Here is a 72,089-nt window from a genome sequence, read left to right on the forward strand (position 1 = left end):
GTACAGCATGGAGTCAGGATCATGTTACTTGTAACACAGACTAGCCTGAACAGAGACAACATCAGCTCAATTGATCTTAATAGCTTCCGTGCTATTTCACAAGGTCAAAAGTGTGTCCTGCAAAGGAAAAAAAAATCATGAATTGTTGAAATACTGTACGTGCTTACATGCTGATTTCTTTCTGCTTCATGAGTTAGCAGATTGGTAACAAGTTCAAACCCGTAATAATTTGATCATTAGGTGACAGCAAATGACTGTTTTACTCATGCACAAAGCAGAAGGCAGAGTCAGGACTGGGAATACAGCCGTACATGCATGTTGTGTGTTTGCTTATGACTACTTTGTGTGTACATACCTAAGTGTGTGTGTGTGTGTGAGAGAGAGAGTGCCTGTGAGGCTCAACTTGTTTGCCCTTTCATTTCAGCGAGGATTAACCATCAGGGAGGCTCACAGTTCCCTCTGAGCCCAGACAGCAGTAAAACAAGGCGACGTCCTCAGAGACATGTTTTATTCAACCGCGTCTCAGTTCATTTTCACCTCTTCTCTGTGCTTATGTGTGTGTCAGCTGGGCTCTGAGTGGCCCTCCCACTGTTCACCCTTTTGTTGTCGAGTACATGAATCAATACTGAACACTGAGGAACAGAAAGGTATGCTACTGAGGTTGAGGTTATGGTACATCAATGGGGCGCTATATGCAGGTATATTCAGCCTGAGGAGAACTGTTTTATTACTTTTTTGAAGAGTAATGAGCAGGAAAGAACACCAACGGCTGATTTTGAGGGTTTCATAATTCTTGGATATCAGCTCCCTCTGCTGGCTCACAGAGCAAACTGATTAATAGTGAAGTCATTGAAATTGCAGTTTCATGCGGAGCATTTTGAGAGTGGAGTACAACATTTAATCCATAATCATCCACAAGTTACAAACAATAAAATGTAAATCAGAGGTCAGGGAATATTTAGGTTTATATCCAAATTGAGGATTTACTTATATTCAATTCAAATCCATTGCATGCCGTAAAAATGAGGCAATGATGTGACAACGGTTTTAGTTCATTTACACATCTCAAAGAATCATCTGAAAAATGAAATTCCTTATGAAAAGTCAATGTAGCCCGAGTATTTCCTCTGTTCATTGGATGTGACAGGATGATTGCATGCTCCATTCACAGCTGCAGCGGCGGCAGGTTGCATCATGAGCGTGTTCCTGCATCTTCTCGTGTGGTGTTTTACATCTGTCAATATCACAACATCGATAGAGAAATCTAAAATATTCTGAAGGAAACAGTTTGTTTGAATGTGAGCCAAGGCGACAGTGTTGAGTATCTGTGTGAACAAACAAAGATCAACATGAATGGGTGTGGGCACTTCCTACACTAAAGTCAGGATTTGAATACGATTATTCTTGGGGAACTGACGCAAGGCCAGTGGATGCACCTTACCATAACATTTCCTCGTCCTTCCATCAATGCGTAAAACAGAACAGTGGCCATAACAACAATAATGTGTGACCGTGAGCTGACGCACATACATAACTTAAAATGCTCCCCTTTGTTTTACACCAGTTTCACATGTGCTGAGCATTAAACATGGTGTTCATTCATCCACTCACCTGTCAAAAGAGATGAAAACATGTTTAAGTCAGTGTAGCAGCTACACACATGTGTCTATTACCATTGACTCTATCTGCATGGGATCTACACAGACGGCTTACACACGGATATCATGCACGGACCCAGAGTTCCTATTACTGAAGCTCATCTATCATTCTGACAGAATATTTAAGTTTGAACATTTATCCTTTGATAGATAATGAATAATAGCCAACTTTTGACATTAGGTAGTTTACAAAACGGAGGCTACTATATGTTACCTTAACACCTCAAGCAGTCTGTTAGGAGCGTCTTGAAAGGAATACCAAATTCAAAGTTGTAGTGTAGATGTTATAAAGAGTTCCAAGGAGCATACATGTCAAGGCCTTAATGCTTTTACATTCTTACGGCAATAATCTCAGCCTTTGACCTAATTCTCCTGATGAACATTACTATAGTCTGCAAGTCTGCAGGATATAACAGCCATGAAAAAATCTGTCTTAGATGAAAAATATAGAAACATTAAATTATATATATATATACACATACACAATAAACTGGAAGTTTAGCATCCAAATATGTGCAGATTTATATAGTAACAAGTTTCAGTGTCAAGTGCACAATAATGTCTGTAAGATGCTAGAATAATAAACTGGAAAATTAAGCAAAGCTAATCCATAAACAAACAATAGAAATAGAAGGTTGGTCGAGCCATATCCATCACTTCAGTGCATGCAAACACCATTGTGGTTCAATTATGATCTAGTGTCAATAACGCATTTCTGGAGTGGAAAACTTAATGAAAATCAAAACGTATAACAGTTCTGTCCCCTGGCAAGTAACACTGTGGGGACATTAACAAAACATACGTTGTAATCATTTAATTCTTCTTCTTTTGAGGCCAGTGTCTGAATTTTGCTCTTTTTGTCTCTATTAATATATTAATTAATGAAGGGAGGAAGAAAAACATCAATATAACAGGTGACTCCAAACCATTGAACCGTGGTGTATATAAATATATATATATATATATATATATATATATATATATATATATATACAGGGTCCTGTGAACTCCAGCATCGTGTTAACTTTTTGAATAATGTCATTCAACTTTCAGGAATGCATTTACATTGTGCAAATTCAAGACTCTAAATCAGTGTAGCCATCGTGTCATTGCTGGTACGATAGCTGCTGCTGCTGCTGCTGCTGCTGCTGAAAGACACGCTGTTCAGTTTCTTCGTGATTTATAGCATTCTGAGGGTCCTGATATCTCTCTGTTCACATTTTGATGGGAGTGATAAAACCAGGCAGTAAAGTAATGTCAGCTCTCTATAACCACAGCTGGTGTTACTCACAGGAGGGCTGCATTGATGTTGTTCAGACATTTGGAGAATAGTCTTTGGGATCCACGTTGCGACTGACAGGGCAGATAGAAGAAATACGAACAGTATACATAGCCACATAGAGACGTCACTGTATCTCTGTCAGCCATGATCAGCGTCGTCGTAGACTCTCATGTGTCGCAGATGTTCACATTATCGTTAAATCAGAAGTGATTGATGGGCTTCTTCTGGAAAATGGGCAGAGACACTCGCAATGAATATGCGGTTGCTTTATTGAATGTGAAGCAAAAGTACATGCACAAATACAAATGTTACTCATCAACTGCAGAAGCCACTGAATTGGAGTAATATTTGCATATTTGAACAACAGTGCTGCTTGGTAGCTAACATATTATAAAGAAGCTGTGGCAAATATGGCTGTCTTTGGGTTCAAAGTAGATAGGAGTCACATCGGTGAACAGGTGTTCTGTGTGTGTGTACGATCTGAGAGTCAAAGGTTAAATCTGATTTGCCTCCAGGCTAGAAGGTTTCAGACGAAATATTGGATAACAACTTCGGTACTGTGGGTAAACAAGATGAATCCACGAAGGAAGCTAAAGAGATTAGAAGGCTGTTGTTGTAGAGGGCAGCTCCTGTGTGTAACTGTTTGTATACGAAGCAGGATGTTGCTGGGAGAAGAGCGGCACACTTACCCTGCCTGAGAGAGAGAGAGAGAGAGAGAGAGAGAGAGAGAGAGAGAGAGAGAGAGAGAGAGAGAGAGAGAGAGTTGTGCCTGGGGGTCAGACGTCCAGAGGTTTTTGAACTGACCACTGTGAAGTCTCCCATGGCCTGATGTTCTCAAGGACAGCTTATATAAACCCAGGTCTGCACACTCTCTCATCTCTGCTGCTCGGCTGTAAATGTATTCGCAGAAATTCCGCTTAATTTTATCTCGTAGATTTTCTATTTCCATTTTTTTTACCACTGTTCTTTTTGATGGTGGCTTTGAATGTGCTGCATATTATATTATGACAGCTTAGCCTGTAATATGTTCACCCTGTAGGTATGATCAAGAGAATGAAGATGAGATGACAACAACTTATTTTGTGCAGCAGGATTCATGTTGACATGTAGAAGGCGCTGAATCCTTAAATTGGCAAGTTGTTTTCAGCAATGAACCCCACAAGCTGTTTATAATGGCTCCACAACAATATCTATATTTTTATTGTAAAAACGTTGGTGAGTGAATTTCATGCTCAGTTATATTTTACATTTATATATAACACTTGCATAATTACGGATTTATGTGGTAATATGCCCATTAATAGTTTATACATTAAGTGATAACCTATTTCTTAACTGGCAATCATCTCAGTGAACACTGGATGGCATTGTTGCTGTTCAAGAACCCTGCAATTTGCAGCTGTACTCAATGTTTCCTCATCATGACTGGTCGGAGGCAGAAATATGCTCTGCAGCATTACAATGTATTGTTTATGTATCAGATGCATTTATGTATTTGTTTTAAAATGCCATTCAGAGTGAGACTGAACACAGAAGATCAGATTCAAGAAGAGACTTTTAAAGTCTGATAGCGGAAGTCATCAAACACCTCAGCTCAAACATGCCACACCTGGTTCCTCTACTGGAACCGAGGGAGCAGTGTAAATACTACTGAACCTAAATGAAGTATCTCATTGATAGATAGTTCTTCTTCAGGTGTCACACGAGTCATTAATCCCCTGTGGCAACTAAATTGACTTACAAAACGTAAATTTTTGAAACGTGTCTGTCAGTTTTACTCCTAAACTCAAACCAAAGTCAAAACGTGCATGTGCTTATAATGTTTTTGTAAGCCTAGGAGTCATTTTATTTTCAAGGAAGACTATCTGTTTATCTAACAAGTTAACGGTTCTGTTTTCTCACCTATGGGAACATACGGTATCTGTTTGGAAGCAGCAGACAAACCAGATTTTCCAGTCTGGCTCCGGCACACCCAGTGCACCTGTATTTTGTCCCGGACACCAGACACCATGGGTCAATGGCTCACTAAAGAACATCATTGTCACTGCTGATGAGAGGCTAGTTCAACTACAGTGTAAACTGAACCTAAAATGAATTACTAATTTATCATATCTTAAGTCACTTTCCCCATAGGGAACATTTGTTGGTATTTTCTACTCAACATGAAAATTACCTGTCAACAGGTGTGCAGCATATTCCCAGTGTTTTAGTTATACTGCTGGTAGTGCATTAAGAGTCACTGCTCTCTTTTTGTGGGAAAAAATAATTTTATTAATAATGATACTGTATGCCAGCATTTCTTATCTGAACAATGACACGTTTTCAACAAATCCATAAATTGAAGTTCCACTCCAAAATACAAAACATCGAGAGGAATTAAACATTTCCTGAGTTTTAGCCTTCAAATGACTTCAATGGTTTCTGGCAGTTTTGTCACCATGAAGAAAATTGTGATGAAGGTGCATTATTTAAGGTTTTACTTGAGTCCCTGACTCTGTGAAACCGAAAAGAGGATTCATATTTTTTTTTACAGAAAATGATCATACTTTGAAATGCAAATGAGACTATAATAGTAAAAAAAAAAGAAAATGTCATCAGCATGCACACCGAGAATGAAATTAATACATAATGGCTCAAAATCTCTCAGAAAGAAAATCTTTCTCCACTACCTTACATTTTATTTTGTGCTGAAAAGAAAAACATATTCATATATACAGATTAGTTAAAGTGCATGTATTGTAATTCAAAAGAATGTCATTAACTAGAGCTCCGTGGAAGAAAAACAGATGAGAGGCTATGACAAAAAAGTAAATCCGTGTTGCTGATCTAGCAGTGGCCGAGGCAGTGGTTTCCCCTTGTTTGTGACCTCTGTCAGATGACAGTGAAGGTCTCCAATAAGCAGCAGTGTTGGTGAGTAGCACTCACTGAACTGTCTCTTACAATAGCAGTCGACTGACATCCTTTTGAAAAAAAACAAGTGCCTCAAATAACAATTCTGGCTTTTCCCCCTAATTGTTTTCTATGCTCTGCTGAATCTGTCTTCACCTTCGCTCTGTTCAGCAGCAAAAAACACAGTGCCATAACCTTCACTTTATTGGTACTTCAATCCAACGTTGCTTACTCCCAAAAAAATAAATGTTTTTCGAAATGACCGTTATAGGCAGCATCTCCAGGGTGGGCAGCAGCAGCAGCACAGTTGTCGAAGTGGGTTCTTCTTCTTGTATCTGGCGGCCATCTTGAACTTCTCATTAGTCACGGCCACATAATCCTGTGTCCTTTCTACATTGGTCTGGATGTGCTCAATGTAGGCCCCTTGTTCCTCCACCAACATGAAAATGTCCATGAAGAGGTCCCTCAGCTCCATCATATTGCTCTCCAGACTCAACAGCTCCTGTTGGTGGAGAACGATACTGGAATTAATACTGTGAATAAGGGAAACACTAGTCAGAGGCTGGAGGTGGTGGGAGACAGAACCGGGAGACAGATTCAGCTCTTCATACGACAAGGACTGAGCACTGAAAATACACAAACATCGCCATTTTTTACTTTGATGGAATTGTTCATTTGGCTATTTTGTATTCGATAGTGGTTGCCAAGTTTTAGTCATGAATTATAGATGATCTATAATACAAGACATTGGTATTAATATTTTGTCGTCTTCAGTAAAACCCTATCACTGATTCACTTCCAATTTCCAATTTCATAAATGTCCTTTCCTTTACCCATTTGCATCAGTTAGATATGGTAATGTGTGAGAGACATGAAACATGCTATGATGGCTCCTTTTTGTCATGTGCAATAGTCGGTAGTGATGGGAGGACTTCTCATGCTTATGACTCGCAAGCATCCATGCTATTTGACAACTTAAGACAATGTCTGTCAGTGTAACAAGTACAATTTAAAAACTGAATTAATAGTTTTTAGCAATGAGCTACAGTGATATGAAATAAAAAAGTTGTGAATTTACCAAATTTGCTTGAATGATGTATTTACTTGCATATAGTGGCGCTTCCGAGTGAGAGAAAGAGATTCTATATAGCATAGCTTAGCCTTGGTTTAAGTGAGTTGTTTGTCACTTTCCTTACCTTGTGTCGTTGTTCAATCTCAGATAGTTGTGACCGTGTGATTCTGGCATCGTTCAGCAGGTTCTCATTGAAGACTTCCCATTTTCCTGAGGCCACCATTTCATTGACCTCATCCTCCATCATATCCCTTCCAGATACCTCCAGCTGCCGGATAATGAAGTGCTTACAGCGCGCCTGCTTGGTCAGCAGACCTTCATTATATTGCAGCATTACCTGGACAATAATGATAGAAAATTAAAATTTAGAAGCTATTTGAGTTCCACCTTGTTGCTGCTCTGAAGTCACTCGAAAAATAGTGTTTAATGTTGCCTGCCTACCAAGAGTCCCAGTTAGAATTGCAAATGTACAATGACAGATATGAAAATGCAGAGCAACTTTTTCAGTGGAAAAGGCAACATTTCGGTTGAGACACCTCTCTTAAGTAAAAGTTAGCTTCATTCCAATGTTTCAAACCCATTGCTGACCATGTAGAAATGTAGGAAAAATAAATAAATCACTTTTTGTGCACTCAAGATTCCAAATAAGAAATTGTTATGCAACGTTTCCATAGCAGAGTGGTAGGATCATCTGCACCTGTTGGAATTTGCTGTAAAGCGCTGCATACTGGCAGCGTTGTATTCTCGTTGTAACAGACGTAGGTCCATGCTGGTCCTCAGTTCTTTGGACCTGTTTTGAAAGCGCGTCTAAGCGTCGATGGAGGCTCTCAGCCTTCAGCTTGATGTCCCGGGTTATGCTGCTCTCTTTCTTCATCACACTGAAACGACGCATGGTAGCCACCAACGTCTTTTGTTGCTGGCCAAATTTAAGGACCTGTTTGTGGTTGAGAAAAGATAAGAATGTTGTGTTCTGTTTCATTTCTGAGTAAATCTTTTTATTTAACCATGAACTGCATGATCATACAATCTTAGTCTTCTATTCTTTGTGTCACGTTTTAAAGTAATGAAAATTATGAAAAAAAGAAGGCGAACAAGAAAAAGAAGAATTAAAGACAAACCAAAACAATTGAGTGTTTTCCAAAACTATAGAGAAATACATTATTTAAAAAAAAATCATTAGGCAATAGCAATGCAACCCAGGTTGATAGATGTCTGTGGAGTCTGTCTGTGTATGTATGTTGTTTGAGTTGGCAGGTATAATACAGACAGGCACTGCACTAGTAAATACAACACAAGAATTATTAACAAAATAAATACATACTCGCTACCAAAAAAAAGATCCAAAACAAAATACCTCTGTGTCGAGCACGGTGATATCATCTCTGATTTGCTGAGCCTCAGACAGGAAATTCTCAATAATTGGCTCTTCTTCAAACACCACAGCCTGTGGTGTTATGGCCGCCACAGAGTCATCATTATCTCCCTCCACTGAGAACGGGTTGATAGTGAGACTATCTGCCTCAGAAAAGTCTTGAGCCCTCAGATGCAGCTCTTCCAAGCGGTCTCTCATTGTGGAAGAACTCTCATCAAAAACTCACTCTTCGTGGACACAAAGTTATTATAGAAAGCGCAGTTGTTGTCAAAGCTGACAAGAAAACTCTGAAAAATAAATAACATACAACTTTATTGATTCCTGTCAGTGTACTGGGTTGCTGCAGAAGATATTAACAAACACAATGAACATTTCACCGACAGAATTCAAAGCAACATAGTGTGAGTTGCTGCACATGTTAATTCAGGTTTTCTCATCATATTGCTAAAAAAACAACAGCGTTATTTTAAAGTTATCAGTAAAGTTATCAGTACATTAACTCAATTTCTAGATGATCGGATTGGTCACTTTATTTAGCCATTAAAGCCACATTCTTCAAGACAGGGACTGTCACTTAACACCCGGTTCACCTTGTGGACACAAGTCCCTTCAAAAAGTGGTGGAAAGCAACTATCTACATTGACTCAAGTACTGTACTTAAGTAAAAGTGTGAGGTACTCGTACTTAACTTAAGTATTTCCATGTCACTTTTTTAGATTAAACTACCTGACAGTATATGAAGTAGTTAAAATAAGCATCACCTCCACCAGCTGTAACATTAAATGCTGCTTTTGTGTTATTGCTTCTGTAGTAATATTCAAATAGTATATGATATTACTCTGAAATGGACCACCATGCCCAAGGAGAACTTCTTTTATACTTACAGTACATTTTGCGGTTACATTTGTACGGCTTTTAATTGTACAAGACCATTTTCACATTGTGGTATTGTTACTTTTACATAATAAATTATGAGTACTTCTTCAACCACTGAGTTTAAGCAAATGCGCCTGAAGTTAACTGTGTATCCTGGTATGTTCAATTCTCAAAGCCTGATCAGTGTCTGTTTACATCATTATAAGTTCATCCTTCTGGAGCTAATGAGCCATATCTGCACGCAGCTGAACACTGATATATATCTTTAACTGTATGAAAAACAACTTAAGCAGAAATGTTATCTGTGACATCAATCAAATTGACTCAAGTTCCTTTTCCCATGAGAACGGAGAGGGTTGCTTGTGTTTAACAACATACTCGGCAAAAACAAGAGAAGAAAAGGTTCTCTCACATTCAAAACATTGACATGTTCAGGAAGAGTGGCCTTGATGAACACGTTAAATAGAACATATTTCACTTTCAAGTCCTTAACTCCAGCTTGCTGAAGTCAAAAGGCTGATTATTAAATCCATGAGATCAAGAATCTGATTTCCTAAATGCCTTTTTATGCCCATTTTAAATTAAAATGGGCATACCAACAATGCCTTAGCAATGCAAGGATTTGGGTTTTTAGAGGCCCCAAACATAATCTGCTAGAAGCACGTGATTGGGTGGGGGGAGCAGAGTGTTTGGCCTCTGAGAAATGGAGCATTTCAAATCACAGACTATCCCATTTCTGGATAGATTTCAAACAGGAAAGACCCTACTTTGTGTGTCTGTGTGTGTGTGTGTGATTGTGTGTGTGTGTGTGTGTGTGTGTGTGTGTGTGTGTGTTTGAGACTGTGGGGGAGATAAAGAGAGTTATAACTATTACAAACTTCTAAGAGCTCAAAGATTGCAAAAGTATCCTTTGTTTTCATGGCTGAACTCTCTCTCTCTCTCTCTCTCTCTCTCTCTCCTTACCGGCCTTACCCAGAAGAGCCGATTAAAAACATTTCTCAAAGGATTTGGGAGCACATTCTCATGTGTTTAGCCTAAAATCCTGGAAGAAGTAGAACAAGGTTCGTGAAGGAGTCCAGCCTCTCTTATGATTGGACGTCTTCTTCTCTAAAATAAGCCAATATGTTTTCCCTGCAACCAATCTGCTCCTTTGTGTTTCTGAAGGAAATGTTATGTTGACATTATCTTATCTCCATGCAGGTGGAAGAGTAGGAGTTTAAAGATGTTGAATTTGAATTGATTGCAGGTCATGCAATTGCACTGTGCATGCTTGTCTTTTAACTTCACCAAAAATAATTAATTCTGCTTAAAACATTTCAAAAGCTGTACATATTCAAGCAAATGGTCTTACTTGCTCAAGCTTAACTTCAGCGTTTTGCTCAAATACACTTCAAGAACAGACAGTAGGAGCTGTGGATCAAACCGCTCTACCCACTGAGCCACAGCAACCCCTGATAATACTCAAATAGCACACAACATAGAAAAACTACCAAAAAGATAAAGGCTATAGATTACTTTCCACCCACTGGTCCTGCAATCTGAAATCACAGCATACTTTGACACATTTTTAGAGTCTGAGGCTGTAGCAAGGATTCGGTCTGAAATGAGGATGTTACCTTGATGTTAGTATTCCATTATGGCCTGTCTGCTGAGTAGTCCCATCCAGAGTTGATCAGAAATGTAATCCAAGACAAACAAATAAGTATTTTGATATCAAGTCATTTTTTAGATCTCCTTAAATGCACTTAACGCTCATCAGTTGTGAGTTACAGAACTCTGTAACAGTTATGCCAAGAAACGGAAAGTTTGGAGGAAAATCTGGTTGAGTCAGAGTCGAGCACCTCCCATCCTTTTGAAGACAGGCCAATAGGAAAGGAGCAGACTGGAGGCCATTTGCTTATCTAAAGAAATGAGAGGTGACGTGATTAAGTAAATGAGGAGGGACAGACAGCATGGAGAGCACAGGGAGCTCCTAAAACCTACCCTCAGGCTTATTCCTGAACAGGAAAATAGAGCAGAGCAAATACAAGTATAGTGTGTGCATTGCTAAGGACAAACAATGGGGATATCAGTTAGAGTGTCAACGATGGTGTTAGGTTTCTGATTAACAAAGTTCAGTTCAATGTAAAGTGTCTGTTCTCTGCTGGGTAAGCCCTCTTGGTCTGGGGTATTGTACTCTTTAGGCCCCAGTAACTCTGCTGAGTACTTTTGACAGATTTCTACTGACAAGCTCTCTAAAACCCAGGCGCCTTTTCAACATGGGAGGGAACACAGTCAGTGCTTTCTATGCAGCATAACACGCTGTGAAAAAGCTGTTTGAAGTGCGCCGTCAGAGGGAGGGAAGGGAGACAAGTTTGAGGATGAGAAGAGTTTGGTGGGGACAAGAGTTCAGTCTTTGTCACTTGAAACTTTGGGAGGGTGGTTGCCGAATTCCTGCACCCCTCCCCCCCCCCCCCCCCCCCCCCCCCCCCTCCTTTCAACTGTGAGGTGAAACCCTTACAACTTAATAAAAAATGCAGCAGTCATGTTGTTAGTGTGGTGGGCACGGCAGGTTATACTTAGGTCTCTCTCCAACATGAGTGTTGAGTTCCCCCTTTCATGGATCCTGTTTTTCCAACTCAAAGAGGACCACTTATAATTACCTAAAGATGGAATGAAGACATTTCCTCATGACAACAGCAATAAAAAACTTTCCAGTGGGTTGTGATGTGTTGCCTCAGTAAGAAATTAAAAGCACATTAACCATTTGATGAGTATGCAGAATGCTGAAGTTTTACCTCTGTTGTAACAGATGCTGCTCTTTGTATGTACTAATGCCGCTGCGGTGTGTTAACTGAGTCGTCTATCCCTTATGGCAAGATATTATGACAACATAGCAAAACCGGTTTTCCAAGTTTCAGAATACACCATCAGCATCACAGGAACAAGCTAACTGCGCTGTGAGTGTACCTGTTTCCTGAAGCTGATCAGTCATCTATCATTTTTCCTTGATTCTCTTCTCTGATTCTCGACAGTGATTATGGAGAACAGGTTAAATGCTCTCTTTCTCACAACCTCCTGAGCAAAGTTAATCTCATCTTTTCTTAATTGCTTCTACTCCATCTGTAGAATTTTGATAGGATTGAATATACAACAACACTAGAAAGAAATATAACTAAGTGTCAGAAGGCATGTTTCCTTACGCTAGTTGCCCCAACAAGCACAAAATTTGAGACAAATCTGAAACCTAGTTGAAACCTGAAAAGACTGGACAAACCACACGTGAAGATGGCTTTTAACAATTTATGCAGATTTTTTTTGTCTTTGACTGGGTAAATTCATAGGACAACACACTGAACTGGCTTGTTTATATGCAGTGTAATTTCCAATGAAACGGTGAAAAGAGGAAGAGTAAAGCAGAGTTTGGATGAGATCCTGGATGGAGATGCGTTTAAGCACCTTTCAGTTTTGGTTTTATTGCCCAGAACTATTGTTTTGGTTCGGTCTCATTAGCCTTGATTCAAGCCACAATAGGGAGATATTTTCACACAAAGAAACGCTCTGACAGTTAGCTACTAGCTAGTTAGTATAGTGGGGTATGAAATTAAGCAAAGAGCCAAATATTTCCATCTGGAGTTCAGGAGTAAACACAGAAATGAATGCTAATATTCAAGCCTATTGCATGTTTGGATAGGCAATCATTTGCTAATGCAGTCTTTACCTCTACAGCTTGTTCCATATGCCCCAAATAAATAAATGCAAACATTGTTTTTTCTTTCTTTGCTGGGCGTCACAGCCACAACCTTGAGAACGATATTCAAACAGTGTCAGAGAAAATATGCACTGTTATCTCTAGGAGGGGGGGAGGGGAGGATTAGATCAAACTGATGTGGCATTGGAGGCCAATACTTATATGGACATAGTGATACTGTTACACTTAACAACAGGTTCAATCTGTTTAAAATTGACCATGTTCATGTCACATTGCTCCAGTTCTTTTTATTGCCTGTGTAGAATTCCACTGAAAATGTCAAACATAGGCTGCTGAGATAGATAGATTAAACATAGGCTGAGAAGTTTAGGAAGATTTTATTGCAGCTTAAATAGACTTAGAATGTTAAACATCTGATATCAAATGAATGATACAAAAAAAACATCATTATGCATCCAGAAAGAAAGGAAATACAACTCAGGTATCCAACGTATGAGCTTTTTGCACTCACAGAAGAACCTTCATACCAGGTGAGAATTACACTACAGGGCAAAATCCTACTTTAAAAAAAAGTATCCAGTGTCAGCCTGATATACAAGTCTAACACTGGGAGAAAGAAGGAAAGGAGAAAGGAGAGATGAATTAGTGGGGAGAGAGACGGTCAGAGGGGCAAGGATAATGAGGTCAATATCATCGTCATTAAGCCAATCAGAAAGATTGATGCTGAGGTCGATGACCTTGCCTACAAAAATGAGGCAATCAGAGATCTGGATATTAAATGTTCCTACTGGGCACAGTATGAAATTGTGCCTAGGGTCATTGAAGTTTTAATTTACAGTTGAGCAGCATAGATTGTAATATCTAGCCCAAGCACTACAAGTTTCAGATTGTTCACCTTTTTACCCACAGGATTCCTACTTAATCTCACCGGCCAGACATATGCAGAGGTAGACATGTGGTGAGCAAAACAATTGGTACAAGAAAATTGGTACACCTTGATTGAAACCACTGCAAAGAAACATGAAATAGGGGTAGCCCTGTCCTCCCAACTACTGGCGTTAATGCAAACACCTAATTTCAACAGTGATATTATCAACAAATTCCTGCTCACAACAAGCAATGGTAGGCAACAAGAGTATGAAGTGGACATACACCAGAAAAATCGTGTGCAAATTTGTGTAAAGATAAACATGCTCTTCACAGGAAAATCTTTTTGTTTAACCATGATCACTACACTGGTAGGGGAAGTGAATAATGGGTTACAGGCGGCTGTGTGGCTTAAGGACAGAGGCCATAACATGCTACCAGTCTCCACCAAGCACTGGCAACTAGTTGCCACTAAAGTGTATTATACATTTGACTAAAATGAAATCCGAGATATTGGGGTTCCTGAGAAATGATTGTTATTATTTGTATTATTATTATGGGTCTTTGGAGTCTAAGGACTGCCAGTTTACAATCCCTTCACCTAATTAATTATATCCCCTTCAATACCCTATTTAAATCAGTCCCTGCTTTTGTTAAATGTCGAGAATGAAAAGTAGCTGGCCTTTATCCTCTCCTGAGAGCCAGGATAAAGCCCTGCTCCACACAATCAACAGTGTGTGGCTTTGGACTCTCCTCCTCTCTTTAAGCAAGCACTTCAACCGTGGCTCACCCTCTAGTGACATGAGGCTGTTATATCATCCTCTGGCCTGTGTGGCAAAATGGGAGTGTACTCTGCTAAAAACTACACTGCACGGAGATAAGCACAGCTGATTGAACAGAATGACTTACAAACTCTGCTTACTTTCTCAACTGTTGGTTTATTTCTGTCAATTGATCTACATTTAGAGTGTAGCAACACTTGTGTTGTTTTTTTTATTTTCTAATGCTTATTTCAGACCAAAGCAAGGACACCGGGATAACTGGTGATATATATCGATATAAAGACATCTTTCCTAAGAAGCTGTTTAAAGCAAGGATACACACGTGAAAAATCATCCCTGCACCCTAATAAGTACGTGCCTTTCTAATCTAGATTACTCTAGGCCCTAGGTGCATTCTGAAGGACACAATTATGACAGTAAACTAGGTGGTGATGGATCCTGGATGGACTGGTGAGCTTTGTGTCCACCTGAGGAGAAGAGCAAACACATTTAGTCATGACAAACAGACAGTGGAGGCAAGCTCAGCATGTGTGTGTGCTTCTGTGTTGTCCCTTGTAATACTCTGTCTCTTCCTGTTTGCTCCGATAGGGATTTGACAGAATGAATTAAGCAAACATGGGCGACAGAAACAGGCCCATTTCTGTAACTAAACATTTATCCACCAGGCGATAGTAGACCTAAGCCTTGATAAAACACAGTTAATGTAAAGGTATGTGCAAGGTGATGTGGAGTCTCTATTCTGGTGATTGTAACATGTGTTATATGTGTATGTTTACTGAATGTGCACATGTATGTTCTAACTCACATAGGCTATGCCCTCTGCTGGAGCCTACGGGTTACACTTTCTTCCAATCACGAACATACAGTTGCCCACCAGAAATTTGCACAAGTGCCAATCAGGACTTACTTACTTCAGGCCTACCAAAATATGTGCTGGGGGGGCCTGTCTGCATAGATGTTTGGCCTCCAATGGAGGGCCGACACCATCAAACCCCTCAAACTAAAAACAGTGATCTTGGTCTCACAGCACTTTAGACCCCTGATACAGGGGAAGCACAAGATGGTGAAGACTGGCAATTGCACCACAGTGTCCTACGTCAACAAATTGGATAAAGTTCAGACCGCTGCCCTGGGAGGGAGGAGAGCCTGTGGTTGTTAGCCTCAGGGCACCTAACATTCCGGGACTGGAGAAAAGGGGTGCCAACCTCATGTGAAGGGCCCAACCCCTACCAGAAGAGTGGAGTCTTCACCTTGTGGTGGTGAAGCAAATTTGGACCCGGATAGGAAAAGCAAAAGTGGATCTGTTCACAACACAATCCACACAGCAAGAGCGGGATCCACCATTGCTTGTCATAAGGCATAGTGGTCAGGGTTCAAATGTTGGTGTGAGGAAAGGAGGTTATATCCCCTGTCCTGTGCAGTATATTTGCTCCTATTTGCAGTGTTCTTGTGGGGGGTCAGGAGGCAACGCCTGATGATGCGTGCCTCTTCCCTGTAGTAGGACCTGCAATTGGTGCTTGAAGTCTTGCTGAAGGGTCCCTTTGAGCTTCTGGAGTGCTCCTCTCTCAAGGCATTGTAATCAAGATGACCTTGCTGCTTGCAGTGACCTCAGCTAAAAGCTTGTGTGAACTGACCGTTTTGGTTGGGTAAATGTCAAGGAAATATGTATGGTCGCATCTTGAATGAACCGATGAATGTGGTGGCAAAGAGTGTTCCGCTTGTATTTTGACCCCTGCAGGGTTAGGCCATGGCTCGACCCAGTTCAGTTTTATACTACCTAATTTGGCTGGGGCCCACTACCTCTGTGGCAGCTTGCACATTTTCAATGAGCGAATGCATGCTCGTGATTGGAGGAGAGTATTACTCATAGTCCAGTAGAGGGCTCTGGCTGGGTTTGCCCAATATTTTCATTATATAATTAGTTCAAATCTTTTTTTACCTATTTAACCCTTTTAGACCTTCTGTCAATGTGATAACAACAACAATTGTAATTTTAAGATATAGAGCAGGGGTCGCAAATAGGTGGACCGCGTTCCAGGTCCGGACCCAGACGCCGTTGTATCTGGACGGTCCAGGAAACACACTGACCAATTACATGCGTTGTCAATTGTATCACGTGATGCTACTCAGCCAACCAAATATGTGTATTCCGATAATTATCGCCCTCAACTAGAATGAGATAAATACACACATGGCAGAGATGGAGAAAAAGACCAAAAGTCGGAGAGAACGTGAGTCAGAGAAGTTATTTCACGTCCAAAAAGAGAAAATTGGACAACGAGACCAGAGCCTTTAAACAAGAATGGACACTCTTATATGTTCAGTCTTCCCACGGGCAGTTCAAAACCAGTATGTCTCATATGTTCAGAGACCGTGGCAAATATTAAAAACGGCAATGTGAAGTGCCACTATGAGACAAAGCACACATCTTTTGAGCAAACGTACCCACTAACATCCGAAATGAAGGCACAGAAAAATAAACCAAAGAGCCCAATATGATTAGAATCCGAACATAACAATTTTTAACTGTCCAACAATGATGTTAACAGAGAGGGAATAGAGCTTAAACAAGTAGTTTCAATAACCACAGATAGCGTCTCTGCACAAAATCTTCTCTTATTTGAAGATGAGAAGATTATAATATTGTGGCTTCTTAGGGTGACATCACTTCACACCTCAATTAACTGAATTTAAAGCTGCAGGGCAATTCAGTTATGTTCATTTTTCTAAAATGATATACTTTATTTTAAGATGCACATTTAAAAAAAAAAAAAGCTTTCTGTGATGTATTTTTTTTGATCCAGTCCTTATTTTACTTGAAATGAGAGAAGATCATTTATTATTAGAATCTGTATTATTTATAATTCATCCAGTTCAATTTGAAAACTGACAATAACTATTGTTGAGATATTATTAAATTGAACTTTCTATATTTAGAAATGTGTTGACCACATGCAGACGTTAATACAACAGTTAGGCTACTTCAATATATATATGGGACTAAATCATAGCGCAAGTTAGACATTGTGATGTTCTGGACCTTTGCGTGAGGAAATTCTCTCTAACTGGACCTCGTTGAATTTTAATTGAATATCCCTAATATAGAGGATATCAATTTTAGAGTAATCAGTTGCAGAGCTTTTGGAGCTTCTTGTAAATGAGGAATTTCCAAAAATGAAAATGGGGGATGAAAACTCTATTTTGTATTTGTATTTAGATATTAAAATATTTATTCTGCATATGAAACTGTCATAATGTATTAAATGTCAAATGGCATATAGGTAGATGCAGTAAGTCCGAGGAAAGATGGAAGTATCATTTGAAATGGCATTAGGGACGGAGAAAGAGAGGTGCTTTCAGTGGTAGAAGCTAGAGGTGAGCTGAGCTTACTCTATAGTGGAAGACGACATGCAGACAGAAGATATGAAGGAACACATGAATAGTGAGCAGAAGATTAAACAGAGTCATAGGCCAATTACAACCGTTTATGCTACATTTGAGTGCCTCCAAATCATATTACCATACTAATAAAAAACTCAGTTAATATTAAAACTTTAATTTCTACATGGGAGACGAAAAACAATAAACTGGAACAGGGGGGGGGGGGGGGGGGGGTGTAAGGGGTTAAAAATGCAGCAGAAATGTCCAGTATATCTCACTAATAGAAAAGGTCTTTAGTGCATCCACATGCAAGTAAAAAGCTGCCATAGACAACACGTATAGTACTTTCCTAGACTACAAACTGCATCATATCCATCATTTAAAACGTGGGCAACATTGACACATGGGACACGTGTGTGTGTGTTCGTTCATTCTCAAGTCTCTAACTATCTATCCATCTATAAAAAATAAAGCAGTCACACCATTTCATCAATTATCAGAAAGTGCCAGATCTGAGATTGTCTGTTGTTAGCTGACATTTCCCATCTCCAAGGGACACTAATTGTCATTGTGGAGGTGAAGTGGCGATGTTCTTCAGATCCACACCATGACAATGGCTTTGGCTTTGACAGGTGGATGACAGGGAGGAGGAAAAGGGGGATGTTGCAGTGCAGGCTAGTTCAGCCTTAGACCACAAAGCCCCCGCTTCCCTAATACACACTCACACACACATACATACACTTAACACATACACAAACTCGTCTCCCGCCAGCAGGCCACCCCTAATCGAGATGGAAGAGCGCTGTGGCAGATCGAAATGCCTGCAGATGACAAGGTGGGAATGGATTGGCTCCTGTGCCCTTGTCATGTTGCTCCATCTGCACCACACAGAGAGGAAGACAGATGGATTCCATGGCAGAAGGCTGGGTGGTACAAGCAGACAGGTAGGAGAAGAGAGACACTGATGAATGTAAACAAATGTATTTTTTTAAATGTATTATAATTGATATATCTGTTTGGTGGAGTATGCAGCAGTATAGTTTATGTGATTGGAGACTCTTTCATACGCTATTGAAATGATCATGCTACCTCCCTCTCTTCCATTGAGTGACGCAACACATGCAAAGTAGCTGCTAAGATTGCGATTTAGGAATTTCAGCTCTCATCAGTTTCTGTTTCAACATTTAATGTGGAATGTTGGACTTAACTTCCTCTGAATTTACCAAGTCTAGTTGGAAGTTTGTTGTATACCCTGATAGTGTTTGCATAAAAAAAGAGTGTACGTTCCCTGCTAGTCATTGGGTGGCATTCGTGAAAGGAACATGTTATCTGATTCTTCTATTTCCTATAGCTTAAGTCTCATTGGGACTGTGCCAGATGCTTGTGTGGGAAACTTTATCAGAGGCGGGGAATTTTACCAGACGTACATTTGCAATGCCAACCAACTAGTCGTCATCCTTGAAGGCTACTGTCTTGTAAACACCAAAACACAATGTTTATTACGGGATAAATCCCACTTTTGTCGCTGGTATAAGTTTGTATTCAAGTGTCAAATGGGCTAATATATATATAATAATATGGGGGAAAAAAACTTCTACGACTGCGGTTCAAAAATGTGATTCATGCTTCATCTTAAGTGTTTTCTACCATGTTTCAGTTTTACCATAGACAAGGCTTCAATGATGTGTACTAACTAGTCGGCTTTAGATAAATGAAAGGCTGAGACATTGTCAAACGAAGGTACCTTACCTTGACCTGTTGAGCACATTTGGTTACGACTTTCTCTAGGCGTATGAATCAGCTCTGCAGGTGGCCTGCAGTTGTTAGCAAATAGTGCCTTTCTTATTTCTTATGGAAATTGAAATGCATTCTTGTAAGCATCCCACTTTCTTTTTTGGCAGCATAAAAATAAAGTATTTCCATTGTTTCTTCTTTGTTCAAGCTCATTCTTTTGATTTGTTAGCAATAACGGACCCAGGATTCCTTCTATTGAGCATTTTTTATAGTGAACATATCACTGCAAAAGCCATTCTTATCTGAAATGCTGCAGGTGCTGGAAGGCATACTTACTGTGATGTTACCGAATATGTACCTACACATACTGTGCTGGTGATCTCTCTCTAGGTGATCTCTTTCTATCCCTTGCAGTCTTTTACAGGTCAGGGATCTCTCATTACTGCTAGAAGATCTGAACCATGTTTTAACAATTTAACAATTTTTCTTCTTTAGCTGGGCTCAAGCACCAGATAAGGCCATAGTGTAACACAGTCTTGTGAGAGGAATAGCACAGTACTTGACACTGGTGGGAGCAATCATTCAAAGTCAGAAAGTTGCTTCTAGTTCAAATGATCACTGATCCAAAAAAAAACCTATTGCAGTACAGCAGCGCATAGTCAACCCTAATCAAGGTCAGTCCTATTTCTGGCATTTTCAAATCATGCACTGAGTGAGGGACAGGGTGAAGTAAACAGAGATATCTCAGTTTGTATTCAATTAATTCCAATTTAACTGCAGGACCTAAGTTTTGAGAAATATGGGAGATGTCACTTACTCTCGCTAGCCTCATGATCCCCGACAGTCTAGTTAAAGTAGAGGGCTGATGTTTTAATTAGTTCAAGGAATCTGTGGAAAATGCGACAATGCGTAAGACCAAAACTGCATGGGATAATGTACTGTTGGACTGTTGGACTGGTGTGTTTTGCCAAAGGTGATGCGGTGGCAAATGCTGAGAGGCAGGTTAATGTTGTTTCCCTCCCGGAGGGATTAATCACCTGGTCTCATAACTACAGTACCTGCCAACATCATCATCCTAGAAAGATAGGGAGTCTCTGCCAACAGCAAATCTGGCAGACAGCAGGGGAAACATAGTGAGACTGGCGAGAAGAGAAGTTAACCACATACACTTTGTCATTCTACCTCTAAATGTTTTTGTCAGTGTCTGCTTTTCGGTTTGTCTGTCTCGATTCTTTCTTGTCTCAGAAAAGATGGTTCAGTTATGGGTTTTGTCCTTTTTAACCCAGTAAAAAAAATTATTATATAAAAATGATTGCTGTACTGGTTTTAGTGGTGAAGAAATTGTGGTTTAATTTATTGGTGAGACCTCTACGTCAATAGGAATATGTGCGTTATTGTATTGTAAGATCAGGGAAGGTATTTTTTTTTATAACCCAATATATTTTCCTTCTGTCATGTTAATTGTCTGTAAGACAGGCTTGTGGACTTGCTCAATAGTGTACGTAGAGAATGGATGTCAGAGAGAAAGAAATACATAAAGAAAGAGTTAAAATGCAAAACGGAGGTAGGTTTTGTAAAACATGTCAAATTGAGATCGAATCCATCCCATTTGTTCCTGTTAGCTGGGCGTCTCTCATCGACATCTGCTGATGAGAGTTTGTCTTGGACGATGTCCTTCATTTCACCTCCCAAGGTCTCTCCCAGTACTCCCCCCTCTTAACACTCCCTTCCCCGCATTGACATCATAAATTGCTGAATATAAAGCCTTGTTTCCAGTCCGTTAGACGCGCCAGCCGATGCCAAGGGCCTTCACATCCCGTTTTGCACCTCTGAAGCCATTTAGGTGGAAAAATCTGCCTCCCTCTCTCCATACACCGTTGTCTTTGATATGTGCATACATCATTCAAGCAGCAACCCACAACCGATGTTAAACTGCGATCCCCCACAAGGCCATGTTGTAGCATTGCAATTTATTGTAAGGGGACACTTTATTCGAAAACCATAGATTAACAAATTGCCTTTTCATAAGACAATATATATCTTTCCTGACAATTTGTCCCGTAATGGCCCGGTGTCCGGAAAGTTTCCTTCTCAATGGTGAGGCAGAATCTGCTGAATTGACTAAATATAATACATGGAAACAGGCAAAGTCGTTGTGTGGATGTTTATGGAGCAATTAATCAAATAAATTAGATAATACTCCAATTTGAGAACATATAGCGTCGGAATTATTGCAGAATTTGTTGTCTTTCAGATTCTGTCTTTCGCACTACTTTATATTACACAGTAAACTCCTGAAACATGCATCTCTGGGCTGCACGGGGGTCAGGTGCGGGTCATTCTGAGTGTTTCATGTTGCTGTTTCTTCTATACTTGTACATATAACTTGTATAACATTTCTATTTTTGATGCCGTGTCTGCATGGGGCACTGTTAAGATTTGAGAGGAGTTGGTGCTGGTTCTTAGTGAGCCTCCACAATCTCCGATAAGGTTTAAGTCCCCACTATCGGTAATAGTAATATTAATGTGATTTAACAACGATAATCATAGTAGCAGTGTGTGTCAGCAGGGCCATGGCAGGAGGCACGATCACGGTCCAGGTGTAACCACGATCCATGGAAACCTGTCCAGGCGAGAAAGCACAAAGACTCCGGAGAAGAAGCAAAGTAATGTGTAATTAATGGGACATGATTTAGGTAGAGAAGAGGAAAAAGGAGCTCAGTGTATTCTAGGAAGTCCCCCGTCTAGGCCTAGAGCAGCAAATCTAGGGACTGGTCCGAGGCAAACCTGAGTCAGTCATAAAGGAAAGTCTTAAGCTTACTCTTAAATGTGGTGAGTGTGTCTCCCCCCCCGGGCTGCAACTGGAAGTTGGTTCCATAGAAGAGGAGCTTGATAACTGAAGGCTCTGGTCTCATCCTACTTTTTAAGACTCTAGGAACCACAAGTAACCCTGCATTCAGGGAGCTCAGCTCTCTAGTGGGGTAATAGGGCACTATAAGCTCCTTCAGATATGATGGTGCCTCAACAATTAGGGCTTTGTAGGTGAGGAGAAGGATTTGAAATTTAATTTGTGATTTTACAGGAAGCCAGTGCAGAACTCAAGTCAGAATACGGACCTGGGGCGCGGTACCTCGTGTTTTCCAGGTTGGGTGTGAAAGATTAAGAAAGAGGCTTTCAGATGAGTGATAATTTAAACATTAACTTAGGTTTAGGGTTTATTAATAGGCTTGAGTCAAAGATGGCTGCTACTCCACCTCCTCGGCCAGAACCTCGAGGAATGTGAGCATTAATATGACTTGGAGGAGTTGATTCATTTAGGTTGACTTCTTCTTCATGACACGGCCAGGTTTCAGTAAGGCAAAATAAATCAATATTACTATCTAATATTAAATCATGTATTAAGACTACAAAGATCGAATATAAGAGTTCACATTTCATTTTCCTATTTGGTTGCACTGTTGGTGTTAACTTTTCATTTGAGTCACAAACGTACTGGGAATTGTCACAACTCGGTGATCAAAGCACAACACAGATGTGGCATGACCTCTATGAACAAAAAACTGCATGCATAGAATATACACACATCAAAATGACCCAGCATGAGCGTTGGCACTGGTACGTAGATGCACATTTAAATGATAGTTCTTACTGTCACAAGCAGGTGCCACACCAGCGCTCCCTGCTGAACACACAAAGAGCCGAGCGGTTGTCAGGCTGTCACTGTGAAGTAAAGTTATGAATATCACCTTGCCACGCTAATTCAAGTGCAGTATTCCACCATTTGTTGAACATTTGAGTGAAAAGAGTGCCATGCCAAAAAGCTGAAGTGGAGTATATTTCATTTGGACAGACAGCCCATTCGACCATGTCATTCAGAGTACAAACTTGATTATTCTATTCATCACCTCACTATTACCTTTAGGAATATTAACGTTGAGATGGATGGAGAGAGAAAGGTTCAAAGCTAAATGAACCTGATCGTATTAAGTCTTATCAATTCATTTTTCATCAGAAAGCCAGGGGTAAATGATACACTAAATATCTCACCCATTTCTTTCTTACTTTATTTCAGTTTCTACTTAAACAGGCTGTCTGCCTCATATATATGCTGCTCTGTGTGTCTGGCTCTCTCAGGTGGATTCCTATCTTTGTTAAAACCTTGGCAATTGGTCACTTTTTCATATTTGGCATTTAGTTGAGCCTCTTCATCCAGTTTTTAAAAGGAGGTGTTTTAGTAAGGACTAGGCGACTCTTCCAAGACTATTTTAGGTCCACAGAGATGTTTTAATGTATATTCACAGAAGCATAACACGCCTTCATGTTTCCCTGCCTTGGCAATACAGATTTCATGCTTCTTCGATATTTTTCTTCTATTTTATTGCTGTATTTTTTTTTTAAAAAGTAATGTCCAAAAGTTAAGCATGTTGAAATAAATACTCAAAAAACAGAACTCCAAACTAAGTAAACCCAGTACTTACAGCTGCTTGATTCACAATTCAGAGCATAAATTAACAGGATCAAACAACTATTTGCGATGATTGCTATACTGCTATTTGCAACCTGAACATAAGTGCAGTATGAGTATAAGTACACTTGCATTACTTTAATGTGAGGTGGCCGATCCAGCCCAAAGCTCACTAAATAATTCCGCTTATGATAAGTGTGGTTGTTCACACAGGAAGGTCTATAAATCATCTTTCTGAAAGTTTGTATTTGTGTGTGTCTCTTGCGCCTGCTTTGAATATTTTGTAGCACGAGAAAGCTTTTGGAGAGTGATCAAAATCATCCGTACTATCAAAACAGCTTCTCCAGAAGCTTTACAGCACTAAGCGTCTCACAACCCCTATAGACATCCTTCTTCTTGCCAAGGCGGATGTCTCCAGGTTCTCAAACAAAGCGTCAGGTGAAAAACAAATGTTGTGTACCAGACCTCGTTTAACCCAGGTAAAAAGGCTCATCAACTAATGCCTTAAGGCTGTTTATTCCACCTCTACTTTGGCAGCAAAATGTTTACAGTGTTGCTGCAGTTCTCTGATAGTTTGATATGTTGTTTTGTCTGGGTAAGTTGTCGTGCCCTCTACAGAAACCTTTGGTAATGTCAGCCTGGAGAAGACAGTTTGTCGATGTTGTTGAACACTCTTCATGTAAGAGACAAACAACTCTCAGTGGGATTTTTCTATTTGGAAAAGTGGTGTAAAAATTAAAATCTCGGTGTACTAAACTAAAATATACGTGTTTATAAAGCTAAGGTGACTTTTCCAGATTTATTCTATTTATACTGACTTTCAAATACGCTTTAATGTGGCGTTTTACCAATGTCCCGAATGACCTCCAGCAGCAAGGCAATTACAAATTGTTGGAAAAAATATGTAGCAACACCTTGCTATCATTCATCAAATCTTTCCATCAAAGGATAAAATAGCCTGCCATGCCTGCTATATGACTTTAAACGTTAAGGCTGCTTCATTTGCAATCCCACAGGAGTTACTCATTTCCTATCAACGTTAGCCCTTCTGCTGGCATAAACCCCGGCTCAGAGTCTATTAAAGTCATGTAGGACACAGGTAATTTAATTCATAAACCAAGATTACATCGGAGTTGTAATGGCCCTAATGATGAAGCATGATGTTTGAGTTTCGGTAATAGGATCTCCTAATAGATGACAGAGACCAGGCTATTATCAGCTACTAACACAACATACACCGAGCAACACATTTGCCAAGAATGTTGTTCTCCTCTGCTGGCATACAGGGCCAAGGACTGGATGTACCCTTCGTCTCTCATATCCTTGACATTCAAAACTCCATTGTAGGTTGTAAAAATGTTTGTTTTTTTTATTCCAGGGACAGTGAACAGAGCGCTCTCCAAAAACATGCCATATTTACACTGGGGAGCTGCCCATTTCAACCATAGTTTAATATTTTTCAAGTTCTGATAAGCATTTTTGAAACACTTGTGGTCTCAGCTCAAGGGCATTTTGTCAGGACGTGTTTTGGAAAGTAAAAGTGTGTCTTACTACTAACATTTCTGCAGGTACTTGGATTACAGTTTTCCATGTACAAAACCTCCTGGCCCCCGTTGTTGGGTATTTGAGTGTCCTGTTGAATGTATCGTAACCAAACTTAGCACATGACGACATTTAACACAAATGCCTCCATTTCAAATCGGTTAGACTCAGCCACCTAAGCTATTATCTGTCTGCAAAATTAAAAGTGAATTGAGAGACATTACATGTTGTCATCTTGTTACTCTTGACTTTATTTATCTCTTCTCACTCTATATTCCTCCCTGTATTCCTCCATCGTTCCATGCAGACAGGTAAAGTTGTTTAAGGCTGAGAAACTAGAGCTTAGATAACCCTGCATTTCCACCCCGGAGGTGTAGGAAGAGAGGTGCTGACACACAGATTAATAATGCTCTCTCTCTCTCTCTCTCTCGCTCTGTCTCTCGCGCTCTCTCTCTCGGCTGGCTGCATATCAGCAGCTTCCTTTCTTATTTGTCAAACATATGAATAATAATTACACGCCGTGCTAATTCATTGTTTCTCTCCACCAGTATTCTTCAGAATTCATGCATACTTAAACTGCTATTATTCTGATATGGGTCATTTCATGGCAACAATAGGATCTGCATTTCCAGGACTGTGGGTTCTCTTTGGTCTCCTCGGACGTTTCACTGCCTGCAGGATCCATTTCATTGTACAGCGTCAACCAAACAGGTTTGCAGAGATGCAATTTTCATATTTCCACGTATGAACAGTATTTTAGAAAACAAATATTGTTAAAATTAAGAAAATATAATCATGGTTTGCTCCAAAATTAATGAATGGCAATTGATATTCAAAGACTGTCACCATCAGTTACTATATTAGTTATATAGTAACTGAAAAGTATGTCACATTATCTTAAAACATATTTGTAAAAAAAAGTAATTTTCATAAAAATTTCACCAGCTGTGAAAACAAAATAACATTGAATGGTACAAACAAATGGCATTTAGATTTACCTTCTTTTTCTTCATGTTGAAACAGAAGGCTGCATTTTCTTTCTCGTTTAACGTCACCGGTAATTTAACTTTAATCGTGGCAATTTTGATCCATCGGATAATTGGCTTTTAAGACTGAACCCTGCATTATTCCCGGAGTTTACAGTACGATAAACAACATTTAGTATACGGAGAAACAGGGAGAAGTTCTGAGGCGCTCAGAGGGGATGCTCATCCATGAGACTCTTCACATGCAGAGTAATGAGCGAACACAGTCCAGACACTCGGGCTGAACAACAGAAGGAGAGGAAGAGGAAGGCGAAGGTTGCGAGTTGCGAGTGTTGGAGGCCTAGAGGAGGACATGGAGAAAATAATATGGTACATCGTAAAGTCTTGGCAGTGTTGCAACATCATATTTTTTACAGATAATTTAATTTGAAGGAGTGCATAGTGATCCATGGCAAGCAGGAAAGAATACTTAGTTTTTAGATATAGTGTTGACTATAATTGGCAAGAACTCTTCTTTAGAATAAAACAGTCTACTGCAATTAACCTCTACAGAAAATAGATCCTCCTCCACCCAACTTACAGCAGCTTCAGTCTCCTCAGTCTTTTAGATACTAGTGTCAGAATGTGATTCTTAAGAGAAAGGGGTTCTCACACAAGCTTACCATAAGAATATAGTCATACTGCATAACACATTTCTGTAAAGATTTAACGATTATTCTTTTTTTGACATTTATTGTTGTTAAATTGTATAGGTATGCAATAGCAGCTTTTCCATCTTGATCTCATCAATTTAAGTTCTGAGTATGAAGTGTGATTAAAAAACTCATATCTACTCAATGAGGTGACAGGCTCTTTGCTGCAGACTGCACCGCTGCTTAAAGCACAGCACATTTTGGTTTTGCTACATCGTGAAAAGTTCAACTCGTTCTCCGTGTCCTCCTCCTGAACCCTGTGTTTATCTCTGCAGCAACCCTCTTCCATCCTCATTCTGTACATTTCAAAGGAAGCATGAGCCACTGATTTGCATAATCCAGAATGTTCTGCGAGTGTGCATGCGTGTGCATGTGTATTGGGATGAGCATTGACTTATTCTCTGCATTCCCAAATCTAATTATCCCTGTTTGGCCTTGGGACAGGGCCCACGAAACGAGCAAGAGAAAGAAGCTGGTCACAGATGAAAAGGGAACGGACAAAAACCAGAAGATCTGCAGAGAAAGACGGAGAGGAAGAAATGTAAAGAATACACTGAGTTCTTTGGAACTGGGTCACTGTTTTTTTTAGCTTCATCCATTTTTTTTGGAGAGTGACAAATTGATGTGCAAAACTGACTGACCCAGACAATTAGGAAACCACAACTGCGACTCAAAACTACTGTGCAATTTTGTGAGAATTGAAAGACCCACCGTTTAGGCTACAGCTGTATCAACACAGCATGCAGTAACAGAAAAAATATTAAAAAATTACGTTCTCTGAGTCATCTGTACAACGCAACTCATGTTGTGCTGATAATATTTTGGCATGACTTATTAATGTATTTGAAAAACCTCCTTTGCTTTAAGAAAAAAAAATATTTTTAGCCCAAAGACAATTAATTATTTTGATGAGGTTGATGAACATCAGCAGGTCACTTTCCTAATGCACCTTTTAACTATAACTTTTAAAATGGCTCTGATGCCATAGATATTACATTGTGATTTCTGTTTTATTTATTTTCACTCACTGTATGTGTATGAACATTTTTACATTGGCAGCCCCCAGTGGTGTTCTCAATACAGACACTGCAGTAGTTTCCAGCCGCAACAGCGACTCTGGTTCCGTCTTCCCCTGGTCGGTTTGTGTGCGAGTTGCACGGTGTTCTATGGACAGCTCTTGGCACAGTGACAGTGTCCCAACTGTGTAACATTGCACTCCTACTTTACGCCCCTGGTCCGATTTAGCATTACGGCTGAGAATTGTTGAATTCTGCTGGTATCGGTATCAATGCCCAAACATCCCTAGTCTTAACTCTTACTTCCAAGAAAGTTGACACTTTGTAGTTATCCGACAGAACGAGCAGGAAATGCATATGCAGTGCACTTTATAGGAAAGGGCATTAGTCGTTCTTTTCTCAGATTATAATCAAAGGGATATTCGATGCATCATGCTGCAACAAAGTTCGCCGCCAAAGAAGCCTGTCTGTATCCTCGTCTTCTCTTCAACCGAGTTCTATTGTGAGACTCCACAGACAGGGCGAGCACAAAGTGGCAGAAGCAGGCAGACAGGCACTCAGACTACTGAGAGCCAGAGCCTGGCAGAGAGCCGATCCACATGAGAGCCTCCTTAGATCACTCCCTTCACTAAGGTACGCAGATTCACTCCCCACATCCCTCCCCAGCACCCCTCTCTCAATCTTCTCCTTGCCTTCCTTCATCATACCCTCCCCCTCATTAAAACTCTTAATTGACTCATTCACACCTGCTCGTGCACTGGCTCATTTGGGACAAACCTCCACAACCAGAGCAGATTTTCTCATCAACTGCGAGTTCACTCCGGTGCACACTGTCCTTCATTCACCTACAGGGCAAAGCAATGATCTTAGACTGTGTGTGGGTGTGGGCGAATGTAAGTGTGTTCAAGGCCGTCAATATGTAAGCACCCACATAAAATAAAGTGGAAGATTCTTCCAGAAACATACGAGGGTATGGAGAGAGGCTGTGGTGAAAAAAAGTTAAATTCGACACCTAGCATTCACAGTACGAACTGCATTTTAATACAGCACAGTATATTTTAAAATACCTCACAGGCCATATTAAGGTATCAGGACAGACATGACTCTAATGCCCATAGTAGCCATATGCTTGCATGATGTACAACTAAAAGCATCAGGTGGAATGATGTATTATTCTCCCTTTAACCTTTCGTGAGATATACCATCCTGTCTTTAGCTTTTCAGCTGTCTCCCTGAGCTCTTGACCTCTATCTTCCCTTTAGCTTGTCTCGCATATCACTAATAAATGCCTCATCAAAATCACATTATCTAAATGTAGATGGTAACCTTTGGGAAGCAGCAGGAAATGGAATTTCCCAAAATACACCACAGAAAGAGGTCAGTCGAAGCAAGCGCCCTGTTGTTAAGTGTCCAAACTGTCATACTTCACAAAAAGACATATCCTGGCCTGCCAAGGTCTATGTCACCAGAATATAATCATGTCTCAATGCTAATGTACTCTGTATCTCTATGCAGTGTGTAGCTGCTGTCTGTCTTTTTCCCTCCTAATCCACCTTTTCTGAATATTTAGGGAAATTGACTGAAAACCTTTCAATGTACGGATATATCAAGATTCCTGTTCTTCCCGTTTGCATGAATTTAAGCCTAGAACAAGGCAGTCGCACTCTGCTCACTTCTCCATTGCCTCAGCCACTTCAGCTTCCATACTCTTCACTCTTTTTTTTCCCCCTCCTTCCTACTAGCCTTTTTCCACTGCCAATGCATTTTGTGGCTTTGATGAGACTTTGCAGTGTCCTCTGAGGTTAAGAGTTCACAATGCTAATGCTGAGGTCTAAACATGCGTGTGCATGTGTGTATGTATAATTTGGCAGAGAAGACGGCACATTGACTCTGTGCATTTGCTGGTATACGTTTTATCAGTGTATGTTCGCAGATGCTGTCCTTTTCTGATATATATATACCTAAATTCTGATGCATTCAGATCACACACTACAAACAAAAATGCATGAATAAATGTGATCCCATTATTATTTTTAGCGAGGGGTGATAATGATTGTCCGCCAGTTAGTTGGCCGGTCTGTAGGTTGGTGATATATATCAACATCCACTCTTTTTTACAGACATTCATGATTTCCAGAGGATGATGCTTAATTACATTGGTTATCCCCTCTCTTTATCTCTAGCTGCATTATGAGGTTCATATTTGCGTACTTCCATGTTCCCATCAGGATGAATTTTAATAACTTTGGCGATCCCCTGACCTTCGATCTTGCACTACCATCAAGTCATTTTTTTCCCAATCCCTAAAAAGAGCTGTATTTAGCTGTATTTAGTATTCTGAGCATTGATCAGCTTCTTCCCTTCCGCAGTCGAACTCATTAACAGAGCCCGGGACCCCCACTGACTGTCATACCAGGACAAATTCCTACCGGTCACTCCCCTGCATCCCTTCTATCCCTTCTATTACACTCGACACTTTTACAATACACATCTCACTTGTTTATAGTCCTGTTATCTGTTCGTTGTTTATAGTCCTGTTATCTGTTCGTTTGTGCACTTTATTTTATATTTCACTTTATTTTATATTTCACTTTATTTTATATTTCACTTTAGTTTATATCTTACTTTATTTTATATCTCTCTGTAAATTTTAATATGTTTCTACTTGCACTGATTGTTGTTGATTGTTAAATGTTGTGCACCTCCCGTCATGTCAAACTCCTTGGCACATACCATGGCAATAAACGGTCCTGATTCTGATTCTGATTCTGATATATGTAAAGCTATAGTGAAGTCATTTCTACCCAAGCAGAGAATATAGTTGCTCTCCTGCTGTCTGTGTTTATATACGTGTTTTCCTTGATTAGTTTTTTTTATGTAGTTTGCACCACTAACATTGTTAGCACTACTAGCTTTGAGGTGTCAGCTCACCTTTGCCATGTTGAGAGCCAATCAAAAAGCTCCCAATCTCGTATCTTGCACCTTTAACACTAAATATGCACAGATCGATTTCCAATAGCTCAGCGGTTCTTTGTATTTTGTAGTAAATAGCATAAGGTAGCATCCGAAATCATTAACGTGTGCAGTCTGTTAAATGCATAATAAAACACCCCTTGATTAACCTTGCAGATTTTAACCCTTTAAGAGTTTTCTTTCAGTTCTGATTTCATGATTCAACACAGAAAATGTACATAGTACAACACACTGAAACCATTTTTAGATCCTTTTAAGATTAAGAGCGTAACATTTCAAAATAATAATTATTCAGGTACCCAGCTGTGACGTCTATCAGCAGCCTTATAACAGTTCTGAAATGAAAAACAAAAATACATTATCTCTTGGTAGAATTATTTATTTTCCCTACTGAACAAAGACATACAGTACTTCAATAATCTGCAAATGTCTGAAGTGAAACAAGATCATTCATGATTCTGTGTTTTGTGTAGCAGTGAGACGTTGACCTTACTGCGAGTTTATTAGCAATAAACTGTTATCTGTGAATAATAATCATATCCTCATCCCTGGAACTCTTTCTAACACTCACTAATTTACACTCTGTCATTTGTTCAAGTAATTGGTATTTAATATTCAGACTTGTGTATGGTGTAATGTATTGCACTCAATACATTATTTGACAAAGCCACGTTTGGCTCAGCCTGCTAAAGACGAATTTGGTGTAAATTTAATAAAGGAAATCTAGATGCTTAAAAGCTCCTATTAACCTTTTGGACCCTAAGCCTTTTTTTAGGCCTTTTCTCGAAAATTGTAACCCATACAAAAGAGACTACAATTCTGTAACTACAAGGTCTATTTTAAAAATGTTGATGCTTGAATAACACTAGGGATTGTGAGATTTGATGAGATGAGTAAATATTGTGTATATGTTACTGGTTAATAGTAGCTGAAGACTGAACACAGCAAACAGGGAAAATTCCCAAGTTCGTCTGAAGAAAAAGCACTGTAATTTATTAAATAAGGCCCTGGCTAGCCTAAAAACATTCCCAATTCATAGCACAAAGGGTGCAGGAACCTCACAAAAAGATTTGGTGTAAATAAAGTGAAGCAAACCCCAATTATAGGTGTTTATCTAAAAAAAAACATGCGAAATTCTCATTTTATATACTTTATAATTATATATTTCACTTTATTTGTCACTCATATTGTACAATCTATCCTAACAGAGCTGTTTGGCATCATTTTGGCATAATTCTGACCCATTCTGACCCATTTTGACCCATTTTGACCCATTTTGACGTGTCATATCTCTCCTGGATGTCTCTGTCTGTTTGTCTGGAGCCCTTGCTCAGCCTGTGGTTGGTGGATCTTGTCATGTGACATCTCATTAGCTCCAGGTGCTCAAAACGAACACACTCGTGTGTTTCATGAAGTGATTGACAGAAGTTTGAGCCAATAAAACTCCAAAACCGTGCAGCGGTCAGCCCCCAAGCCCCAAGCCCCTGTATGATTCGCCGCCGGCATTCTGACCACCATTTTGGCTCAGATGAATGGAGAAACTCCATTTTAAGTTCCAGACGTACCTACTGAGCAGACGAACACATTACTAATAAGGAATAATTGCGGATTTCACCGTTTTGGCCCTCAAAACCGTCTCAAGGTATGATACAGTTATAATATTTTCGCAGTGTGGGAGTTGTGCTTTCTGTGGCTTGTTGGCTGTAACTCCTGAACGCTTTGACGGAGAGTAATTTGGAAGCTACCGTTGAACTCTGTGTGGAATGCTAATGTTGTTAGCGGTGTGATTTGCCGGGTAAGATGCTATGCCCGAGATTCACGAAGCATTCTCTGAGTTGTTGTCTTGCCGGCTGTGGCGATATTGTGGCGAATCTTCTTAGTTAGTTAGTAGAATAGTTTATAATGGTGTTTGTAGTGTGTAAAATGGTTAACGTGATTACATTAAGGAGACTTTTTTCGATAAAAAAAAAAAAAAAAAAATGTAATTTCTTTTTATAATGTCTTTAAGAACTTTAATTTCTACGACGCTCTCTTCGATTAAAAATCTCGTAAACCCCAAATGGGGCTCGCTCGGGTCCAGGAGGTTAATCATCAGCAGACAGCCAAATTATTTCAGAGCATTAGTGAATCCAATAAATTAGACTGTTTTGCCAATATGTCTATTGACAGGGAGCAGAGTGAAATAAGCTTTTAATGTTTTAGATTATTTAGGGGATAAGGGTACACAGGGAGTGGATTTTTGTTTTGTGCTCTTGTACTTCTATGTTGGGACCAATTTGAGATAAAGACCTTGAGTGTAAGTACATTTAATGGGGACATTTTGGCTGGTCCTCCAGTTTTCAAAGGGCTGTTTGTAGGTAATTGATTTTTGGGTTAAGGCTAAAATTAGGTTTATGTCAAAGTCAGGGTAAGGGCTGGTGTTACGCCTGTAGTTTGTATAGAAATTGTAGGGATTGTACAGGTTTGAGTTAGAGGATAAGGAATGTGCGTGTTCGTGTGTGTGTGTACAAGTTGAAAAGTTGAAATAAGTTACAGTGACAATGTGGAATACAGAAACCGTAAAGTTAATTAGAAGATGCCCAATGAAATGTTATTTGTAATCACCAGGATGAAACAATCAAGCCATTGTGCTGCAACCACAGTGATGCAATCAAAGCCCAAGAAAGCAGAGAAAGACAATCTCTCTGATATTGGAAGATCCTACGAAACCCTGGAAGGTATGGCTATGTTCATATGATAAGAGATAGGTCTGGTTTATGGTTATCAAAAAAACGTGCTAACTACAGGTTTGTGATGGGACTCCTCAACATGCTGTTATACTGCTTAATTCCCTGCATTATACAGCTCAATTTCCCTGCAGCAGTTTTAAGTACGGCAGCAGGCAATCAGCGCCCACATGGCATCCAATTTGTGCCTTCCACTTTCATTGCCAAAGGCTTTGGACATGCGTATTGTTGTTCTCCCACACTCAGGGGACTTGACACTGTGAGTGTGGGGCTATCCCCAACTGCAATTAACACCATTTCAAAGTATTCAATCCAGCCACCGGCCTCGAACGGTAGCATTTTGATGAATAACAGACGTTTTTTTTTTTGTCATGCATTACTCCAGAATTACATTCATTTCTTTTTATATTCCATCACTTTTTTTTTTTTTGCTGCCTTTGCAATAGTCACATCACAGGTAGTACCAGAGATTTCCAGAATTATTTGTTGTTATGTCACGGGGAAACATTTACACTAAGCCTTCCTGCAATACCAGCTTCTTACAGGCTACAACATCCACTGACTGCCTTTGGTTGCTGACAACAGAGAAAGAATGCAGGGAGCTTGATTCATCTCCCGTAGTGTCGCTTCACTCCCTGAAGGTTGGAGCATTTTATGAAGAAGAAGATGCTCCGTTAGAAGCTCTGTTAGAGCTCCAGGATACAATGCATCTTGTACTGAATGTAAACATAACTTCTGTTTGTCTGTGAAAACTCTGTATGCAGGACACCTTTAACAAACAGTACAAACACAGAAACTAAACCAGACTACTTCAGGACATGACGGTTATTCTTCATCGTCCAACAAAAGAGTTCTTCAATCTGTAGCATGACAACTTTATTGCGTTTGTGTTTCCTTCCTCGTTTGCTCTCCTTCTCCCGTCTGTCCTCTGACAGGCTCACAGATGAAATCTGCCTTCTTGTCATTCAGGAACCAATCAATAGGACAAATGACAACTTGTGACAGTGACACAAAGTAATTTTGTCCTTGTGTCCAAATTCGATGCCACATGGTCGTATACTAATTCCTGTAAGATTGGAATTCAAAAAAAAAAAAAAAGATGTCTAAACTGATTTTAACAACAGCATCAGTGCATGTCTAATGTTTACTTATAATTTACAAACAAACTTTAATAAAGTCCTCAGCCGGCCATTTGCTATGTCTCATGTGGTGAAGAAATTGCTGCAAGGTTCTCCGATTAATTAAAGAAGACACCAGCCCAGTGCTCCGGCTGGTGCAAGTGTTGGAACAATCAAGATGCGGTGCTATCTGACTTCCTCAGATCCCCTAAAAGACTGCAAATAAGGAAGCTTAAAAAAACAAGTGGTCTTGCAGCTATTTTCATGCTCAGTGCCTTTCACTGCCCCTTCTGCACCCTGTACTTCACACCACTCAGAGATTAGTTCCCCCTGAGTGGTGCTCGCTCCAGGAAAATGGCCTCATTAACGCCACACTGAGGGCAATCTGACTCTGTCTGTGATTAGGCCGCACAGGGCCCTTAGTCTGCCCAGCACATGATGGACACTGGCGGAGAAATTGAAACCGTCCATGGCAGGGCAGCCCTGTGTTATTATAACATAAAGAACAGTTATTAAAGTGTCTGCAGTGTGGGGGAGTCAATCCTAATAAGCTCCACAGTGCTGCCTCTGCTCTCTCGCTGTGTTCTCGTTCTCATTTCCTCCTCAATCTATTTCTCTTTGCACTCACATTCACTTCTCTTTACAAGCTTTCACTTCTCTCTCTCTTCATTCTCCCCTCCATGTGTGTGCCATGACAGTGCTGTGAAAAAGTATATTTATCCTTGGTGTGATATTCTTCATAGCCTTTGAAAATGAACGTCAAATAAACCTACTGTTTTGTTGGCCACGTTTTATTTTATTTGTTTCATTTCATCAGTAATATCATCAACACAAAAATGTTATAAGTTAAGTACGTTTTTCACTCATACCTAAGCTTTACATTTCTGGGAATTTTGGGATAAATACTGTAAAAACTGTTTAGTATTGATTTACTTTTGATGGTGTCCAATGTCTTTTAGGCCCAGCTAGAGCAACCCTTTTTGACATGTGAGATGAGACATACAGGGTTTATACAACTTGTATTTCTAGACACATGAGTCCATGATTTTAACAAGATATAATGGGGCTTATGAAATTAAAAGAGATAATAATTCGGTCAACCAAACATTGTTCCAGAAAGGATGCATGAGAATCATTTAGATGCTTTTTGAGAAATTTGACGCAGTTTGTCATGAATCCCGTTCATTCCCACTGTCGTACAGATGGTGGAGAAATGGAAAGGGACAGCAGCAAAAATCCTCTTTCAAACAATGGAATTAGAGACACGGTGTCCAACCACTCTGTAACTTTGCACAATCGACAATCCCACAAACCCGTCCACTTCACACAGTGATTGTTCATTCTTTACACAAACGAGTGCAACACTTTGAATGCCTTCCGGTGGAGACATAAGATTGTCTGAAAGGGTGTGCCATTATCCGCATATTAAAATGATTAACACAGCTGATGGCTGGCAAGAGTGGCTCTTCGGAACAGCTGTAAAATCATTTGCCTTGTACTTGTGGAGTGTGCCCCAAGCTTTAACAGTTTTGGTCTGGTGTTAACAGAGGCTGGTGTGTTTAATTCTGCTTTTTTTCACGTGTTCATTCAGCTCTTCTCCATTCGCATGACTGAGAGCTGTTTTTGAAAGCTCCAAAAAGCTAGTAACTGGACAGGACTGGATTATTTTGTCACACTGTTCCTAAAAGTCAAGAATACATTTTCAGTGATCTGATGAGACGGTGTGAATTACCTTTTGCTAATATGAAAACTGCAGTCTTGATTACCTCGTGGAAAAGATGAATGAGGCAAACCTTGGACGTTGACACGTTTTAGTTTGATTAACTCTGTAGACAATTGTGAAGTGTAAAATGTGCAGACATGCTCAAATGTAGCCAATGTTTCCTCATATTCATCTAAATTCTTCCTCACCCCAAAGTGCAAAGGTTGTGGAATGTGTAATTCTCTGCTCTAGATGTATTTAGGAAACTAAAACTTTCTCCAGCACAGGTTAACAATTGTCTTCTTGAACCTTCTATGCTAAATGAGTGCTAGTTAACAGTAAATAATTATGTTTATCCCATACTGTGAACTTGATGTAGACAGTGTATCCTCACAACCAAAAGTGATCCTCACATTCTCCAGGCTTTTGACGGTAACATACAGCATGCTGTGGTCCAAGTTATCTATTAATGGTTCGTTTAAGCCCCCTGCATACTGTTGCCTCACCAGATTGCTTAATTTGTCAACATGCCAGGGCCTACAATGCATAATTATAAAAATGATTTATGTGTGGAGCAACTACCCTATAGAACTTTCTTCGCCGGCACAGTATTGCTGATGAAACTGTGTGAAAGGCATCAAGCTGTAGAAGATTTGTTTAAGGTTATGTCACTCGGCACAGCGATGGCAGAGTTGCAGTTGATCACTGAGAGAGACTTACTCTCTTGATCGGAGTGAGTCACAATGGTCACACTCAGTGATCATAGATGAGTTATTGACCTCCCACAGAACAACGGCTTTAGTGGAACTGCAGCAATTCATCACTTGCTTCGTGGCTGAAGATAAAAGGCTTCTCGGAAGACTTTCAGGAATTAAGGGAAACTCAAGCTTCCATTTTGATTTCTCGACTCTTGTATATTGAATTGTCAATTTCAAATGTAGTTTCCACTTCCATAAGTAGCCTAAATGTGAAATACACCTCAAATATACCAATCTATGGCTGATTTGATTAAACTACTGTTCAGTAAGACTCCAGAGTGTGGGCACCTTACCTGCATTCAAGCCCATTTGATGCCACAAAACATTTTTGTTGACTGAGAATCTGGTTGACCCGATTGACGTTTGATTGACGTCTCTACTGCGAGAGTCTACTCTCCCAACTATAACTTCCATTTGAGGGTCAGACAAAAGTTTGTAGAGCACACTGCGTGCTGGAAGTGGATCTGGATGGATGATACATGCAGGTTTGTTCATATATTGTTTACATTTATTAAAATCCACCAGACGTGCAAACGGTGTCCTTATCTTCAATGGCTGCTGCCAGGATAACACACTACCAGATGTCTGGTAGGGGGGGGGGGGGGGGGGACAAGATGAAAGCTGCCGGAGCTGATGTTTGATGTTATACTCTGGGGTCCTCACATTATCAGGTAAGCACGTCCTGATCAGTGGGTGAGTGCATGCTCTTGATTGGAGGAGACTATTAGCCATAGAGCCCAGTAGAAGATGGAGCCTGGGTGAGTAAGAACACAACTGTGCACTGACAAACACTTGTAGCATTATACACAAACATATTTTGATAAGACAGGGGCATTATTGAAGGCTAACATACAAAGAACACCATGAGAAACATCTAAGACACATTTAAGTTCAGTGTCAATGCGTTTTTGTATGCTTGCACCGTGGTATGTGAGCATATTTGTTATACAGGCACACAAATGTGTGCAAAAGGAAATTATTTAACCTGGGATTTGAAAGTGTGTGTCCGTATACACGCAAGAGTACTAACCACAAGGTGAACCCAGCTCAATTAGGAAGAACAAACAAAATGTATGTATTGCTCACTGTTAGAGCAGGGACGGGTCCTGATCAATAGCTGCCTCTCCGGGCAGAGCTATTAGCAAACAGCGCCATGCCTAATAACTGAGGGCTGACCTTTTAGTTTAATGCTTTCTCTGCTCGGCTCCGGGCCCCAGCCACAGTGCAATAGCTGTGCGGCAAGGAGAAAAGGTGAGTGTTGTTTTAGTAGTTTGTAAATGTAATGCAGATTGATCACTGTCTTGCAGCTGTTATTGCTGTTCGTCAAGGCTGCAGAGAATAAAAAGGACAGGGCTGAGGTTCCATACTAAAGTGATTCATGGTTCTGCCAGTCTTTATTTATATATTTTCTTCTTCTTTATTATTATTTTATATTCAAGCATGACATTTGTCTATAGAAGGCCTGGCGTTTTTACACTTGAAATAATTTTCATCTTTCATGCATAATAATATCCCATACATCACTTTAACTTTTCAGTGGAGGAGAGGACATATTTTCCGTGGTAATAATTCCCCTACTGCTTCAACATTGACTTGACTTGAAAGGCTTTATGAAGTGAATAAAAAGCAAATTGCAAAAAGTTAAATCTAAACTACAGAACATTACAGGCTGTTAAAATGAAAAACGGTGACCCTCTTTTTGAAACAAAGAGGACAATGACATGACATCAGTCTCAGTTTGAAAGCCAACATCTCCCAATTTATTCCCCTGAACCTTCCTTTCCCTTCTTTATCCAGTAACTCACACACTCTCCTGCTGCTTTTTGAGAGAGTCATTTGCATAAAGCAGCAGATGGACATCTCCATTACGAACCCCTGACTGAACTACTTCTTCAGACTGTCCATCAAACTCCTGATTTCTCTCTGATCTTTGCTTTTCCACAGGCATGACAGGGGAAAGTAAAGGCTCCAGTCTGCCTGCAGTGAAAACTTCTGCTGCGAGTCAAGCTGATACTCAATAATGATATCACTTCTGTGGGCTCTATCTTGTTGGGGTGACGGGCTGACGATGGCCCAGGAAAACTCGCATTTATTTTGATGATAAATTGGCTCATGTTTGGGCATGCGACAGCTGGCGAACAGGCTCAGATGTGTATGCAGTTTTATGTATGTGTGTGAGACAAACCATGGCCAGCAATGCACCGTGTGGATTCTCTGGCTGGCAGCAGCTGCTCTTGTACAATGCTGAGAGCTTGTCGATAAACATCCATTTCTAGATTAGTCCTCTCTTCCACTTGCAACATCCAATTCCACACTATTTCCCAAGTGGAAAACACGTTTAGTTATAAAAATATTACATCTAGCAGTAACACACTTGCTGTGAATTAGGTTGCAAACTAAGCAATTAAGTCTGCACTGTGACAGGAGATATTCAATGTATTGAATGTTACTCTGCCCATGTTAATTCTTACAAATTCGATTGCAGATTGATTGAAGTAAAAAGGTCTCGCTCACGGTGAAGTATTTTCAAACCCATAATTTGTAGCTGTTTTACAACTCTGTACGTATAGTGTTAGGCAGCCTCTTCAAGCAGGCTGCAAGGCAGGAAACAGTAGCATCTCGGACTGCCTGTTCAGTCATAGTTGATCAAAGTACAAAACCAGCAATTCTGTTTACGCATGCTAATTGTTGGCCACCTCCTGCATTTATTTTTGCACTTGATTCTAAATACGTCCACATGCTCCCGTTCCGTCTGCTTTGAAGCACAACTCATTTGCATACAGCTTCTCGAAACAGAAACACGACAGGCAAGGCTCAAGCCGGATTAGGTTTGACAATGCCCCCGAGACAATGGCAGGTAAACAGGCTCTTCACAAGAGTTTACACAGTCATTTACAGCTCTTTGCCATAGGTAGAGGAACTTGCTAATTCAGCATTCCTGCTCAAGGTATACCTTTTGCTGTTTTCATTTTTTGTGCCCTAAAACTCCAAAACTAAAGCCGGCCAGAGAAACAGAAGAGGTTCAAAAGAGGTACTAACAAAGTACAAGTAGTGTGCACAGGATTAACAGCATGTGTGACCCTACATACTATGATGCATCTGAAAATAACTTTGCATAAGCCATGAGTAGGATTATGTGAGTCATGAGAAATTTACAGAATGTTCTTGACGTTTCTTTACTTAGTTCTTCATGATTTTCTTCATGACTTTTACATTTTGTGTGCAACACAACCTGCACATTACAATTCCTAGTGAAGGGTTTTGTGCATACAAAGGTCTTCCACAAAGTCAGGCTTCCGGTTCAGTAAATCCAATCTCACTATGTTTAGTTAATTATGCTTTGTCCAGTTATTTTTTCTCTTAAATTTTGTACAAAAGCTAAGGTTTATTAATATTTAGATTTTTCACAGATTTGTACAGACAGTATTTTTTATTTTGTTTTGTTCTATCCTGCTGCAAGTCTCCAAATATAGGCCGATCATGAGACACTGGGCTCCTGGGCACAGATGGAAGGCTCGCCCTCCTACTGTACCGAGCCATATTGTTTATGCTAAAGATAAAGAAATGCTCTCTGAATCCTGTCAGAGGTTCCCTGTTATCAGATTCACTATGTGACCGTTCTCAGACATATAGAAACAATCCTACTAATTTGTTGAAGGCTTACTGCAACATATGCACAGTGCACCTATATAATGTGGGGAAAAAATAAGGAAAATAATACATAGGAATACTTGATTTCACCTAACCGGTTTACCCAGCTGCATTTTTTGTATTTGTTGTTTAGATATAATACTCTTAAAATACTTAATACTTAAATGAAGCTGCCTTGCCTCTCAGTTTGGTTTGTTGAGGTTGGTGCAAAAGCTGACATGTTTGTGGAAAACTGTGAGTGTGTGAGATCTGTTTTCGGGACGTAACAGCCACTGAAGGGAGCGTGTCGGCTCAGCTGTAGTGTCAGCAGATGGAGGGGGAACAATATAGATAACACAGCTGGTCCCAACCAACCCTACCATATACAGTCCTTGTCAGTGTCAGTTGAGTTGGCCTGTCTTACGTACGCTAATGAGTCCGTTTTTCTCTATACAAACCCTGAACACAGCAGGTCCATATTTAGAATAAGTATGGGGTAGGTGTCTAAAGAATACAAAGTATGTTTCCTTAGGTGTATATGAGATCCTCATTTCAAGGCGTTTGAATAGTCCCCCTTCTTTATCACTAATAAAATGAAGAGATGCGGACTGCATTATTTTTACTAGGTGGAATTTCTTTTTTTTCTGTGGCCAACTTGCCCAGGGATCAAGGCGAATTAAATCTTCAATTCCATTTGTTCCACTGGGATATATGATTTTATTAAAGACACAGGTGACAGCTTTTACATTACTTCTTTTACATTACTTGGCGATCACATTCATGAGATCTTCCTAACGTGATTGGTATCTTGTATGGTTAGAGGAAGGAAAATAGGATCTGTGGAAGTAACCCGGAACACCTTTGCAAGCGCAAAACGATATGAAACTCCTACATTCATGAAATCAATGCAAAAGCTCTTTAGATGCATTTTGTGTTAGTCTCAAGAAATTTACTTTGAAGAGTCCACCTGGTCTCTTCTGAGACCATCTTCTGAGAGTCTGCTGCTGATTAGAAATTATACCCAAGCTCCTTTTGGAACCCTCTGCTATCAAATTACCTCTCAAGTTTCAGTCCACTGCATGCCGCACACACCCAGGAGAATGGCATTTCAAAACCGGAGGAACACTTCAACCAGTTTGCATGTACCTAAATGCACTTTACACAAGAAAGTACTTTACAGAGGGGTATCCAGTATATTTTGATGATTCATTCTAGAAAGTTTTACATTAAATAGAGGTCATTTGAGGGCTTATAGTGGCACTGCTGCCTCACAACAATAAGTTGCAGCTGTCTTGAATGATGAACCCTTTCTGTATGGAGCTTATATGTTCTTCTCCCCTGCGTTTGCGAGTATTTCCTGCAGTCTGAAGTAATACAACTCATGTGAAGTAAATAAATTCTCCATAGGTGTGAATGTGATTGTGTATGTTGTGTATTAGCCTTGTGCATGGCCTGGCAACCTGTCTGGGGTGTAGCTGTCTTCCCATCTGACGGCAGGAATAAGAAGGTATAACAAATGGATGGCTGCACCGAATTGTATGTCTCTCATGACAGTGTTGTGAAAAAAAAACTGAGTCATTTTAAAATGTTACAGTCGGCTCTTTGAGGAAATAAGGAGTAAAATGCCAGTCATCTAACTGTGATCATTTTGTTTGTGTGTAGCAGCAGTTGAAGTGACAGATGGTGTGTAGCAGTGTGTCAGAAGGTTTGTTTAGGTGTGTTACAGTAATGTGTGAGAAGGATGCAGATGAGAGCAATACCATGGCAGGTCAGAACACATACAGCCCAATATCATCAGAGCCTACGTTTAAATATTTTTTGTATCACTACCCTAATGCATTTATAGACCCTATACTAATCTGATGTGATTTAATGAAGCTGTAAAAGCTAGAATGAATGAGAAATGCATGAATAAATGTTCAACGAGCTAATCCTATTTTGTGGCGGAGATCAAACACATTGTTACACAGTGCGTTGCTTTAAAACACAACAGCCTGTAACATAGTGGTGCATTAAGGATATTCTGTTATTTTACATGTATGGATACTAATCTAGTCTTATTTAGACCTCTTAGCCTTTAAACACGACATATATTCTCATAACCTTTTGTCCATTTTCCAATGGCAGCAATTTCCCAATAGACACTGCTGCAGTGTTACTATGAAGTAATATTCCTATTTTTCTTAAGAAAGTGACATTAAGTTATTGGTTTCTCCTGAAACACAAAGTTTCCTTTGTTTTTGTATATGGGTTATAGTAAGAGTTACATAATTGATAAATTCCAGAGAAGATTTAATATGTAGGTTGATGCAGCATCTTTAATTATGCTGTTTACCTGACAATTATGCAAGTGTAATGCAATATTGTATTGCTTGAATGAAGACAATTATATGCCCGCAACAATATTGGTAAGGCTTCCCATTGCAATTTCATACAGCAGATTTGCAGATTAATTAAAAATTGTTGGTTTTGGTAAACTGTTACTGAAACTGAAACTCAATCAGACAACAATCTGAGTGACTGATTTGTTTTCGCTACCCTGCCAAAAGAGTAAACCAGAAGTTTTTTTTATTTATACTTGTTGTGGAGCCATGAATACTGGTGAAATAGCACAGTACCCAATATACTGAGACAAAATGATGAACCAAGATCATCAGATACATAACTTGCTTTCATATATGATGCACTACTTGTAGTCCTTGGGCAAAAAAAAACAGAATTAGTTTAACAACAGGAGTTTTCATGATTGCTGGAGTTGAAAATAAAAAAGGAATGCAAAACTGTCAAAATGATTTTACTATTCATCATTAGACTTGATCTGGGCAAAACGCTTTTACTTTTATACATATTAACGGCCCTATTTTTCTGAAACTTCATGCAAGTGTTACAGTAATGTAAGTGCAATCACTAGGCAAAAGCATAAGTGGGCTTTAAACAACCAATTTTGGGTGACCATTAATGCAATCACAATTTCTCGCCAACTGATGAGGAGAAGCCAAACTTCAGCTTTACCACTGCATCCACCCCGGCAAGTGATTGTGTTTGGAGCCAGGCGTAAGAGCAAAAAGATGGACAGCCGAAAAATAAGGGTCCTAAATGTAGATTGATAGCATTTTCTCTGCAACTCACACTTCACATAATGGAAGTTCAATCTGATTAACTCTTGTTTGGCTTTTTTAAAAAGAGACCCATACATATATTTCTTTTTGTATTATTAATGTCATTCACCTTATTCCAATGCCTATGGCATATCGATCGAACGAAGGCAACAATTCTATAGCAGTTTCACATGGGGAGTATTGACTGCAGGGGGCTATTGTGTGTTGCAACATTAAGGAGAAAAGATGAGTGTGTCTGTCCCGTTATGATGGATGGCCGTGGGCTGCGGAGGAGCTAATTGGCTCTTGATGAGGCTGGTGTTGCAGAGAGAAAGCGTACCAGGCTAGATTAGCACATTAGCAGGGTTAATCAATGAGGAAATTAAGGTGTGCTGTTCCCCCTCACTGTTTCTCATTTCTGTTTTCCCTACAGTTCTTTTTCTTCAAGTACTCATTTTGCTTTATCCCATCTACACTTCATTGTGCTTCCACAATACCCTGTATTTATGTTAAAAGTAAGTAGTGACAGTTTATTTTTTGTGAAGATGTTTTCAAAAACTATAAGGCTCTTGTACAAAAATATATTCAGATATATAACTGGGTTTCCAAACTGGCATTTGGACACCCAGTTATATATCTGAATAGATTTTTGCACAGAAGCCTTAGAGTTGGCATTTGGACACCCAAGAAAGGTAGAGCAAGTTAGAATTCCTCATCACAGCATGTATTTTGCCCGTGCGTATCAATTAAGGGTTTACCTAACAGCAATATGCTCTCCATTTAGCAGACATTGACTTCATAAGGAGCATACTCCTTGGGAAAGTGTTGTTATTGTTATCGTCTCCAAAAGAAAGACATTGTACAACAGCCATGTAACCCAGATGAATGACAACTAAGGTGTCACATTCGAGATTAATGCTATGCGTCTTGTTTCAGAGCCCTTGAGCAAGGTACTGAACCCATTACCTATTCACTTGTTGGAAGTCACTGAAAAAGCAGCCTCTTATCTCAGCACATTGACAAAAATGGGATCCAAATTATCATCATATAAGTGGGTTTATAAAAAAACATGACAGAATCCCCTACATGTCAAAATAAATAATAATTCTGATAAAAGAACAAAACAAAAATACACGCCGTCTTTAATCATAGCGGCTAAATAAAGCGTGTGCAGTTTGCTTGTATTTCACCACAGCTTCTACTGAGCAAAGGAAGAGTGAGATGAGCAGTGGTGCAGTATTCTAATTTAAACTCTGGCTGAACCCTGCATTTGAATTCTTTTGAAATCCTCTACAGCCCCGTCATGCAATTTTAAACACTTCTATACAATAGTTCGGCGCCTTTCATGTCTACCAGCATATCCTATTTTCCCGCTTATTGTAGCATATTTCAAAAATAGATTTTGCTGAATTTTTTTTTTCCAGTTTTGTTATTTTTTACTTTGTCTCATCTCAACATATTCATCCAAAACCTTTTTGTGGATCACTGCCCCCACACTGTTTCACACATGCACTCATTTTCCTTCTATATCTTGGTTCTCATCCTCCCACATATGTATATATCACTTTTATGGAACTTTTTGTTTTTTTCCATCCATGTACCAACTACATATTGCCAATTGTCTGAATTGATTGGACTGAATCTCCTTTGCTGTGTGTGTGTGTGTCCACACGGACAATTAAGTGTAATGTGTGTCTTCATGTCTATGGACTGTATGTGCAGTACTCATAAGGCCCCATGAGATATTAAAGGATGTCTTACAAGTGTATCAGAAACATCATGTCATATTACACAGTTACTTGGGTTGTACTTTCTGTGTTCAAACTATGAAATAGAAACAATTATGTGTCGTCTATCCTTACAGCTTACCACACCAGACGCTGTCGTCTTTGATGAGTTGTGTAGACAGGAGTTTCATTAGGGAGTAAGCTGTACTTTTGTTATGATTATCTTTATTTTCGTATTCAGAAAGCCTTTTCTTAAATTGTCCAATTTCCTTCCACTGATTTCTCCTTTACTTCACCTTCATAAAACAGTTTGTTCTTAAAAGTGCAATATTAAGATCTGGACAGAATTTTCCGGGAGTCACAGCGGGCTGTAGACACGTTTAATGGCTGCAACAGAAAGTTTGCTGATTATAAAATGATTTCGCATTCAGCCAGTAGTAGAGGTGAAATGCTGCCCCCTTTTTTCTTTGAAGCGTATAGCCACATCGTACCTTCAACTACATGTTTTGGTGCTGTGTTCAGGGTAAAAGCCAAACTGGAAGGGTTACACCTTCACTTAATGAAACCATCTGGATAGACACCAGGTTATTTGAGGATGCTGAGAAAGAGGTCAATGTCAACATCTTATAGCTACAGTGAAGAGCTGGAACAAACTGATACAGGATGTGTTTGTCAGAAAGTGTGGAATAGAACGATTTTCCAACCTTGCGGCCCAAAGAGAAAAAACTCTATGTGGATGGGTTAATTAAATGAGGAGACATGCGTGGCAGGCAGGCTTTGACAAAACCAGTGGGGAGGGGATGAGGCTGACAGGTGCTGGACTCATCTGTTTCCCTACATGTATTTTTCTTCAGTCGCTATTCTTCCATTCTCAAGTACTACCATTCATTTATTTATTTATATGCATTTCTGTAGCTGCAAACAGGAATCTTTGTTGTGGCCAGGCATTGGGAGAAAGCTTGACTACAGCACAGTGTGTGAGAAAAAGAGAAAATCATTAATAATGATTACATGGTGACTGGTCTATTTAGCCCACGGTAAAGTAGCTTAATTTAGCAGAAACATACAGTCTCATTAGCACAATCCTTTCTATTATAATCAGGATGTTCTATTCAGCAATCAGTTATGTCTTTATACCCACCACTGATCCCACTAATATAGTTAGAGTGGTTTGTGCGTTGTGTATTCCAATTCTTCACAAATCCCCTCCAAACTTGCCCCAAAAAAAAAAGTGCAGGGGGCTGGTCTCTGCATAGTTTACTTGCGTTTCTTTTATCAATTCATTATCTTGTAATGAATATTCATACCAAAACTATTGTCACCTGGAACTGTTTTCCCTGCACTACAAAGCATAAATAACAGAAGAAGACGATGACTTAAAACAGTAGTAACCCTTGCATCATGCCGAAAAAGGAATAGCAGATCACTGCCATCAAGACTTGATGCCACCTAGAGTAAGAGACTGGTGTGCCTTAGTGAAACTCCAGACAAGGAATAAATGGGGACATCATAAATAGCCAACCTTGAAAGTGTAATTTACAGTGGAGAAATATACTTCCGGATGCAGGGTCCTCCAACTGAATCCCTTATTTGGGCAGAAAATGTATGTCAGGTTGGCTAACATTACGATCAATGGATGGCTGGGGCACTTGCTCTGGGCATCTAATATTGCGTAAAGTGTGTGGGCCGGAGTGAGTTGAAATTTCTTTTTAGTCACTATATAGACACCAGCAGGTAGGAAAAATATTGGTATTATACGGCCCAGAAATGAGAACGGGTTGTCCATTCACATACTGTAGTATGTTGAACTCATGCTCTGGAGAGACACTTAATGGTTTGTTTGTTTATTTATTTAGCAGGGACAATGCACACCAGTCAACAGTTGCACTGTAAGTGAGCCAGAGTTAGCCAAAGAGGCTAATTTCCATCTGCTGTCCCCGGCAAGATGTTGGAAGGCAGCCTAAAATTAAAAAAAACTTCAACTGAAAATGGAATTCAAATTCATAGACAAACTGCAACATATAGACAAAACCAATACACATATAAGCAAAAGAAAAGTGTACAACTAGAGCAGAGCAGACATAACAGGCTGCAGCATGTGTCAGGCAGAACAAACCCACCTACAGTACAAGCACATAATATATAACACTGAGGCACTTAACATACACATCAAAAATGGATGTAATCACTACATGCATGTAAAAACATACACTAACACACTTTATAAGAACAACCCTCGCTGCCTTAAATAGGAGTCAGGTAGAAGAAAAGGTAAATGAGCTATGTGAATTAATGTCTATTCCCAGTTGTGGATCAATTACCAAGATCACAGAAGCCTTCATCATACCTCAGAACTATGGTGGGGCCTTGAGGAGTCACCTGAGGGTAAAGGTGGAAGGTTTGAATAGAGTATTCTAAAAAGGTTCACTCCTGGAGGAGAGATGGCCGAAATCAGAGGTCTAGACTCCTCTGAGATGGTTGTCAAAAAACATTTTTAGAGTTGAAATGATAAGCCATCAGACAAGGTTGAGAAGGGAGGGGAACACGCTGCCAAACTGAAAATGGGCACATTGTGTGTGAACAATAAAGAACAAGCAATATGCTGTGTGTTTGATCAATCAACTCAAGGTCCACTTACTCTCTTGGTCTTGAGCTTCACACAGTCTTCATCAGCAGATTGAGTTTGCTCAGTTGCCATGAAAATGTCAACTGATTCTGAGCACCTCAGAGTTTTCTACCATGTTGAGTTAAAGGTGCAATGCGTAATGCCTGGCCACACGCTCCAAACAAATAACATTTCACCTCTTCAGTCGGTCTACTACATGGTCCATACAGTCTGATCTTACAGTCATAACGTTTATAAAATAGCCAACTTCTAACTAACTGGAATACGCAAAATTCAATTAGACTGCTAAATCTCTGAGAGCCTGCTATCTTATGATCTTCATTGTGTCGGTCAAGAGTTTATGTAATAGCTTGCTTTGCAAAAAAACAGCCACATCAAAACCATATATCAACGGCAGTTGGAATGTTTTTTTTGGTATGTTTGTGTTGCCATTTGTTGAACTAAAGGTGTTTCGCCAACATTAGATGTTACAACTCAAACAGAGACGTTCCAATTTCAGCATTAAACCTCATCTTTCCGTTGAATTCACACCAATGTTTACTTCTTTGCCATTGAAGGTGTTTTCTTGCCAGGAGCTGGTGGTTTGGTTGGTGATCATTTTTGCTTACCAAGAGCTTCAGTCATTTTTCTGTTTACTGTGCCACTGACCGGATGATGTAACTTCAACCTGATTGACAAGTCTTTGAGGAGCTCTACTTTGATGTCCTCTCATGTTCAACTGAGAGCAGACTGGATGCTACAGTGGTTAACTATTGTCTCTTATGGTAATAGTAGCATTAGTAGACGTTAGTCGTTTAGCATTTTCAATCCGTAGATATCTATGCAATACAATACATAAAAGGATCTTTGACAGAATGTCATAACTGTTCCTTTGTCTCATTCTGTTGATAATGTTAGTTCACTTTTGGAATGTTTTAAAACAAAATTCTGGCCATATCTTACACATTTCAGCTTGAAAGATAATCAGATATTTAACTTGTGATCTCGAGTTAATGGTAGTTAAAAAAGAACCCAACCATAGGCAAGGCGTCCATATATGGTTGGGCATTAAAATGGCAATTTCCTTTAATCAATAACAATTTTATAAAATGTAATAAGCCTTTTTATGTGAATAAATAGTTAACTAAAGAATGAATGGAATCCTTCCAAAACCAATGTGTAATTGTAAGGATAGCAGAAAATAAGAGATTAGAAATTATCATTCTAAAAAAAAAAAACCTTGTTGCCGGTAGACTGGCTGTCTGCCTATGACAGCCAGCACCCATTGTGATTGGCTTCTGCTGTCCTGTCTCCCTGTCAGGTTGACCCTTGTGTGAACCAGCTGCTTTGCATGTGCATAATACCAAGATGACAGCTCATCAGCACACTAGGTTCACAGGCTCCCTATTCCCTCTCTCACTGTCTCACACAACCAGTCCTGCTCTCTGTATCCCTGCCACTCTCTTTCGCTCAGATACTAATATATATATATATATATATATATATATATATTATGACTGCAGGGACTACCCTGTTGTCTGTGGTTTATGTTGTGTTAAGGTCTCTGTTCTGCATTCAATGATTATTGGATTAGTTGAAACTTTTCAGGTCAATCAGGTGCCCCAAGGCTTTTCCAGGCCAAAAGAAGTATATAATCCCTCCAGCGTGTTCCCGTTCTACCCCGGGTCCTTTTGCCAGTTGGACATGCCTGGAAAAGCTCTAAAGGGAGGAATCCAGGAAGCATCTTGACCACCTCAGCCAGCCCATTTCGAGTCAAAGAAGCAGAGGCTCTACACCAAGCTCTCTCCGGATGTCTGAGCTTCTCACCTTATCTCTCTGAGCCCAGCCATCCTACATAGGAAGCTCATTTCTCTTCGGCTTGTGTCGTCAATCTCATCCTGTTGTTCCCTACCTAAAGCTCATGTCCATAGGTGAGGGTCTGAAAGTAGATGGACTGGTAAATTGAGAGCTTTGCCTTCCGGCTCAGCTCCCCCTTCACCACAACTGTTAACAATGCCCGCATCACTGCTGATGCTGAAGTGCCTGTCCATCTCAAATTCCATTTTACCCTCACTCGTGAAAAAGAGGCAATGACTCACTCTCAACCCGGAACTTAATCAATCTATTTGCTGTAAATGAGCATTCATGTTCAGCAGACTCACGGTAACCTGGATAAATAAAGATTATAAAATGAGCAATGCAGCAATAATGTTAAGATGAGAGAGGCAGGCTAGTGTGGGCTAGAATCTCTAGATGGACTCAGAAGTGAAAGACTGCACTGTGACTAATAGATCACACTTGATTTTTCTAGGCAACTTCCAGGTGTGAATGTTTTTGACTTTGTGTTTGGATCGGGTCATTCCAAGTATAGAGCATTGGTGCTCAGATAATCCAAGGCAGACCTGGGCATTGTACGGCCCGCGAGCCATAACCGGCCCGTTGGCCCGTTGGCTTGCGTCAATTGGGAATAAAACGTAAATAGTTGTACATCATGCACGGAATACAGCTGCTTTGCTTTTATTTTGAAGGTGACTGCTGCTGTTTTTTTATCTAAATTTACGTACTGCAATCCCAATAATGGCAGTGTTGGCAGCCAGAACAAAAGTATAAATTAATAAGAAATGTTGCAGAAACATGATCCCTGTCAGTGTTTTACTATTATAAATGAATATTACATATGCATATTTTTTGGATCATTATTCCCGCTGCAGGTGTTTAAGGTGGAGCTCATTTGCACTCCTTTATATTCTGTTGTTCAGTTTGGGTAGTTCCAGTCTCCGCCAGGCCGTTCCTGAACCCGCTGGGTCCCAGTTTTCCCTGGTTCCGGCTACCGCCGATCCAGTGACCCCGTTTCTGGACTCCCGTTCCCCGGTGACCAATGTCCAAAATAAAAACTTGCCGAGCAAAGAAGTCCAAAAAAGGTGCAACAAGAAATCCAAAGGAAAAACAAGGAACAGGCAAAACAAAAAACAGGATATCAAGAAAAACAGTCATGGGGGAAACATAAGGGGGAAAGCACAGAGCAGAGCAGGACAAGGAGCAACACAGGGAACATACCATGAACGATCACATCAGGGCAGAACAGCGCACAGCAGACCAGGTAACACAACAGGCAAACTGACACTGAGAAAGAGGACACACAGGGTTTAAATACACTGGGGAGGAGCAGGTGATTAGACACAGGAGGATTCAATCAGGGGCGGGGCAGACAATCACACAGGCGGGAAAACATATAAAGGCACAAGAGGCAGGGAAAGTCAAAATAAAACAGAAAAACAACTACACAAAACCAAAAATCGTGACATATGGTTATTGTAGCCTTTATGGTTGACATCACTTCACCTTGAATGAGCTGAATTTGAAGCTGCAGGGCAGGACAATTCAGTTAAATATATTTTTTTCTAAAACTAATTACTCAAAAGCTTTCTGTAAGGTATTTTATTTTTCATTGCATCCCTTATTTGACTTGAAATGAGAACATTTATTTATTATTAGAGTGTATGTATTATGTATATGTGTATGTATTATCTATAATTCATCCAGTTAATTTCGAAAACTGCCGATGAATATTGTTGAGATTCAATCAAACTTTCTTCATTTGATTTGATAATCAGTTGTTGACTCCATACAGACGATAATACAACTGCTAGGCTACTTCAATAAATATGGCACTAAATCATAGCGCAAGTGAGACATTATTGTGATGTTCCGGACCTTTGCATATGCAAATTCTCTCTAACTGGTGCTTGTTGAATTTTAATTGAATGCCCTTGCTTTATGTGAATACGTCCGCCTTCTCGCTCCAACCTCTTTTTTTCCTCTTTCCTCCGCCATTGTTAAGTCTCACGTGGCGTAATCACTCTCGAGACTAGGCAGCATTTTTTTGGAATTTTTGCGCAGTGTAATAATTTACGCAACTATCTTGCTTTTTCTCTCTCTCCTTGTCTCCCCCCTTCTTCTACAAACACACACACACACACACACTCCTCACTATTTGTTTGTTTGTTGCTTTTAGGTAGTATGCTTGTAGTTGTGTAATAGATGTTTGTTGAATCATATTATTGGTTTTAACCGTTCACTCTTGATGTGGAATAGTAGTTTGACCATTGATATTGTGAGTGAAAACCAATTTTGAGACTTTATCTACAGTTTGGTTATTATCCCTGATCCCAGGGTGGTGCCCTGTTATTGTTAATATATGTTAATAATCCTATCGATATTAATACTTTTATTGATATCAATGATTTATTTGTCATGCTTGCTGATACACACTCTCCAGATCCCAACACGGGGCTATATGGCACTTGCCTTGTGGTGCTCAAAATGGCAAAAAATACATTTGAAAAAACTCCCCAGCAATCTCTCTCTTCAGAAATCCTGACGCCGTTACTCAAGATAATCCACAGACCTTGTTGAGAGCATTTTCATACAGCCTATAGTGGCTGTCTCCAAAACTAGGGTACTCACACCAAAGCAGTCTAGATTGATAAATAAGGGGAAACGTAAGAGGGGTACCCACAGCGTAGTTTAAAGTTTACAGCTATTGACCAAGCGTCAGTATTTTACGAGTTAAGAGTGAGAATTGAATGCCTCTCTGTGCCCCCCCCTTCAGCTACATTTCCACTTTCTCTCAGACTACCAAGACCTCTCCTTTGCCATTTTCCATTCGCAAAGGCCAAAACAGCCCTGATATAATCCGCAAATATTCAACAAAATGCATTATTTAATTCAACAATGTGTCACACAATGCATCACAAGTTAACTCTTCCAATATTTAAAAACAACACAACCTTCTACAGAAGTCTTAAAAACTGCATGTTAGCTGTTGTGCTTTTGACACATTTTTGTATTGCAGACTGGCGCTCTATCTATTTCTATTTGTCCTTCACCAGGAGAGGGAAACATGCTGGTTGAATCCAGGCAATAGTGTTATTGATCTGGTCATTTTACTCAGCAAGTTCAAAGTTATTGATTACCCCTCAGAAGGTTGTCCACTCAACAAGGGGAAACGCTAAATCCTGGAGGCAAAAAATACAGTAATACAACGTAAGAAAACATCCACAAGGTCGGACACAACATGCTACTAATATCAAACGCTTTCATTCCAAATATAGAAGCACTAATAGCTCAATTTTCTTTCAAACGGGCAACAATGCTCTGATCAACAACAGGCATCGCTCACTTACACATGTGCAGTCATCTCACTGTTGCATACACATGTACACAACCTGAAAAGAAATGATATCAGGCTCTAAATAACAAATAAATCGATCAAATTATAATGTCTGAATCCAGACACGACTTTAGGTTTCATTTCCTCGTACAAATTTGTCTTGCATTAGTTTTCATATTGTACAGTATGTATACTACTATGATTGTGTACATGCCATGTGTCCAAATGTGGTGTTTTAAGAGGCTGTATTCATGCATGGAATAAGTACAGGAAGCCCACAGTTTTATAGCACTATTATCCTCACTCTGATAATATGAACAAACCATTACTCCCACCAGCCCTGGCATTAATCCCCAAATGAGCAATAATTAACTCAGACACTAAACTAGATGCATGAGCAGCTTTGTATAAACTCATAACATACATACATATTCACGAGTAGATCTGTGTATTTGAGTATGTCAATTTGTTTTACCCCTCTTGCAGCATGTAAGGATATACTGTTTATACAGATATTTTGAAAGAAAATATATAAAATAATAATAATAATTGAATTAATGAGACTGAACGTACATTATTTTCTATGCAACAATAATTCGTCAGCCCTTACCACTATTGCTTACCCATGCAAAAGGCAGTAAACTGTTATGGGAATGATTAGGGAATATGCAGAGATAAATGTAAAGTGATGCCTGAGCCATTCCATTAAGCTTCAGGGTGCTCATATCACATGCACAAATTAGTGCCTTACCCTTAGCGTGAATGAACATGCACATTGACTATTTCTCATAAACAAATGAAAATGAAAATATCCACTTGAGTGAGTTTTGTGGCTGTACAAGCAATGGTGTCTTGTCTTGTATTGTATTGTACCGTGATAAGGCTGTGCAGAACAGCCTCATGTATAAATCAAGCCATGGCACAGAAGCTGCGCTCACATTCCCTCTCCGACACATGAGCATGTCGGCGTTCCCTTGGTCGAGACTGTTTGAGCTGCCAGAGTGCTGTGAGTTTGAGCACGTCCTAATGACTGACAGCAGCGAGCAGCAGCTCATGCAAATCAAGCAGTGGTACCAGAGTTGAACCCCTGCATCTGTCTTGCTGAATTCACATCTGCACTGCTTACAGTCCCAATTACAACAGTCCTTCTTTGTGCATATGTGTGTGTGTGCTTGTGTGTAAGTGCACTAAAGTTTGAGTACATCGCTATATTCATTTTTGCCATGTTTTAGCCAAAAATTCAAACCCTTAAAATGTGTTTTCTTCTATACAGTGAGAAAGTGTGTTTGTATCATCAGCTCAATCAGGAGAGACAAGTCAGATAAAGAAAAGATAATTGTTTATTATTTACAGATGATATGTGATGATAAAGTATTTTGCGCTTGGACTCTACAGGGAGATTTGTAATCGAGGGGCGTCTGCCCTGAGCAGCAACAAGATAAATCCCCCCGTGGAGTCCAGACACTGGTGGTGACTGATGAGGCTGATACAATGATGAGTTTATGAAGCTGATGAATCTGCAACGACTGGGCGGTGATGGGGAGGTGGAGGGGTGCGTAACAACAGCATGAACATACTGAAGGTAGAGAGACAATCGTATTTAAAAAGCAACAGCAGCAAGATGATAGGCTAACGATGTAATTGTTTTGTTGTGCTATTGGATAAAGGAGACCAGCTGATCTAAACAGCTGATATCATGATTGACAGACCCGAACAATGACAGCAAGGAAATAATGAGTGAGCATGCGTGAGGAGTGATTGGAAGATGTATGAGAAATACACTACGCCTTCCTGACTGAACTTACGCTAGCAATCCATTTCAGGAACCATCAAAATCAGTACATGGCATATATATAAGTAATTTAATGTAACAAAGGGCAGATGTGTCACAGTAATATTACAGCAGTGTGTTCATTTGGGCTTTTCCAATGTGAGGGGAACAGCCAGTACCCCTCACATTGGACAGTGCAAGTGTTTTGTGTCCACTGCACCGCACAGCAAGGTAAAGTTGTTGTTCGGTTTGTATCGGCAGTAACTTAACATAGCTCTGATACAGCTTAAAGCGATCAGATCCTCACAGTAAAATAAGGCTGGTATCGGAAAATACAGGTTGCTTGGGTTTACCCACTACTCCTAGTTGACCACTTCGTAATGACATGAAGCGCTGTTCTGGTTTTTGTAAGCTTGTTTTTTGCCTCATCCCTGCCTGACTTGTTTGCCTGATATTCTGACGGATCCCCTGTGTACCGAATCGGATTTGATAAGGAAAGATTATTTTTCTACACCGTATCCTGCTGTCTGGGTTGTGTGTTTGAGTCCTGTTTTTCCCTGTGGTTCCACGAGTCGTAACACACACTGTATGACACATACAATTCATACACTACCATGTTCAAGTGGTGCACAGAAATCTCTTGATGCCACACACACACACACAGGCAGATGTAATCTCTTCTTTCACTCCGTAATGATCAATTAGCAACTCTGGAAAGAACGGAAAAGTAACTTCTCTCAACAGGTATAATATGGCCAGTCGTGGTGAGGTCTGGTGGGGAAAATATACTCATGGCAACCAAGATGGAATTAGGTAACACAGCTTTATTAGATGACTGTCAGCCTTTGCCTTGTTTTTTCTCTCTAAATCATCAACATTTTGGAATATCAATTACTGTCGTGGTTAGAAAAGGGTATCTAAAACTTAAACAACTCATGAATTAAAATAAAAAAGCAACTGCACCGGTATACAGGTTAATTAATGATGATACAGTACAGCTGTAGTACTACAATTTGCATTTTCACAGAGAAAAAGAGTAATAAGTGTCTAATATATACACATATATCTTGCTATTACATTCTGGCTCCTTGGAAGTCCATGAAAACTAATTTCCTCAATTAAAACATTTTCTAAATTAATGTGCGTGTGTATGCGTGCATCTGTGAGTGAGTGAGCACTTCTGTGTCTGTCCACGGCTTATCTTGCATTCTGCTGCAGCAAACTGCATAATATTTTGGGTGGCCAGTTATAGCTGCATGCGCAAGGACCTCCCATGGTTGTGGCCACTAACACTTTCTTAAAACATATTTTATTGCCTGTATTATACTGCCATTGACTGCTCGCTCACTCCTCACACATAACTTTTAACCCGACCCCGGCCGGTAGGGGCTGCAAGTGACAACACAACTAAGAGCATATCCCATGTCGCTGCTCAGATTCAGTGGGGGAAAACGATAAACTGGTTGAGACCAGGGGTTAGCCTATTGTGGGTTGTATTCATTTCTTCACAAAACACAGCAGTGGCCTTTGCATACACAGCTGTCAGGGATCTGCACTCTACCCAGAGCACCTTCATAGTTTTTGAGAGGTTTTCAGAGGTTTAAGATCTACCATCAAAAGCACACACTGACAGTTGTGCGTTTCACTTCTCACTCACTATATTCATGAATGCATTTACTCACATTCCAGCACAAAAACTCACATAGGCATCATCACAGCTGTACTTATGTGCCACTTAGTGAAAATAGCTCTCTGCTCTAACAATTGTAAAGCCCTGAAGCTTTGGCAAGATGATTGCAGCAAGCAAGTAATACTCTCATATGTCCTCCGCAATCTAAAGGTGTGATCTTATTCCCAACAGATAGCACAAAACAACAAGACTGACGGAATACACATTCTGCCCTCCCCCTTAGCTTACTTTTGATAACAGACACTCGAAAGAGTGCCGGGAAGTTCCTTTATCTTCACATCCCTTTTCTTGGCATGTTAAGAGTGATGTTGCAATGCTCACAGGTGGTTTTGTTGTGTCCTCTTGGCCGTATTTGTTTCCTGCTTGAATGAGGGCAGTGCAGGCAGTCAAAAAGTAATTTATAAAAAATAAAAAAACACAGCATACTGTATCCTAAATAATATTGATATTACGAGAGCAACAAAGAGGGAGGGGGTTGGACTGGCCTCTCAACGCTTAGGCTACATCCACACTAACCTAATCCACACGAGTTTTAAAACAAAAATGATCACTAACACGCCTGAAAACGAATATCACGTAACTATTCACGTACACTTGGTATGCAGCTGGGTGCCGATGTAAACAGGAAGTAGATTGGTTGCTTAGTTGAAAAAAATACGATAATGAAAGGTCTAAGATCTTCCTCTATGAACTCAAAACAGACACATTTCGTGGAAAGTTTTCGAAGTTTTATTTTTCAGACTTAGTTACAGGGCTGCGGGTCTTGCTCTATCTCTCTCTCTCACATGAAATTTACTTTAAAATTAACACTTACACATAAAAGTTTACTAGATTATGGGTCCATAAATGTGGTCAAAACACGTCTCTCAATCGTTTCCTCAGTTTCGTTGTTGTCTGTTGTCTGCTGGTGGCTGATGTCTCTGTCGTACTGGAGAGCAATTCATGTTTCGTTCCTTTATAGTTTATGTGTGTGGACTTCACAATAGTTGTGCAGAACAAAATAGGCATTAGTAAGAAAAGGAAAGTCCTCCGTTTTGTGTCCGTCCTCCTCAAAGCCGCTAACCGTGACTTCAAACGTCAGCTCTGAAGGGCTGATAATGCTGCTGGTCACGCCGCTCACTAATCGCTCCAATAACAGCTGCTTCCTCTGCAAAAACGCAGACTTTAACTGCACAACGGCTGCTCGTAAAGACAACAAGGTCAGCAACTCCTGTAATCAGTTGTCCACGTTAAATTAACCTGGTTGTCGATCGAAAATCAATGCTTTTGTTGTATGTGACTTTCCGGGAAAGGCTCACATGATAGGAGTGTGACGAATCAGGGAAGGACACGTCGTGACTGCTCAGAACCAATCAAGTTCACACAAAGAGGCAACCCCGGAGTTTTCAAACGTATCCGTCCTCGGCAGCGTTTCCAAACGTAACCATTTTCGGTGCTCGAAAACTCCGGCGTAGTGTGGACTCTCAATGTAAACGTAGCAAAACATATGCGTTTTCAAATGGAAGCGTATTAGTGTGGACATGGACAATGACAAGGTGTCATCACTCATCCAAACTCTTTCACCTTTCCTCCCTCTGCCCTCATCTCTTGCCCACAATTCATTTAACTCATTATACAAATCATCATTTCATTGCCAGCATTCGCCACATCTCTTCTACCTGCATAACAATGACTTAATGTGGTCTAATGGTGAAGGTTCTATTGAAGTAGGGCCTTGGGAGTAATATGCTTTGTACTGAGTGACAGGCAAGCCAACAGCTGGGTCAGAAGGCAAAGAAATGTTATACCTCTGTGGCTAATTGGTAATGAAGGCACAACCCTACAAATACAGTAGGTCGGCAGGGAGCTGTACAGACCCATAAAGTAGCTGGATCGATAATATTATCCACACATTATACGGAATATAATGTATTTGCATAAAAAGAACTCTCTGTGATATAATCATGCACACCCAAAACACACCTACACAGTCTTGCTCATTCAAACACATGCACACAAGTGAACCCATACGAGGAGTGTCCCCACTGAGTGTTAATGAGGGGTCATAAACCCTGAAAAGCCTCCGTCTCCCAGAGTCCAGGGTCAGCAGAGCCACAGTCTTAAACCCATGAATTAAACATCAGTCTATCTGTCTGGCAGGTATAAATATTTCTCTTCCATTCTGACCGGACCAGTGTGACACAAGGCCAAAGTCCTTCCATAGAGTCCCCGGCACAGTTTGACATAGGGGGATGAAGATGATGATTGTCACCGTAATGGGAAAGAGGGTGAAGCACAGTTGTAGAGTAGGTTTCATATTAGGCCTGTGAAATGATGTCCTACTGCAGAGGAGTGGTAGAGGCAGGCATGTGTGTGTGTGTGTGTGTGTGTGTGTGTGTGTGTGTGTGTGTGTGTGTGTGTGTGTGTGTGTGTGTCTGTTTAGAGGTTGTTCTTGCTCTGAATTACACTCATGACTGCATCTTGTAATTATAGCATTGTACTAGTGTTTGTTATGCGGCGTTCTGCTGCCCCGAGATAAGACATCATGCTACAACTTCATGAACTGAAATGATACAATATGTTAGTGGATTGTGGGATAATCGTCACAATGTTGCAATACCAGACAGATAGAGAAATCAATAAAAAAGGGTGAAACTTGTGATGCAGAAAATGAGATGATGGTAAATGGTAAATGGGTGATTGAAGTCACCGGAATATCATGGAGTGATAATCTATAATTATGCTCTGCATTTGAAGATTTTGTTCCTGGTTGTGCTCAGGTGATAGTACTGCAAGAACTGAACCACCAAACACAGAACCTGATAGAACTGATGACATTAACAACGTACAGCTCCTGAATGCCACTAGCAGGTAGAAAAATTGGTTGTTGGCTCATGAGTAACAACAGTTTGTTTTATTCTGGTAGCCAAACAAAAATATTACTTTTATATAATTACTAAAGTCGACTTCACTTCCTTAAACTTCATCCATTCTGATATTCCACATTAAACACATAGAGGTTAGTGTTTGACACATGCTATTGAAAGCTATTAAAATGCATATTAAGTGAATATACGTACTGTATGTACTTCAACTGCCAATACTTTCTACATGTAAAGAGGAGTTAGTTGATCAGTTTAGGTGCACATTGTGGACACAGAGAAACTGGCAAGACTTTATGAGATTAAAGATAGATTTTCTCAAGATTATCTAGTCTAACATGTAATTTAGTATTTTTTTTCAAAGTTATTGAATAGTTTCCCTTGAGGCCTGTTTTCTTGATCCATGCGTGACATAATTGGCTGTATCTTACACCTGACGCAAAGCGGCCCGCGGCGCAACTGTCATTGCTTGTTTCAGACTGCCGCAGTTGTAATTTACACGCTGAGCGCACACATGGAAGCAGAAAATGTACTTGCATCCATCTGGGTGTGTTGGTTTTAAAAGGGTGGGCACATTGTTGATGCATTGCTATCTCGAGGGAGCAGAAAGTGATTGGGAAAAAAACCTAGTCTAAAGTCAAAGGCGCAATATTTTATTGCTATTTACCTGGCATGTTATTTTGATAGGAAGATTTGCCTACAAATTGTGAGCATCAAATACTTCATTTGCACGTTAGACCATGTGCTATAGATCATTTAAACAGGGCCCAACTTCTCTGTTCGCCTTTACAAATTTCTTGCCATCTTCCGTAATCTTCAAACTTTGGAGTTTATACTCATCTGGATCCTTCCTGAGGTTTCAGAATGAGAACAAAGGCCTTTGTTGGAATTCATGAGGTCGACTGAAGGTCAAGCCAATAGAGGTTCAAAGCATGTATTCCCAGGCACTGAGGAGAAACCGTTGCCTTTGATCTCCACCTTGCTGTGGACAGGAATGGTGAACTGCTGCTTATTGCTTTGGATCTGTGTTTACTTTACATCAAGGGTACTTTTCAGGAAGAGAATTTTATATCCTCTGACATTGTGTTACATACACAAGCACAACATACACAAGCACAGGGATTTGGCCAAGTAAAAATAAATTAGTCAAGCTTCAAAGCTCTAAGATATGAAAACTTTGGATTTCACTACTCACTAAACATGGACAATCAGATTTGTTCAGCCTCTTCACAACCTGCAATCATGGGACACGGGCTTTGATAATTACTCAGCCACATATGCAAAACTTTTGCTTAAGGTACTTTAGAATAATTCAGAACCGTTCAAGTTATAAGAGTGAGTAAACAATGATATTAAATTCAGATCATGGTGTAAGAACATGTAGATGTGGCTGTATTTGTGATGTTACAGTCTTTAACATATGCAAGTAAATATAGTTCCACTGTTTACCTCCTGAGAGACTGTTAGTTTTCAGTCGAATCTATCAAGGGGAAATTAAGTTAGGGTTACTTTCCAAACCCCATATGAGAAAATATAGCACCAGACAATGATTGATGCAGAAATAGGAATGGAACAATACAGCAATAGATTAGATGGAGGAATAAGATGTCCTGGTTCATGATTCACACAGTCTGAATATTACTTCCCACATTATCCGTCTCTATTTCTTTCCCTCCCTGTCTACATACCAACATAAAATCATAGCTTGTGCACTTCCTATATGAAGTGCTTTCATTAAGCTGCTGCTCTTTCTCTTTCAAAAGACATATTTTGACAAAGATGATGGCTTCATTTTGCCGGGCTATTGCTAAAGAAATGACAGCTCTTGCATTTCCAGCAGTTTGGCATTTCAGACAAACCTTGGAAATGCCCCAGACACATTGTTGCACACATTTATCGGCTTAGTGAGATTTATTTCAACTTTCTTTCTTGGAGAAAAGACTGCATGCAGTACATGAAAATATCCAAACAACTCGGTTAACAATCACAGCTTCACAAAACCCAGCTTGGGCTTGCAATCAATTGAAGAGCACCTCACTCTTTTACCTCCTAAATAATTCATCTCTCTCTGGCTAACATAACTCACATAGATACATGTTTTGGAGGTGGCATGCAAGATTAAAAAGTCATACAACTTCTAGCTCTCAAGATGGCAGCCTAAACTGAGATGCTACTGAGGTGCAAGGCTTTTGATACTTAAAGCCTCAGTGAAGGTGTCCCAGGTCTTGCCAACTATTTTCCAGACAGAGCAGACAGAGTATGGATTATTCATTGCACCATCATATTCTGGAAGACTCATCATGAGTTCACAGAGGTTTTTGTGAGTGGATGGAGAAAATCCTGTTACTGTGTTTGGGCTCCAAACAAGGATTGGCTACATCGAGATTCTCATACTAATGGTGTTGAGAGTCCGGCAACATTTCCGGCTCTTCCTCAAGGGCAGATATGTCTTAGTACTACAAGACTGCAGCATATGTCAACAGGTAGAGAGGTGTTGGATCATCTTTGCTGTTGAATGTTGCGTTCTTAAATCTGAGGTTGTGTTCTAAGTGTTGCACATCCCCAGCCTCTTACACATCAGCGCACACATTGTGCTCAAGAGCTGCTCATCAGTATAAGAATAACAGATCAATCTGGATCTGGTTTGGGCATATGGAGGAGTATATGTTTTCCTCAAGCCAGAACGCTACTTGCACTCTGTAGTTCTACCTGTCACCAGAGGACGCAAGAAGGAAAAGCTGTCACCAGAGGACGCAAGAAGGAAAAGCTGTCACCAGAGGACTCAAGAAGGAAAAGCTTAATGTCATGATGATATCTCCCCCCGTGGCCAATCCTTTACAGGTCGGTTGTGACATCACAAGCTCTAGGAAAGCCAAATGTGGAAGGAGGGCACAAGGATGGAGCTGAGCTTATGACGTACTGTCAAAAAGCAGCCAACAAGTTGTAAGAGCGAAACGTGGTGTTCTGTGGGCTTGGGTCTACAGAAAACCAACAAGCATGGGGAAAAAACAAAGTGAAGTGGAAAGTGGATTGATAATGCCTGGTCACATACTGCCCCATTAAAGTACCGATGGGTGAGCAAGGAGTTTTTTTTTTTAATTTACATGCACCACATGTGTTGCAGTGACATAGAGACGGCCGAAAACCACCAAAGCCTCACCCCGAGTAAGGCAGAGGAATTAGTAGCTAGCCAGTGAATAGCGAATCTGTCTTTTTTTATTACTTTACGTAATAAATATTTAAATGTCAATTAGATGGTAATCTGCAGGAGAAATTAATAAAAATTGATCAAAATTGGTTATAATAATTGTCCACTTATAGTGATAATTTGACCTGGACAGACGTGATCACTGTAATTCAGCTGTTTTCTGACGCCACTTGTGGAGAGAGAGCCATCCCCCGATGAAACACTTCTTAAATGGGGTCAGGTATTACTATTGACACATGTAGTCTTCATGGGACTGTCAGGGTAGTCTTTTCAAAACCAATCCCTCTCGACCTGTTGTTTATTAAGACAGTGTCGCTGCTTGCCTTACATCAGCCTAGAGGATGATGAAACAGCACCCCTCTGGAGTGCAATGTGTGGTCAAAGATGGTATTGTGCTGCTATAGTCATTTAGAAGAACGTATTCAGAGTGATATCCCTATAACCATAGTCATGCTGTCAGCATACCCGTCATTGTAGTGCAATTGAGAGCTGAAGTCTTGAGACAGCAGCAGGGGACGCTCTCTGACTTTTTTCAGCACAGCCTGACCTGGAATCTTATAATAGAATGATGTGTATGTTGGTGTGTATTGCTAAAAGCTCTCTCCACATCCACCCCTCCTCCTCTGAAGTCTGTAAGAGATTCACACCAACTTCATTTAAAATTTGTTTTGCGTGCACCATCAAACTCTGTCACCATCAGAAACTGTGATATTGGAGGAGGAGTTAGGCCAAAGTACTAACCCCCCTCCCAGACAAGAAGAAAAAAGAGGCTTGTTAAATCACTTCTTGTCACGCAAGCCTCCACTTCTTTTATTTATTCATGACTTAGTCACTAAAAAGTGAGCTGTTGCCATCACTGCATCTGGTGTTTAAAAGGCAGCAACCTATGGAGCGTTATGAGAATTTGAAAAATGAACATGAAACCTGTCCACATACGCCGCTGGATGTCTGCATATATGCATCTGTTAACACACTTTTTGTTGGCGTCTGCAGTCTAAAAACCCCAAAGTAACATTAAAAGCTAATAGCGTTCTATAAAAAATGCATTAAGTCATATCAGTGTATATTATTTGCAGGGGCTCAATGATGTCCATTGGTCAGCTTTCAATTTAACAGACTTACAAAGTTGATTTCTATAATGTAAGTGTCCTTGTTTTGCTTCCTGCCTTTGTCTATTTTTCAGTCACGACCGAGGCTTCCTGGAGGCCCTCACCAGCTTCTTGAAGAAAGACCGTTACTTTCCCTATAGTTGCATCCCAACCCTGTGACTCCTGTCTCCCCTGATTTGTGACGCCTGAACTTGATTTCCAGTCAGCATTCAGGCTGATACCTGTTCCTCCTGAGCTGCAACCGATACTTGTGCCTTGTGACCTGTCCATTTGCCATAGGCCGGTTTCCAAAATCAACACGTTAGTTTTTTTTTCCCCCTGAAAGTTGTTCCCCACATTGCTGGTGGTGGCCTTGCAGCCAACTGGGCCGAACCATCTTGCAAATGCCAGAATCGACAGATTGTAAGTCTGAGTCGAGGTGTGCAAGTCATTTTAAATCCTCCCTGTTTGCTGTGAAATATGTATATATATATATGAGAAGCAGAATGGATTCACCAGAGCTAGCAGCCTTTAATGTTAAAACAGTAAAACAGTGAAACAGTATGGTAAACTGAAAGATATGTGGCAAAGAAAAGTAAACTGTGGTCAAACAGAAACACAAAGTGTTATTATGAGGAAGACATTGTAGAATTTCCAAACCATATTATTTCAATATGAAGGAAGACGTTATGGACATTCACAAAGTGTCCATTCCTCTTACAATGTACTTGACCTTCAATGCTTCACTCTTAAGACAGATGAAATCAAAATGTCCTCTCATACAGCAATTCAAAGTCTCAATATATGATCATTACATCCACATATCCATTTTTTAAATGTATTTGTGACTTCTATGAGCCCAAGCAAGTGGGAAGATGAATAGCCTACACATGAAAAAGGAAATGATAGGTGGTGATGTGGAGGAGTGAAGTGGCGGAGTAGCTGTTGTTGACACTGTTGGAGCAAAGCCTACAGCAACAGAAGGGTAGACAGCAGCTGTGTGATGGTCCTTATGCAGGTCAGTTGGGTTAGGTTTGGTGGCTCAAATTTATTGTCATGTACTTTGATCGGATATTTCAAAAATATGCATTTTTATCCTATTGCATCCCACAAAACAGAAAATAAAAAATAATACTTGATTATTTTAATTTATATTCATGCAATATGCTATGTTTTATTATTTTCGCATCCTGTCGCATTATTCATCTCAACCTTCAACAGCTGTGCTAAATAAATAAATGAATGATGAACAAAGTTGTGAAAATAATATATGTTGTTCTTCACAGTGGCAATGTGTGAATAGCAGCACTTTATGAGATCCTGTCTCATTACTCACACAATCTTTATAGATTATAGGCTATAATTATAATTTAAAAGCTGTAAGTCAAAGATTCAATTAAGTTCTGTAATCAGCTTTTGGTGGCTGAGTAGGCAGAACTAGCAGAGTTTTGATTAATAGTCTAATAATTAATGTTCACTATCTGTGACTACAAAATTAAGAAGAGATCTAAGCAGCATCAGGTATAAAATGTTATGTAATAGGTTTGTTAAAAATAAGCAAAAATGGGTTTAGCCTAAATTGATTATTTTTATTTTTAAACTGTTGCCCACGTTATTTTTTTAGTGTTTAAATGTTATCATTTTAGTCTAAATACATTAAAAAGCAGCATCAGATCAATTTACACATAGTATGAAGGCAAATTTCATCATTACATCACATCCGACAACGTTAAAACTAATCACGTCATGATTAACAGCTCAGCAGTGGAGCAACTTAAGCTGACATTAAGTTGTATGATTAGAAACATTTTAGAATTGTTTTTGTAGATTTGTATGGCATTCAAAAGCCCACATCAATCAAATCAGACTCTGAATGTATTTTGTGTTTTTCTGCCCTTCTGAACACATCTGTCTATCTGCCTGCATGTGAGAGATCGAGTTGGAAGTGCAAATTATCCTCTCAGCATGCCCTTGCCCTTGAGGCCCTGTTTTGATTCCTCTGTCCTCTGCCCTGGCTCTTTATCCTTCCTTTCCCTTTCCTCCTTCCTCCGTTTAATTTCCCTCTTCACAGTGTCCTGGACAGGTTCTGTCTTTATCTTAAGCACCATTTAATCTGCAATGGAAAATACACTGTACACAATTGGTGGGCCCTAATCAATTTATACAATGTAATTACTCCATTCTCGATCGTCTCATAAACGACAAACCTGGTCCCAGAGCAACTAATTAGAAGGGAACAGGATTTGCGGCTAATATAATTCATTATTTTCAAATTAGAGCCGGAGAAGTTGTCACAATATAATGATCAGGCAAATGAACACAGTTGTTTTCTGCTGCTGGGCCTCTTGTTTTGTTCTGAAAAGAATGCGGAATTGTGGTGTTTGCCTCTCAAGCTGCGGCAATGCTGGGTCTCTCCTGGGTCTCTCCTGGGTCCTGCTCTTTTGGCATGTTTGCAAGGGAAAAAACATGGTTCTAAATTCCTTCTATTTATTTGGGAAATTACGGCTAAACACATGATTAACTACATCTTTTTGCTTCTGTTTCTCTCTACGTGGTTCTTCAATAATGAGGGTTTACACAATTTTGCGGTAGTGTTTGTGATTTTTTATAATAAAGTACATTTAGACTTTGGGGCTGTCACTTTCAATTCAAAGTTGATCAAATATCAAAATATTTAATTTATAATGATCTTACTAAATTCAAAATTCATAGTTTATAAACCCAGTCCAACCATCCATGTGTTGGGTTGTTTGAAATGTCACTGTAATCTCTTGTAGGAAGCAAGGCGTATTCCTTCATCTGAGGAATATTGAATGCAGCTTTTGTAATTATTGTGCTATCATAATGTGTTACATTGTGGACTAAGATATGGCTACTGACTGACTTTGAAAATACAACTGCCTCATAGTCACATCACCACGACAACAAATCTAAAGTTGTCGTCAGATCATTCAAATTAGAGTAACAGCTGCAATATCTATATAATGTAATGTCAAATAGCATGTAGCATAGCATCTCATTTTCATTTTTGTCAGCCAATGGCAGCATCTTATTGCACATAAGATAAGCAATTTCCCATGTGTGACTTTTTTATGTGAATTACATGTACAGCTAACATTTAAATTGATCTCCTTGGTTCATGTAGTAAATTGATTAGACTGGTTTAAAGCAGGGGTTGTTTGACACAGTTGTCAAAGTTTGGCATTTCATAAAGCACATTAATTTACATTATGATGAACTCAGACATGCCCCCCCCCCTCCCAAGTGAACCATTAATTGGAAGTCTCATTTGGGAAACGATGAATCACGGCAAGTGTTTACAGCTAGATTTCTTATTCAGAATGCATAATAATGCCAGGTGAGTCAGTCATGACATTAAAGTTGCAGACTTGAAGTCCAAGACAAGTAGAAAAACCTAGACGCAGAAAAATGTCCTACTTGAGGTGTCCTTGAACAAGACATGGTGCAACAAGGCGCACATCCCTCAACTGTTACAGTGAGTTACTCAACAGAAGTAGGTTGTGGTTATACTCGGTGAGAATGAATCCAACAGCATGAATGCAATGTTGCAAAAGAACTTGGATGTCCTGTCAAATAGATGAAGAATGCATCTGTAATTTTAGATATGTATCTGTGTTTTTGTGTGCACATCAAGCATTGGCGTGTATGCTTACATGTATCCAAGTCCTTGTGTGTGTGTGTGTGTTTGTGTGTGTGTGTGTGTGCGTGCGCACAAGACAGAGAAAACTAATTCATTCGATGCCTGGTGTTTGAACTATTAGAACAAACAGCCATAGGGGTGTGGCTGTCAACAATCATTAGTGCTGCTGTCACCGTCGCAACTCCAATAATTACTGCCACTGTAAACCCGCCAGCATCACTGCACCCAGCACGCAGCTACCTGAGACAGCATTAGTCCAGTTCTGTGCAGCCACTTGGGCCTGTCAATTAGCTTGAGTCACAACAGATTTATTTGCATGAGAATGTGCTTTTTTAATGTCCCGGTGAGAGACGTGCCATTTGGCAGAAGTCTGGGGTCGACAGATGTCTTGATGTTGTTTCATTTTCCTGTCAACTTCAATGAATGAAGGTGCACGTTGGTCGGTGTGCAGTGTGTGCTCCATGTGTGCTCCGTGTGTAAAGCAATGCAGGTTGGAAAAGGGAGTTTAGAATAGGATTGCATATGTTTCTTTGTACTTTTTTGTAATTACACAATACCTTGACATTAGGATTCTTCTTGATAATTGTTTTGTGTTTTAGCAAATAATTGTTCTACTGAAAAAAAGCTGTCAAGTGTTCTTTGTCGATGTTGTATCATGCTGGTAATCTTTTGTAACAATGTGACGGTTGTGGTGAATACCAGGACATAAATAAACTGTTGCAGATTATTGTGTTTACTTTGTTTTGTTTTTTCTGAATGAAATAAAAGATGATATTTCATGTTTCTCAATAAGGGAAAGATAAATTATGAAAAATACAGTTTGTAATTGTAAACAATGCAGTGCAGGATACATCAAACATTTCTGGTTAGTTTACATGAATTGCCTAATCCATTTGTCATTTAAGTCATTTTCATATTGCTTGCTCAAATTTCATAGTCTGTGTTTAATAATACATTTGACTTTGTACAGATCTCTCTATGAACTTGCAGAATTCTAATAGGAGAAGCCATGGAGAAGAATCGGCCAACGGGAACAATTTTTGCATATTTTTAATTTCTTCTGTTTAACATGTACTTAATAGACAAAGCCCTTCGTTAGAAAGTGAGCTGATTGTATTACCTCTGCATGTGTACCTCTATATTACCCCCCCCCCCCCCCCCCCCCCCCCAACAAGTCTGCTACCCCCGTCCTGTTTACAGTCCCCAAATATAGTCGTAGCTTTTCTCTTTATTTGTCCTACTCTGAGGTGATTATATTCCATTCGGGTTGAAATTTGCTGCATAACAAATTGTGTACATATGTATGTTTCTTATTGTTTTCATAAAGTAGGAGCATTTGAATTTGGCAAAGCTGTGTGGGGCTTGTTTACCCAGTTATTGTTTTGCAAGGCATGCACTGAGCACATTTAGTTGTTGTAATTTGACATTTCTAATATGCATGTTCTCAATTGTTATGGAATAATTGGTTGGCTGTAATGTGCTGGTTGCTGGGCGCTCTAACGACAGCACACCATGAATACCAATGTGGCATTCCCAGCATGAAGAGACATGCAGGCTTATTGTTGCCGTCGGGAGCCAGAAATGAGGTTTTCAAGAGAAATTCGATATATTTACGATTAACAACTTACTTTCATTAGACTAGCAAGTGCTGCTAAAATGTGCCTGTTATTCAGAATAAGACTTGTATCAGTCAGTGTTGTCAAAGGTTTTGTGGAGCCTGAACTTACTGTTCAGTTTTTCATTTTTCTGAGAGAGAATGTGCTTTCTTCACCAAAAAGTTACACAGGCTTTCAATTTGACTAAATATGTCACGACACTGGGAGCAAATCAGAGAGCGAGAGTGAATGGGAGAAAAAGTGAGAGAGTGAGCGCTCTGGAGAAAAACGGGCCAGCGAAGCTGGAAGAGGAGAACCAAGGATAGGTCGATCCAGGGTCGGTGAAGGCCCGGCGGCCATGGATCCTTCTCTAGGAGGACAGACACTGATAAGGCCTAGGTAGCTCATACAGAGCTGAGGTTTAAGAGGGCACCAAGATAACAGCCTGCTGATAGGACCAACCAACGCAGCTGGACTCCAGATAAGAGGCAAGGACTTGTTGCCCTCAACAGGAACAAGACTTCTAATTGGAGCAGGACAGGTATTCTGCGATGCCAGCATTACTGTTTTTTTAAGTGTATTCTGTGGTATAGAATATTATACACACCAACATGCTGACTTGTTTTTGTGATCCCTAACCATTCAAATTCTACTATTACTATTAAATCCTAATGCCATCCAAACATTTTAAATGAATTGTTGTTGACTATTCTTTTTAACATAATTCCTATTTGATAATGTCCTATCTTTGCTTCCTATTGTTTCTGTTTCTACTAAATATAAACATTACATTTCTTGCTGTATTGTTCCGTCTTTTATTATTTAGGTGCGTATACAGTAATTCTTTTTTTTATGACTTGTTATTAGCGTAGAAGTTAAACTAGATTAGATACTTAAAAGAAATAAAACTGAGCAAAACACTTAATAAAAGGTTATTTCATCAGCATTGTTCCAAGAAATTGAATTGGTTTTGGCCCATATCAGTCAAGGCCTAATTTCAGCTGCTCTTATGTGTATTATTTATGACACACAGCTGTGTGTTCTGTACACTTCTACCCAGAGGCGTGATGAACCTGAGTTGTGCTCTTTTACCTTTCTATTTTACTGTGCATCAGTTGAAACACAAAAGTCAGACCTACAAATGGAGCCCCAAGGACTAAAGACCATAAGTAGGAAATGTGTCATTTTTTAATAGAAACACGCTTATTCTCTGATCCCTCCCGTTTAGTATTTGTCTCACTCTGCATGCTCCTCCTACAAGCTGTGCTCCCGTTGTTAGAAGTTAACCCAGGCTACCGATCGTCTTGTTAGCTTAATAGTTTGGATGTGCAATCTAGGAGTGATTTATCACCGGCCACTACAACAGCCTCCCCACTTACTGGTGGCTGTTGTTGTTTTGTATGTATTTTTCCTTTTATGACAAATTGCAGCAAGTGGTGCACATTTAACTCAGTCCACACTCAACTCGCACTCGTCTTAGACAGTATGGGCTATTTCCATTGTGAGATAAAACTGCTTCCACTCAACTCAGTGTCAGCTAAATTACAGTATAGACAAAAAGAATAAGATGAAATGATTCATCCAAGCACATCCTGAAAAAATGAAGTGAAATGGTTACTAAAGGAATCTGGGGATCAACGTGTTTATTAGAATAAATTAATGTTTTTTGAAGAGAAGAAGACTATGTGGTTAGACTATGGTGGAGGTTATAAGTACTGTATATAAATATATATGCGTGTACGTCTCTTGTACACATGTCTGTATAGCTGAGGCCATTATGTATTTACGAGAGATAAATAATGTACTATAAAGAATAGTTTTTCAGGACTAGTTACATCCGCTCCATAATTTAATGTTGGCGAAGGTGTTCAGGGAGGCCAGTCACGCAATGGGCAAAGCATTTCAACTCAACGCTGTTCCATTTAGTCGGCCAACTTCTGATACGACCAAAGTTATCTCTCCAACTTCACTATATTACCATTCATGCTGTGGTAGGATACTATATTAACTGCCTTATTAAGCTGTCTCATATATTTATCTTAACATCCCCTGATCTTTCAGACCACTGTGTGGTGGGGATTTAGAGATTTATTTTTTATTTTTTATAACGGATAAATGAAAGTTATCAGTCCATTCTGTTAAAGATCAGGTTCTTTATAAGGTAATAATGAAGAGCTGAGACAGAGATTGAAAATGAAAGGAAATTTCTTCAACTTGTGTGTGGGTCCTCCTATAAGCCACTTATATACTTAATAAGTAATATAAGAACAGAGCCAATGCTTTTACTCATCATGTGTATTTGTACATCTGCTGGTTAGGTTTACTACATCTCTATCCTATCAGTAGGTAATACTAATATTAGTATTTTAAATGCGTTGGTCTATTTCTCTTATATCACCT

The 72,089-nt window shown here is 39.8% G+C and overlaps 1 protein-coding gene across 1 annotated transcript; it reads right to left on the bottom strand.

Annotated features, from left to right (window-relative positions):
- Nucleotides 1-5,261: 5,261 nt before the first annotated feature.
- stx19 (syntaxin 19) lies at nt 5,262-10,905 on the bottom strand. The gene is made up of 5 exons (XM_079170455.1): nt 10,766-10,905; nt 8,256-8,560; nt 7,599-7,835; nt 7,026-7,238; nt 5,262-6,331 (listed from the first exon to the last, which is right to left on the bottom strand). Exons 2-5 carry the CDS (start codon nt 8,469-8,471, stop codon nt 6,095-6,097), a joined length of 903 nt encoding a protein of 300 aa, XP_079026581.1. The 5' UTR covers nt 8,472-8,560; nt 10,766-10,905; the 3' UTR covers nt 5,262-6,094.
- Nucleotides 10,906-72,089: the final 61,184 nt, after the last annotated feature.

Source organism: Pholis gunnellus (genome assembly GCF_910591455.1).
Source record: "Pholis gunnellus genome assembly, chromosome: 12".
Lineage (NCBI taxonomy): Eukaryota > Metazoa > Chordata > Actinopteri > Perciformes > Pholidae > Pholis > Pholis gunnellus.

Excerpts from the sequence above, each read along its gene's own strand:
- stx19 (XM_079170455.1), bottom strand. The coding sequence starts at position 8,471 with ATGAGAGACCGCTTGGAAGAGCTGCATCTGAGGGCTCAAGACTTTTCT. Across the intron at positions 7,239-7,598 it reads TTTACAGCAAATTCCAACAG|GTAATGCTGCAATATAATGA; the intron begins GTGCAGATGATC and ends ATTATTGTCCAG. Across the intron at positions 6,332-7,025 it reads AGATTGAACAACGACACAAG|GAGCTGTTGAGTCTGGAGAG; the intron begins GTAAGGAAAGTG and ends CTCCACCAACAG.